Consider the following 72089-nt stretch of genomic DNA (forward strand, 5'->3'; position numbering starts at 1 on the left):
ACCAATGGAAGAAACATGCAAAAGACAAGAATGTTCTTAAAGCGCCAGGAAAAATCAGATCAGGGTTTGCTGCCCGATGCATTTCAAAGCCATTTTTGCTTGATTCTTGAAATCAAGTATGACTAAGAGAATAGCAGGACAAGTTGTTCCTGATGAAAGAATTGTTCCAAAACAGGTCGGGAAAAAGTATTCCTCTGGATAATTCTTTTCTTTAAAGTTCATGAGCAAACATTAAAGGGCTCCAATTCCATGCAGAGTTGAACAGATCCTTCCTTTCTTTCTTTCTTCCTTTCTTCCTTTCTTCCTTTCTTCCTTTCTTTCTTTCTTTCTTTCTTTCTTTCCTGCTCCCATATTATGCCAGTTCTATACCAGGAGTCTGGGAAGACCTACCGAACACCACACTTTCACCACTTTTTCTTTACCCAGGAGAGCTAGACGGAATGCAAGAAATCCTATAGTGATCTGTCATGTTCTATATGCACACAGTTGAAAATAGGGTTCATCTGTTAAGAACTTACGCCATCCCTTGTGGGCAGTGAACCTCACCTTTTATCATGTAGGCAATAATAATCACAGGTGAATAATAATACCTCTGGTTGGTACTGATGTAAGAAGAAGAAGGGAAGGAAGAAGGGGAGGGGGGGAGGAGGAACTCAGGCACCAAACCACAGAGTTGTAGTTGTGTTTTTCATGACAGTAAAATACCGATAACTAGTTTAGCTAATTTTGAATCTGATGGAAATACGGAACATTTTTCAAAGAAAATTTTCCCCACATAGTATGGTAGTTCTCAAGGAAGAATTAAGACCCTTTTGTGATAGTGTCATGTGTGGAACAAACAGAGGGAAATTATTCATTAAGCTAATGAATGAATAAATGAGATTGAGAAAAAACAAATCTGCTAAACCCGAAAAAATGCATACCAATAATCAGATGATTTTTATTTTTCTATATCGTATTACAAATCCCTAACCATTCTGTTCATCAGCATCTGAGGACACACAGCCATGTAGCCAAGTTTTTCATAAACTAAAAAGTTCTAGATTTTTGGAATATCATTTAACAACACATTAACATCTTTAACTTTCTTCCAGGAATCTGATTCACTGTAAGCATTAGATCAATAATGTCTAACCAATAGGAAAATAACAGTGAACATGTCCATAAGAAGTGCCATAAAGGTCTTTTAAATGTATTGTTTCACCAGCATAGTATCAGCCCATCATTTTTTTAAACCTTCTTTCAGGGGTTCAATAAACCTAAAAAGGAAATGTTATTGAACTAGTGGAGTTTTAGAATCATACATAACATACCTAACAAGTCTTAAACCTGTAGCCAATGACTCTGCAATGTAAGATACTCCAATTCTCTAATCCAAATTTCTTGTGTATTATCCAAATCTATTTTTGTAAAATTTTAAAAATTTGATAATAATAGATTGTTGATTTAGTACAGAGTTTCCCAAACTGTGAGGTGTACCTCCCTTGGGGAGGTGCAGACAGAGTCCAGGGAAGGTGTAAAGACCCTTTTAGCTGTACATTATTACAATAAATCCACCTTTCCCAAAGTTTCATTGTTTTGTTTTCATTGTTCACTTATGTTCATTTTTGTGTTTGGATTTTTAGTGGAGGTGTGTACATTAAGATTACACTAAAGGGAGATGTGATGGCAAAAGGTTTAGGAACCTCTAATTTAATATATTGTGTATACATTATTTAGTAGGAAACCCACTGTGGAAGAGTACATCCTTTAGTTTAAGCATATGTATCAACTTTTCCCCTAAGCCTACCTCAGAAAAATCTATTTTTTAAAAGATTTCAGCAAAAGCTGACTATATATAATAAGTGTTAACAACATAAAATACAGTTTGCCTATTGCTCCAAAGTAAAAGGCAACTTGAGATCCAAATTAATGCTTCTTATCAGCTTTTCCTTAATATAAAGCTCATTTGAAAAATATTAATTAGTTAAAATTCATGACTTTTAAACATTGTATCTTCAAGTAATATTTTCCCCATTGGCTGGGTTCATGCATTACACTAAGCCATAATGTGGTTTGGGTTTGGTTTAGTGTATTATATGAACCCAGCCATCAGGGTTTGTAAATCATGGTTTAGTGTGATACATATTGCCAGGCATTCGTATTTTTGCTGAACAACAAATGACCCACATTCAGACATGAAAAAACATACATGTGGAAATGAATACAAATTCCATTTTGCCAATACGTAATATAATTCTGTTCGCTGATCAGCATTACTGGACAACATTATGATCCTGCTAGAATTGAGAGTGTAGCACAGAACTATCAAGTACTCTACAAGGAAGACAAGTAGTGGTGTGTTGACTTTTATGGATGTTTGTATGCATTGCATATATTTTCATTTTGAGAAACCTAGATTGACTGGCAATAAATCTTAAAGTTCTCTGGAACATATGTCAAATAGCATTGCCTGAGAATTGTACAATTGCAGAGATATTTTCCTACAAATGTCTCCAGACAGAAACATCCCCATGGGAATCATGCTAGAGACGTCTCTCCCCCCTCCCCCACCCTTCCTTTTTGTTGTACACATTCTGAAGTGCAAGAGGAAAAGGGTGTAGAAAGGCTTAAATGAGTAAAAATTATTTGTGTAGGATGAATGTAACCACTACTGCATTATTTCATGTAATTTAAACAGTGTTTCAAGCCACAGTTCATCGATCACCTCTTGAAAGTGAGAAAGAATAAGCTAATGCTCCTTCAAATATTATGTTTCTTGGGCAGCCTAGTGTTGTCTTCCACATTTCCTGCCCTACTCTGATTAGATACATAAACAATCTTGTTAAATCGTAGCATGAATTGTGCCATTAAAAACACAAGATAAGGGTTCCATAAAGATTAATCAACACTCTGATGCTGTCTAGACTGAGAAAATTCTGGAAATCAGAATGGTTTTCAGTCAGCCCAGCAGTCAGTCAGCTAATTAGAGTGTTTTATAACTGACTTTTAACAGATCTGCCCAAGGAAGACATCAGGAGAGGAGTATGCATGCTGACTTCCTCTTACATGTGAGAGCAGAGTCGGAGGAGGACGGGATGGGGAAAGGGTAGGACAAGTCAGTGGAGTGTCCCTGAAAAATGTCTGATCTTACCAATGGTGCTGGCAGACTTGCAGCTGCTAACAAGCATCACTTCTGACAAAATTGCAAAAGGGATAGTAGGCCAGATGAAAGGATGGCTGGAAGATCACAAAGCCATTAATTAAGTTTTCAAAGAAAATTACATTATTTCCCTAAATTTATGGCTAATGTTTAAGTCAAGTCACAAAGCCAATTAGAAGTGGGAGCCTAAAAGCCTTAGGTCTACTTCATTCTTTGGAAATTAAGAGGATTTCCCCTCGCCCCTGCAATGTGCTTATCAATGAATTATTTAGCACATTCTCTTTTTTTTTTTTTTTAAACATACAATTTAAGATTAAGATAATGGAGAAAAAAAGTACATAATTATAATTTCTATAAATTAATTTTCCAAGAATTGGGTTCAAATATACTAGAAAGAATAAAACTCCTGCAGGCCTCTCATGCTTGCCAAACTGAGATTTCTCTCTGGATCAACTTTGTGAAGTAGCCAGAGAAGAACTCACTGAATGGCCAGAAGGGTTAAGATAATAGGATACCTGATAATTAGTCCAGCAACCCTAGCGTTGTCTATACCAGTTGGGAGCAGGCCTGTGCTGTAAAGGGTGATTTTATAGCTCCAAACCAAGATGCTTTTAATTAAATGTGCCAATAATCAAACTGGACTTTCAGGATGTGAAAAATGTTTTGGATAAAACATCACAATGACTTAATTAGAAGCATCAAAATATGTGTAGAGAAAAATAGTTCAAAAATGGAACTACAAAGAGGGGGCAGGATTGAAGTTTAACACTGAAAGAAACATGATCAAGGAAAAACAATTTACTCTGAATATGTTTAAAGTACTCCAGGTCAGATATATTATATATCTAAGGTACCAAAGGAACTCAGTGATGGTTGCGCTAAACCTTTATATATTATTTTTGAGAAATTCTGAAAAATGGATAAAAATCCCTGTTTTCAAAAAAGGGAGAAAGAAGATTTGAGATAACTGCAGATATATTAGTGTGACATCAAAGCCTGAAAAGATTTTAGAGAAAATAATAAAGAGATCAGCCTGTAAGTACTAGAAGTCAGCAAGGATTTGTCAAGAACAAATCTTACCAAATTAACATCTCATTTTTTGATCAGGTAACTTCCTTACCAAAGCAAGGGTATGCTGTAGACATCATACATACATACATACGTCTCATGCTATTCCCTTTCAGGATAAGCAACAGTATTCAAAACACATAAAAGGAATAATAAATAGTAAACAAAAGAAATATGTGAGTTAAGAGAAAAGAAAAGAAAATATGGCTATCTCTAGTTACACCAATGCCATTTATAGTACCCCTTTATGTTGTTTCCACCACATCCATACATATCTTACCTTTAGTTGTGGGGTATTGTTCTGTTCTGGTTTTGCCTTTCTCTTTTTCAGGATCTCATCATCTCCATCCAATCACAACTTGCTTAGTTTTCCCCTCCCTCTTTACCCATTCACTCTTCTGTTATACTGCTTATTCGTTTTGCAGATTGATTTTCTTTTCTTCTATGTGACCAAATCACCTCGAAAAACTTTCATTAGGCACTCACTTTTGTATTCAATTCACATTCAGTCGTCACCCATGTATTATTGACACCATCTCTTGTTTTACCACACACACTTCTTAAACAACCCATTCCGTTGCAATCAGCTTACTTTTATGTTTCTCCCAAATCTGACTTCCTTATAACAAAGTGGTCAGAAAAATGTTTGAATACTCAGCCATGTTTTCTTCTTTCAACAAATATTCATACTAGCCACTACCTTTCTACCAGCATTTTCACATCTTGAAAAGTCTTCAAACATTTTCCCATGTGCAGTATACATTCTACACCTACACACACACACACAATCTCCTTTTGGGGGTGGGGGGGTTATGTATAACTTTCAATTCTTCATTCCATGTTCCCTGTCAAACACAACTTCCTTGGACCTGAATATATTCATATACTACTTGTTGTATCATACAATCATAGAACTACATTTGCTGCAAATCATTGGGCTCTCAGCCCATGACATACAGCATTGCCAGCATATAAAAGTACATACAAATCTTGACTTCATCAAACCCTTTTAATTAATTACCCCATGACAATCAGAGTTCAACCACAATGTGGCAGTACAGCATGACAATCAAGTGGACATATACCCAGCTCAACCATCAAGAGAATGTTCATCAATAAATCCTCATCAAATTAAGGTTTGGTATAGAGTGGGGTGCCACAAGGTTCACTCCTAAGTCCTGTCTATTTTAATGCCTGCCCATGGGTGATGAGGCAGAGGGAATGCTTTCCAAATATGTGCAGGTGACACAAAGTTATGTTGGATAGATAATAACCTGAGGATAGAAATAACATTCAAAATGACTGCATTGGTTAGAAAAATGGGGTGAAAGTAACAGCATTAAACTAGGTAAATGTAGTGTTCTTCACTTAGGAAACAAAAATCAAATGCTCAGGTATGGGATGAGGATACTGGTATTTTTGTGAAAAATACTAGAACAGCAGGTGACTGAAAATTGAATGCAAGTCAGTAGTGAGATATATCTACAAAAAAAAAAGGCAAGGAAAATAAATCCAAGTCCTATGAACTGAGGATGAAGGAATTGGGAATGTTTAATTTCTGTGAGAGAGCACTAAAGGGGAAATGTAATAGCACTCTTCAAATCTCAGAAAAGATGTCAAACAAAAAAGGTCAATCTTTGTTCCCCACCATTCCAGAGTATTGATTAGTTATATGCTATCAAGTCGTTTTTTTACTCCTAGTGACCAAATAGATTTTCTCCATGATCATCTATCCCAAACCTGGTCTTTCAAGTCTCCCAATGGCGCACTCATCACCACTATAACTGAGTCTGTCCACCTTGCTGCTGGTTGTCCTCTTCTTCTCTTTCCTTCCACCTTTCCCAGCATTAGAACTTTTTCCAGAGAGCAGAGTACAGAACATAACAAATGGATTTAAGTTATAGGAAGGCCAGTTTCCAAGTAAACGTTAGAAAAAAGTAAGAAAATTTCAACAGTGGAACCAATTAGCTAGTGAAGTGGTGGCCTCTCCTTCACTGGAAGCATTCAAGTGCAAACTAGATGAACACCTGTCTGGGATGCTTCATTTTGTTCCTGTGCTAAGCAGGGGGTTGGACATAGCAGCCTAGAGGGCCCCTTCCAACTCTGGGTTTCTACAGTTCTAGTCCCAGGAAAATTTCAAGAATCTCTTAGCTGATCATTATTAATTCATAAAATTGTTCTTATCTGCAAAACAGGATAGAGTTAAAGATATGCCTAACTTTTCCTAAAATCAGTGGGCTTTAGTATGCTTAATTTTGGCTGGAGTGAACTCCAAATAGATTACATGGCTACAATCCAGGGCACTGAATGACTAGTTCTAAAGGAACAACCTCATGCTCATGTTACTAAGCATCAGATTCCCCTAGTTTCTATTGCAAATATCTTTTAAAATTCCAAATTTCAAAAGCAGTGTGATATTCCATGACTTTGCTGTTCCAAATGGGGGAGAGTACTCATTGGACTCAAACAATTGCTTGAATGCACTTAAAGTAGCTTTCTGGATTATGGCCTGTATGTCCATTAGCTATAAATCCATTTCCATTTATTTGAAATCCATTAATAGTTCTAAGTTTCATATTCTGAACTAAAAAAGGAGGGAGGCACATTTAGATTTAAATGATTCCAAGGGCTTGTTCATACTTACGCTGGCATGAGTTCTCCAGATGCTATTATCACAAATTTAGTTAATCCCTAATAAGAAAAGGATCTGATGCTGTCAACAACATCTCTAGTAAAAAAAAGAAGTCAGAAATACAATTTTGAAGCCATACTTCATCCTAGGCCAAAATCACATTTATAGTTGTTAAAAGTAGTGTACTTAATAATTGTAACTAAAACCTCTAAAGGAAGCAATTGTATAGAGCATTCTATTATTGTTCAAGATTTCAATTCTTGTATTGGGCTCGCTAAGCCTGAAGGTGCTTGGCTTTTCTATGTTCTACAGTAATGCCCTTTATCAGGTTTTCCAATCCACTTGTGAGAGTGTCCAGTGAAATTCCTCCCCGTTTCTTTAATAAGAAGAATCCATTTGACTGGAGAACGGCTGCCTAGCCATGATGTTAGATCAAGAAATGCTTGTGGTTAGAGACTGGAATGCCAAAGTTGGAAATATTAAGGGGAAAAACATAACTGGACTGTATGGCCTAGGAAACTGAAATTAAACAGGAGAATGACTTACCAATTTCTACCAATCCAATAATTTCTTCACTGTTAACAGTTTTCCAACAACCAAAACAATGCTATGTGGACATCATCAGATGGAGTTCACAGAAATCTAATAGACTATATTATTGGTAGAAGGAGGTGAAAAGGCTCAGTTATAATAGCAAAAATGTGGCCAGGGGCTGACTGTGGAAGAGATAACAAACTGCTCATACACAAACTGCAAGCCAAGTTATGGTGAAAGAAGAAAGCCAACGAGTTTCTAAGATATTTATTTATTTATCATATTTTTATGACCATCTCCCCCACACGGGGGATTTTGCTTTGAAGACCTGAACCTTGATAAGGAACCAGAAAATTGTGGAATGAAATCAAAAGTTGTTAAAGATGAATGTAAAAAGAGATTGCCAAAGACCAAGAAACAGACGAAACCAAACTGAATGTCAGAACAAACACTGGAAATTGCCAAGAATAGAAGAGATGGTAAAGCCAAGAATGAGAAAGATCTCAGGAAGGAACTTAACAGAGAATTTCAGAGGGCTGTTAAAAGAGACAAGAAGGAATATTATCACATCTGTAAAGACATCAAAGATGGAAACAGTCATAGAAAAGCAAAGAAACTCTTCCAAAAGATCTCCAAACCCAGAAATGGTCCAACCTCAGATTGGTATGCTAAAGGATGTCAGTGGATGGAGGGTAACTAATTCCAAGAACATCAAACAAACAAAAGATTGTGCAATATATACTGAAATTCTGTACAGCAAAGATGTCAATATCTAATGTATCTTTCCTACATACAAGGAACTTTAGTACTAGAAGGTGAAATTAAATCAGCACTCCAAACATTACCAAATCAGAAAGTTCCAGGAATTTATGGAACATCTATAGAAATATGGCAGCAATAGAAGGAGATGTTGATCAGTCAGCATTGGTCCTTATATGCTTATATATACTTAATGGATTTCAAATTGCTTAACTTTGCATTGGTGTCCAGCTATGGGACTGGAGTGTATAACTTTCTATGGTTGGAGACCACACTGAAAAAAGTGTGGTGGTGCCTGAAGACTGAGGACCAACCTGGATAGTGTGGTAACACAATAACATCAGCAAATCATGAAAATAAGTATTCTTAGGGAGCAAGCCAGAATTCTTAGGGTTTCTACAATTTGGGGAAAGTTGAGTTTGGGGAGGGTTGAACTAAATGAAATCTGTTTATTTTCCACTAAAAAAAACTGGAAACCCTTCAATTTTCAGAAGTTGGTTATGAGGTCTAAAAAAGTGAGATCTAGGAACCACTTACTGGCCACAACAGTGTCTTTTCCATTCCTATTCTATACAGTACGTTTTATTTTTTAAAATAAATAAATCCACATGTAAGAAAGAGCCATCTCTAATATGGGAGAGGATTGCAATTTCTGGGTAAGTCTCACTGAATGTCTAGTGCTAGTCGTGCAGCTATATTTTGTGGTTGTTTGTTATAAGGAATTTGCTATCCCCATATGCTTGGGTGAGTTAAGAGTGTTTTTCTGCTACAGATAGAATTAGAGATTCAGTTCTTAAGTTATCCAAGATTTGAGCTACATCCAACAATAGCAATTTTGTTCATAATAGCCTCTAACACTATACAGTACTTGTGAAATGAAATAGTTTGGGAGGGGACAAATCTGCATTACGATTTTATTGCATCATTAACTGGATATTTTATGAACTGATCTGGATTTGTTTGAGAGAGAAGAGAAGCAATCCAGCTATTGGCAAACAGGCTTCTGGAAGTAAGGCTGACTGAGCTTAATAGGAGTTATTATTGAATAAATAACACAAGATTGTACTACTATTGTGTGTTAGATCAAGATTTCAATCCACATGGAGTCAACCTAAAGTGAAAGATTTGCTTATTTTTATAAACCAATTGTCATGGAAGATCAAAAAAGCTGGAAAATAGAGAAGCAAAAACCAATGTTCACATGTTGTGATCTTTTACTTATTTATTTCATTTGGAATATTACATGCTTTATGAACATCTCAGTTCTTATTTGGGTAGTGCTGAATACTTATTCATATACAGTGGATATAAATTATGGCCAAAAAGTTCAAAGAAGAACATCTATATTTTGCAAAAACCTACATCAAGTCTGACAAAAGCATGTGGGAATATGTGTTATGGTCTGATGAGAACAAGGTTGAACTTTTTGGCCCAAATTCCAAAAAGTATGTTTGGCACAAAAACAACAGTGTGCATATCACCAAAAGCACACCGTACCCACAGTGGAGCATGGTGGTGGCAGCCTTATGTTTTGGGGCTGCTTTTCTTCAGCTGGAACTGGGGCTTTAGTCAAGGTGGAGGGAATTATGAACAGTTCCAAATATCAGTCAATTTTGGCACAAAACCTTCAGGCCTCTGCTAAAATGCTGAAGATGAAGAGGAAGTTCACCTTTCAACACAACAACAACCCAAAGCATCCCTACAAATCAACACAAGAATGGCTTCACCAGAAAAAGATCAAAGTTTTGGAATGGCCCAGCCAGAGTCCAGACCTGAATCCAATTGAAAATCTGTGGGGTGACCTGAAGAGGGCTGTGCCCAGGAGATGCCCTGGCAATCTGACAGAGGAAGAGTGGGCAAAGATTCCCAAGGCAAGATGTGCCATGCTGATAGATTCCTACCCCAAAAGACCAAATGCTGTCATAAAATCAAAAGGTGCTTCAACAAAGTATTTGTTTAAGGGTGTGCACACTTATGCAACCATGTTATTCTAGGTTTTTTTTTCACCCTAAAAGATTTCAGTTTGTTTTTCAATTGAATTGTATAGCTTGTATGTTATATTAAAGGTTGAAAGAATTCTGAAGTGATTTATCTTGGTTTGATTTTTTTCACATCTCAAAAACCTGGCATTTTAACAGGGGTATGTAGACTTTTTATACCCACTGTATGTAGTTGGATGGTGATTTTATAACTCTGGAAAGTTATAAAATTATGAAATTATGACTCACAGTGCCTATTCTTGAGCTTTTGACCCCACTCTGAACTCTCTTATAGTGTGCATGCGCATCTTCTCTAATATTTTCCTGATAATTCCTGATAACTATTAGTAACATTTTTGCTCATCTTTTTAGAGATCAAAATAAGCAACGTACTTGCTTGTTTCCAGCTCAGGCACCAATTGATTAGACACCTGTACCTCATCATCTTCTCCACCCAATTTCCCCTTCCAAAGACTGATTTCATTATCTATGGCCCAGATTCAGGAAAGCACTTAAGAGTCTGAACCACATGAGTACGTGCTTCTATGAATCATTCTTTCTATATGGGATGGGAGCAAGATTCATACAGCTGGTCCTTTTTGTAGTACCCCCCACCCCCATTCCTAGCCATATGTTCCTGATCTGAACTCAGCAGGCACCCATATTGCAGGCCAAAACTTGCATAGAGCACCAATATGAACCAAGAAACCAGCCAGGAATGACACAGAACAAGCACAATCAGACCTTTTTCAGAGCTGAACAATGAACACTGAACAATATTTCCCTTATATTTTCCAGAAACTGCCTCTGTTTCTCCATCTCATTTGCAGGATGGTTTTGAATATCTGTCAAATTTCTTTGGAGGAAAGATAAGTAATTTTATTGACAAGAACTGGCAAAGAGTGTTGACAACACTGATTTTTGTTCTGTTTCAACCTCACTCCATCCCACCGCATTCTCCCTAGTAGGCAGTATTTCCTGGCCTGAGAAACCCTCATGTCTTCCTTGAGATTTAACTGAAGTATAGAAGCCAAGGAAGCTGCAGACTGATGGCAATACCTTCTAAAATAAAGAAGCATTTACATTTACTCTTGGCCAACATATAACTAAGATACAGGCCATAAACCTACAACCCACCTCTGAGAACTTCATCATTTTTTTCTTTTCTACAAGAACTTTCTTCTTTGTACAGTCTGTGCATTCAGTCAGTAAAAACAAAAGCAAACTTTTCCCATTAAACTGAAAGGGAACAATGGAGGTGGGCTGTAGGGCCAGAAGCACAGGACAGGCGTCAGAGGCAAACCTGCCTCTGACTTGGAAAGTGAAACTCTTTCTGAGTCAGAGGAGGAATTAGAAACTTACCGGGCTGAAACCGGGAAAACAAAACTCCAGGATGAGCCAGCAGCGTGGGAAGAGTCCAAGGCACTGATTGGCCAAGATTCGGGGGAGGATTTGAATCCACCAATCAGCTTGCGCCAGTGACAGGCTAAAAAGCATGTGAAGGAAAAGGCAGCCCAATTGGCTGCAGGAGGGTCCAAGTGCGCCAAGGATCGGGATAAAAGGCAGCCGCGCAAAGAGTGAGCTACTGGAGACAACCGATCCTCCAAGCCTCCAGCGTCCACGGAAGAGTCCTTACCTGCATCGGAGACAGCATGTGTTGCCAAAGAGGAATCAGCGCATTCGCTCTGCTCTGAAGAGGATTTGAATCCTGCTTCTGCTGCCATTGAGGATCCTTTGCTCGCCGAGCCCAGCAGTCTCAGTTTTGCTTCCAGCCTTGAAACTCTGCGATCGTTCAAGCAGCTTCTTCGTACCTTGAAACTCCAGCACCACCATGTGCCTTTGGTTCCATCCAACCGTGCTTGGTGTGCTCAGCCGTGTTCAGGCACTTCACACCTATCTTGTTCTGGATCTGAGATCCAGCCCAGTCCAGGGCTTCCAGCCGAATCCAGTCTTGTTCCGAGTTCCCAGCCTTGCTCCAAGTCTCCAGTCCAGAGAATCCAGCCTAGTCTGGGGCTTCCAGCTGAGTCCAGTCCTGTTCCGAGTTTCCAGCCTTGCTCCAAGTCTACAGTTCAGAGAATTTAGCCTAGTCTGGGGCTTCCAGCCAAGTCCAGTTTTGTTCCTAGTTCCCAGCTTTGCTCCAAGTTTCCAGTTCAGAGAATCCAGCCTAGTCCAGGGCTTTCAACCAAGCCTAGCCTTGCTCCAAGCTCCAGTCTTGCTTTAAGTCTTCAACTCAGTCCAGAGTTTCTAGTCAAGTCCAGCCTTGTTCCCAGTTCCTAGTCCTGCTTTGAGGTTCCAGTTCAAGACCTGTTGCCTTCAGCTTCATCAGCACATTGCGTTCCAGTCTCATCCAGCCTACAGTTCCAGTAGAAGTCCTGTTCTGCTGCCCTGTTGTGGCCCAGTTGGGCTCAATGAACCCAAGTCTTCATATATCAAGAACTTATTTATTGTAAATAGTTATTTAATAAAGAGTATTTTGGATATTACCCTGCCTGGTTGCATAGTCTGAACAGGACAACAGCCAGGTCACAGCAGGTATTAGAAGTGGCTAAGGATCTATTAGATTGAGGGGGAGGAATTAAGCGTCCATAATGTAAATCAATCCCAGTTACTATTTGTTGTGGAGGGGAAGAAAAGCTGGTTTCTTTTCTTACAACACATTAATCTACAGTACATATTACCCAGAAGCTTTGTAAGACAGACAGAACTGTTAAGAATGGACGGCACCAATATTTTCTACGTAAAAATAAATAATCTCAGACTTTACAGAAAAATTTACTGCCTGAAGTAAAAGATAAAGTGGCTCTTTTGTCAGTCTGCAAAAGGTGACTAGAAAGGTAGCCGAATAAACACAGACAGTAGATCTTGCCCAACAGGAAGTTTATAGGTTGCAGAAAATGACACTTTCAGTCCTCAGTATTACCTAGTGCCTGGTCACTACCTATCCAAACAAGTACTGGCAATGCAGTGACATAAAATTTTATTACCCTTTGGGAAAAGACATTTTGTTGAAGCTAGCCAGGGAGTCAACAGTGAATTATATTTGTGAGCAGAGAAACTCAAGGAATTAGAGGGAAAAAATAGAAGAATGTGTTGTTGCTACCAGCATCTGCCACTTGAAGTGAAGTCTTCACTTGGCTTAGGAGTAGAGCTGGCCCTGAAAGATCCAAGTACAGAAATCCCACATCATATTTATTTGGCTTTTAGTCAACGGAATGAAAAGACTGAATTCTGTAAGTGGGTGGTCTATTTGACATGTGTGATGCATATATCAAGTCTAAGCAGTAGATGATGCCAGTGGAGTGGGCTCTGTCTTTGTTTCTTTCTAAAATCCCATTATTTCTATCCATAGAAACCACAAATAATTCAACAGAAATATTTAAAAATTCATAATTTTTTTTAAATCTTAAGAATAAAATCAGTAGAGTGACTAAAACAAAAATAACATGATACCACAGAATAATTTCTCCTTTTATCTTGGGTAGGATAATTCAGCTTGACAGTTTTAGGAAGGAGTAGGTTTCCTATCCAATATTATTCTAATATATTTTCATTCATAAATTCTATGATTTCAGTTAACCAACACTGAGCTGGATCAGCACATTCTAACCTCCAGGTTGGTAGATGCTGGAGAGATTTGCTTCCAATCTTTTGCAAATCAAAGACTTGATTCAAAATCCAAATCTCCCAATTAATTACACCCCAAAAACATGAAACAACTCCTCCTCCTGCGTGATGGAATATATTTAATTATTTTGTAGCTCATTTTTAGTTAAAAGTGATTGAGTATTGGGCTAATACAGCAGGAATTATAGATTCTTATGAAAGGTTGAAGATAAAACATGATTTTTTTTCCTTTGAAAATTTTCAATATCATTTTTACTTCTTGGCAGAATTGGAGAACACTTTCATGCATAGTTGCCTCTTCTGAGAAGATTAAGCCTGCCAAGTGTCAGATGATTAACTTCCAGGGATTTTGTGGTGTTATTCCACAACAACCACATGATGTAACACTGCTTTGGGGAATACAAAATGCTGCCTGATAACTGGCAGAGTTAAACTGGCAAAACATAGCTCTGACTCTAGCAAAAAGTTTTATTTCATAAATTTAAGTTTCACAGCATACTGTGATAATCCTCATTTTGGACAAACTAGAGATTTTTGTATTGATGTATGAATTGTGTGGCCCTCATGATGATCTGAATTTGAGACCTCTTCTTTCTCTATATTTAGATCAATGTTTCTCAACCTCAGCAACTTTAAGATGTGTGGACTTCAACTCCCAGAATTCCCCAGCCAAAGTCCACACATCTTAAAGTTGCTGAGGTTCAGACATACTGATTTCAAGGATCCATAGAAGAACCATATTTACAAGACCCACTGATCCAGTTGGGTGACTTTGGGCCAGCCTGTCTCCCTCACCCCAACCCATCTCACAGGGTTGTTGTTGAGGGAAAAATAGGGGGAGGGAGCATAATGCCACCTTGAGCTGTATAAAATAAAGGCAGGATATAAAACTTATAAATAAATAAACTCAAGAACACTTATTCCTGAGTAAAAATTAACTAGATGACACTGGTTTCTTTTCAACTTGACATACATACATACATACATATGTACATTTATCTGGCCACCCATCTTAACTCTGGGTGGCTCACAACAACAATAAAACCAATAAATAAAACAATCATAAAACAGTGAAACAATAAAACAAAAACCTTGCATCATAATCGTCCCTTTGGGATGCCCCGCTGCAAGCTCAGCTGCCCTCCTTCCATACTGTCTACCAATACAATTCTATCCCAGCGCCTCAGTAAAAAGCCAGGTCTTAATGGCCTTCCAAAAGTCCAGAAGGGTGGGGGCCTGTCGAATCGCCGGTGGGAGGGTGTTCCACAAGGTAGGAACACAAGGGGACTTTTGTCTCCCTTTTTGGTAATGCTGTTACACCCAATACACAATATCTTTTTCTCATCCTCATTTTTGCAGGATTCATTCTGTTTCTGTTTGTCATCTATAAGTCCTTTCCTTCTGAATTCAACCAACTATAGTTTTTCTTAATTCCCATTAACAGAATTACAGATTTCAGTATAAGTTTATTCATTTTACTCTGTTCCCAGGAACTTCCATAAACTCTTTCCTTATGTCCACTTTCTATTTGTATTGAGAGAAACAGAATCTATCTTCTTCTCCTTTTTTTTTTGGAACATGTACTTTCTTTTTCTGCACTCACTGTATTTTCACTTTAGTTTCTTTCACTTTTTTATCTTTTCTTCCATGTACATTTTTCTCCCAAGGGGCATTTTTGAGGCTTAAAAGCTCATTTAGTTCAGGAAAATCCCTCTTTAGGATCTATTGGACCCACTCAAAGAACATGCTTAAAAAGTTGGCTCTTATCCTTTCTATGCTGGAGAAATAATAAATTTGAAGAAACCTTGGCACATATGTTATGGGCGTGTCCATTAGTAATTTATTATTGCTCCGTTATTATCAGTGTAGTGAACCAGATTCTTGGAAAATGGTTCAGGGTTAAAGATGTTAATTTTTTAAATCTATATATCTATATCTATCTATCTATCTATCTACATACACATATTCCAAAAATCTGGAATCTTTCAATTTATGAAGAACTTAGGCTATCTCAAACTTGGGCTATTGCGAAAAAAGGTGATTATATACTCATGGAAGAATGCTTCTATCCTAAACTCTGAAAGCTTAATGAAATTTGTGAACTTCAGCTTTTCAGTTGCATTGTACTGAATGAGAGGCAAGACCAGACAACATGTTCCTGTGTAGTCTACATTTAACTTATTGTTCACAGAAAGAATCATAATGTAAAAATTGAAGAAAGTGATATAATTTCAGCAGTGTAGTAAATTTGTGGTTGTTTTCTTCTTTAAATGGTATGTTGTGTGTGTGGGTGTCTATACAGTAGGTGAGGTGGTATTTTAGTTTTGTTCAGTTGCATATTTTTTAGTTATTTTGCTTTATGTTGGTTTTGGCTTCTTTCCTTTGTTTTTCTTTTTTCCTGAGAAGTTTAATATAGATTTTCCTTCCTTCCCTCATTATATAGCTCTTTTTATATAATAGTGTTCTTTTTAGTAGTTTTACACAATAGTAATAGTTATATAATTAAATTATAATTTAGTTTCTGTACTGTATTACAAACTATTAGCTAAGTTTTAAAATGTTATAGTGTTTTTAAAGTTTAATTACACACACACACATGTACACACACAGTATTGACACATACCAAATAATAGTGTATCTCACATTCAGAACCTTTTATCATCTTTCTATCCTCCATTAATTTTCTCAATTTTTCCTTATAAACAATCAAATCATTTTTGCTCTTATATTGATACTCATTCAGTTGCCACGTACTCCTATGAGTATCTGTCTGCTTAAACCATGTACTCTAGGTAGATACTTTCCAGTCACTATTATCATTTATTCTTAGGTCTCCAAATGGCCTTATCACTTTTTCTGTACACTGCCAACTTATTCCCTCACCATTCATTCTGGTTGTCATGAGTAAGGATGGCGAGCAGGGGGCTCCCATCCAGACTGTTAAGCGCATGCGTAGCACTGAGGAATTAGGTAGCCATTCAAAGAGACACAGATCGGGACCGCCTTAACCTTTGGGGTTTATATGGCTGGGTTTTTCCCACGCTTCTTCAGTTTGTTAGGATTCCTGTTATGTACAAGCAATAAAACATTAAGAGACCAGTTCCTTGTCTCAGCGTGGTTCCTGGCTGTTAGGACACTGGTCATCTAAACTAATTCCCTCTCCACCCCTTGGATTGCATTCATCCAGAATTTTGCATAATTTTTACACAAATCCATCCCTGGATTTTCATAAGGACTGTAACATGCAACTATCACCAACCTATAGGTTCTGTTTTCAAACACAAGGACAGCCTAGGTGACATTAATTCACACTTCCTGAGACGTATCTTTTCTCTTTCATTATTAAACCTATAGCTTCACTTCTTTGCATGTATTTGACGAGACTTTAATTCAGATGTTATATCCCTCCCCTTTCTCTAAGTTTCACATACAACATATTTATTTTTCTTTCATTTCTTTCATTTGTTAATTCATGATGTGGTCTTCTTCCATTACAGGTCACAACCTTACAAATGCTATGGCTGACACCAAACAGGCCAATTGTTTTTTACATTTGGCATCCAACATGGCTTTGGTTAATTGAGCCATACAGTTAATTATTTCTGTAACACAGATAAGGAATAGATTAGGTTACCACCTTTAGTCATGTCCATACCACATTCATTCCCTGTTAAGGGCAGTACTAATCAATTTTGGCACATTTTAACCAGTATTATCACAAGCATAACCAAAGCCTAGTTTTTATTTTTATTTTTTAATTTTTATAAATAACTCAAGGCAGCGAACACACCTAATACCCCTTCCTCCTCCTATTTTCCCCACAACAACCACCCTGTGAGGTGAGTTAGGCTGAGAGAGAGTGACTGGCCTAAGGTCACCCAGCCGGCTTTCATGCCTAAGGTGGCACTAGAACTCAGCCTCCTGGTTTCTAGCCTAGCACTTTAACCACTAGACCAAACTAGCTCTCTTGTCAGCTCTTAGTGACCACATATTCTTCAGGATGATCTGACCCTAACCTAGTCTTAATATCCCTAAAACCTTTTCTTTAGAATATATGCTGTAGAACTGAAGGCAATCAACTTGTTTTCTTCTACCAAATTCTATAAGGGCCGTCCAAAAGTTTCAAAAGAAATACTAGCACTCACTGCCATCTAGTGTTAAGATAGAGTACCCACACTGCCAATATTTATTTGCTATACAGGCCTAGCCCCAAAAAGATATTTTTTTAAAAAAACAAACAGCTGACACTAGATTAATGGGCTAAAAGAGAAAAAAGGGAATATTTCCATCTCCACAAAATAACTTCTTCAGAGGCAATACGTCTGTGGTTATTGGTATATTCCATATCTACTTGTGATGGTTTGCTGTTAAACCCTCTGACTCTAGCAAAAGGTTTTATTTCATAAATTTAAGTTTCACAGCATACTGTGATAATCCTCATTTTGGACAAACTAGAGATTTTTGTATTGATGTATGAATGGAGAAATCCTTCTCCATGCAATGCAATAATATTGAAAATAATGGCATGCACATCACAAAAAGCTTCCATTTCTTTGTATCAGCCTGCATAAAATCAATCTGCTTCTGGGAGTTTTGGTCCTAGTACCATCTGGAGAGCCCCAAATGGAGAAGGCGGTGCCTGCAAACCAAAAACCACCTCTGCAACTAAAACAACATTCTTTGTAAATGGAAGTGCAACTATGATGATGGTGGCTGGCAGTTCTAGAAACAGCAGTCTCAACACATGTGGAAGGGGCCAGACAAAGTGGCACATGCGGGGAGCATTAGGCAGGTTCCTAATCAGAAAGGAGACCAGAATTCTTCATTGTGTACTAAGCTCTGCACAAGCAGAAGGAATGGGCATTTTCAAATGAGTAAATCCTCTGTGAATTCCTAAAGTGGAATAGTAATTTCCTTCGACCTTTAAAGAAATCAGAATTCACTAAAATAATGCTATTTAGATTTTTAAAATAACAGTCATTACTAGAAGGAGAAATAATGAAATGCACGAAACACATTACTCATTCAGTTTTAGAAAAAAAAAAAGGCAAATGAATGGTATAGAAATAAGCAGCTTTATTAGGATTTTTACTGAAACAGGAAGATTATTACAGTATCTCCATAGCATTTCACAGCTACACATACTACATTATTTTATCCACTGAACAATATATATTTTATCAACAAAGCCAGCCTTGTGTTAAAACTAAAAGAAACATTAGTTAGAACTTCTTCTAATATTTTGTTAGTTTAATATTTTATTACTAGATAACTTTGCTCATCATATAGACTGCACACATCTCAGCAAGTCCACTGAACTTTATGGGACTTACTTCTGAGTAGATAAGCAGATATTTGTCATTTTAGCGAATATATGACATTGTTTCTAATTTGTTTAGTTTATTTCTATGTTTCTATAAGGCATAATGAACATATGACTGGATAAAGAGACCCAAATCTTTTTATATCATTTATTCAATTTGTTATCACTGTGATATAAAAGCAATGATTTCAGGTGCAAAGCATTTAAAAGAGGTGCTTTTTAAAGTGCATTGGCATGAGCAAAGCATCTTCCCTCAAAAGCATTAAAGCAGGCACATCCTTCGGAATAACTGAACCAATAGAAGAGAATATCTGTAGCTCAGAGTTGAACTGTGGAGTCCTTGGTGCTCTCTGAGTTTGGTTGTTTGCTTGCAGACATTTCATTACTTGACTAGGAAACATGGGTAATGAAACATCTGCAAGCAAACAACCAAGCTCAGAGAGCACCAAGGACTCCAGAAGAGCTGAACCATCATGCAAGGTCAATGCTTCCACTGTAGAGTTAATTCTTCCTCTAGGACCATCAGCAAAGCAAAGCAGCTGCACACACAACACAGATAGCTAGGAAAAGGAACTGCATAAGCTTTCCAAAGGACACAGTTGCTTTAATGCTACAAGGAGGGGTCCTTCTCTCACACCAACATCACTTCTTTCAAATGCTTTGCACAGCCCTATGGATTTATTTTGTTTTAAAATGGACTAGAGGTGTTGCAAGAGCTAAGTTTACTTTAGTGGTTAAGGCATCAGGCTAGGCACGAAGCCAGCTGGGTGACCTTGGACCAGTCCTTCTCTCTCAGCCCTAGGACAGAGGCAATGGCAAACCACTTCTGAAATCTTGCCAAGAAAACTGCAGGGACTAGTCCAGGCAGTCACCAGGAGTCAACACTGACTCGAAGGCACACAAAAAAAAAGGTATCTCAGCAAATTGATACATTCAGATCTAACTGGAATAAGCAGCAACACCCAACCTGATACTTTCTAGATATGTTTGGACTCCAATTCTATCATCATTGGAGAATATTGGTGTGGGGAAAGTTGATACAAGGAGGAGGAATCTCAGAGAACTTTAGAAGTAACAAAGCAATTGCCGATTCCAAAGCAGAGAAGTATTTGTTTCTGCCAAAAATGGCTATTTAATTAGTAAATTCATATATTCTCCCCTCATACTATTATCTAGTACAATGTGCATAGATGTCAGTCGTCGATGTTTCCTATTACCATAATTTCAGGCAAACCCGTGCAATATAAATGAGACTGTAATGTAAATGACTGAACACTCTGAGAAGTCAACTCTCACTTTAATCTCTAAAGACATTCCAAAGAGATAAATTTGGCTTAGTTTGACCTGCATTCATCAGCAAAGCTGCTCCTGTCTTAATTATGCTATGTGTTAATATTTAAGAAGCTAAGTTATTGTATTTTATATATTCCCTTGCTGGAAACATTTTAATAGATGATATTAACTAAATTAACATTATACCCATGCAGCTGGAGAAAAGCCTCTAAATACAGACCATAAAACCTGTGCTAAGTTTTTGGTTCAGCCAATCATGGCTAGCCAGCATCACCAGCCATTATTGCAACATGACAGTGAGCAACCATCTGTAGGGGGTCTAAGAGGAAGGGAATATCCAGCATTATATAGCCCAGTATTTACTTATTAGCCAGGATGACTGGAATAGAGGGGACTTGCTAATCAATCAGCAAACCATATTGGCATACTGCTGTGCCACAGTAGTAACTTCTGTTTCCTGTTAGGAAGCTATTTCATCAGAAATATGAGGATAGCTGTAACCAAACTAGGTACATTTGGATTTCACTGCTTCGAGCACTGTATCCCATTTACTGTTATTACGTTCGAATTGCTCTTTCCTAAAGTTGTGCTGGAATATGTCATTTAAGTCTTCATCCTCTGCCGCAGATATTATTTCCAACTTCTGTGCAACTAGTTTAAGGAGACCATACTGTTTTTCTACCAGAGATGCAACGTCCTTAAGCCTGAAGACAAAAAAATACATTTGTTATAGAACAAGTATGTAGGTTATACAAGCTACAAAACCTGGGTTGGCAACCAGTGTCCTAGAGCTGCATGCAGATGTCTTGGTCATACCCCGTGAATCCCTCTAAAATAGGTTTACTTCTATTTAAGTTTAAATTTAAAATAAATTTAAAATATATTTAATTTTTGTCTTGACCCCACTGACATATCACTCAGAAAACCTAAGAGAAGCTGCACATTCTTGCTATAAAACTATTTAGTGTTAAATATGAGGATTGTCAAGGTATTTAATTCCTCTCTCCTGGAGATGAATGCACTTAGAGCATTCTTAAATTACTTTAACAATACGATTCCTTTTCCAGATCTCCCCTCATACTATTATCTAGTACAATGTGCATAGATGCCAGTCATTGATGTTTCCTATTACCTATTTTGATTAAAAAAGACCATAACAATTCACAGTAACAATCTGTATATAAATTGTTTTAAAAGTATTTGTTTTGAAACAAGCTTTTGTAATTCAAGGGTTATGATCAGTTTAGTTTTACAACATGGCTTACTGCCATAGAGAACATAGCTTCATTTTTACTACATCCTGTTCTTCATGTTTTGGAATATCTTAAGGTAGAAGTGATGCAGATTCATGTTCTTCAACCAATGCAGACCAATGATAGCAGAGAACAACTGATCAGCTATATTTTTCTATATAGGGCCCTGTAATGAAGTTGGTATTTACTAAAAGTTGAGCCTACACATGCTATGAGGAGTAATAGCATTTCCCTTACATTAGCTCAAGTTCTTTTTTGTTTCAGTCGGATTTGAATCCATCCTTATTCTAATAAACATAGTTAGTCACTTGTTCATTGCCTCCTCAATAAATGAATAACACAAGCCCTTCATTATCTGTTCTCTCAGTTGGAATATTATTTTGAAAATATAAAGACTGAGAAATTCTGTATGATCTAAAATTGACTTGACTCTGGTGAGGAACACAGCCTGAGATGCATGTCAGAATCTTTCACTACCTCCAGCATTCTCACAAATATACTGTGAGAACTACTGAAAGATGGTTCAGTAAATGCCTGCTTCTGCCTACAGTAAAAATAAGGTCCACAGTCTGTGCATTGTATTTTAATAAAATTCTTGAAAGTAAAATACTGTCTTTAACCTGCAAAATCATAATTCTACCACTAACAGAAACTTAATTACTAAACATTTCCTCTTCACAGGAATAACAAATACCTGTACTTCTGTTTCAATACTTCTAGTTCTAATGTTGTATTAGCACTCTGTGTATCAGCTGCTATACTATCCCATCCAAAGCAATAGTGGAACACACTCTGTTAAATAAAAATAAAGTAGGAATTAGTAGAAATGGCAAGAATTCTTCTAATAAACTTAATATTGTAGTCCATGGAAATCAAAACTTGTTTGAACTTGTAAGGTATCTCAATATTCAAGCTTTATTCCAAAACAGTTAGGAGCCAGGTGTGTCCCCAGTTATATCATCAACTCTGCAGTGGAGTTCATTGTTCTCCAGTTCTCCTGGAGAACTTCAGAGAGAACTTCAAACTTCACTCCTTTTGGTTTACCTGTTTGTCAGACCTTTCTCCTCCTTAGCTCTTCTGATGCTTTGGTAGGGGACTAAAGAAATGCAAAGAGCAAAGGAAAGGTACCTCCATTCTTCCTCTTTGCACTCACTGCCAAAGGAACAATAAGAAATAATAGAAGTGGGATCGTGGGAGGCCAGTCATGCAAATGTGAGTAGATTAATTGGTACCGCTTCGGCGGGAAGGTAACGGCGTTCCGTGAGTCATACTGGCCACATGACCCGGAAGTGTCCTATGGACAACGCCGGCTCCAAGGCTTTGAAACGGAGATGAGCACCGCCCCCTAGAGTCGGACACGACTGGACTTTACGTCAAGGGAAACCTTTACCTTTACCTTTAGCCCTTTTCAGCCATTACAAAATTGAAAACATGAAGAATCGCATTAGTTTGGCCCTCTCTATTCTTTCCTCTCCTCCTGTTTTTTGGGGTGGGAGGCTGGATAGAAATCATAAAACCCAGTAATTCTTTTTTTAGCTTACCATAAAGCCACAATATCTAGGTTTATTAGGATACAGAATGAGGGATTCTTGATCAACTCTACTGAGAAACCAATATGGCAGTTTTTTCTCCAGGTTTGTGTGAAGATTAACCTAAGAAAAATGAATAATCTTGAATCAACTTGCTAGCAGAATAAAGTAAAGAATTGTGCCATCAGAACTGGGCTGTCCATTCACTCCCTAGATTAATTATGCATGCAATATAGAAAAACAGTTATAACCATAAGCTTAGGTAATGTTGATGGTCATTTCTGGACAGAAACTAAGTTAAACTTTTCCATCTCCCCTCCCAAAAGGTACATAGGAAACTTACAATTAATAAATTAGTCTCTGGTCAGGTCACTTCTCATAACAGCATTTTAACACCATATGGCTTAAAGAAAATGTTTCATATATTATAAATCTTTATAATAATTAGAAATGCTGCCAAAAAGTGAGGGAATACTGGAAAAAGTGTTTTAGAGGTAACAGTGATATGTTAAAGACTGAAATGAATCTGAAATGTAAGATGTATATGACGGAAGTAAAGTATGTGTGAGAGTAAACTGAGAGCTTAATGAATGGTTCAACACTGAACAGGAAGCAAATAAAATATGTGTGATGTCTCTTATTTGTTTAATGTATTTATGATAAAAGTATAAGGAATGCTTAGAGACATGTTGGTCAGGGATGTGAATGTATGCCAATTATGCCATATTATTGGACGAGAACATTAATTTGCAGTGAATATTAGCTAGAATAAAACAACCAGGAGTATAGATATGAAAAGTAATGAGTCAAATACCAAGTGAATTGTGTTTGACAAGGAAAGTGGAATAAGAAATTGCAAGTGTTGGCATTTCTTTGTTTTTGCACGGACCAAGCCACTAGGTTACCATGGTAATTGAGTACTTTCTTAAGTATTGGCAGGTTGAAGAGGTCGAACTTAATTGTCCTCAATTTGGATGTTAAAAGCTGCATTGCCTGGGGGAGGAACTTGCCTGGACTTGTTTTTAGTTTCACTTTTGTAGCCTTGCAGCCCAGTTCCTCCCCATCCTCTCTGAGCACATGTGAATGCACAGTTGTAAAATATGTTTTTGTGCTTTCTGTAAATACATTTATTTTTATAGAAATGCCTGGTCTGTGTGATTTTTCTGATCTCTTGGACCAAATGCTTTCCAGCACACTCTGACAGGTTATGGGCCCAGTAAGCAGCCCAGTAAACCCCAGAGAGAGCAGAGAGATCATCTCCACACCTCACGCACATTTAAAGGCAGATAGCAAAGACCTGTGAAGATTTTCTTTGGAGCCACCTGGAGATTTTCCAGCCATTGCCAGTCTGCAGGACAAAGAAGCCAGCTGAGGTGACTTGTATGTAAAGGCAACAGCAGGGAGTAAAGTTACCCTGACAAAAAAGCTGTACAAAGCCTACCTTGCAGAAGGAGATAGCCTTCCTGAGCATTATATTCAGCAGCTGTTTGTTGAGTTGCAGGAGAGAGGAATGGAATTTACACCTCTCACAAAATCATATATCCTGCTGTGCTCATTGAATGAAACATGGGACATGCTGATTTGTACCCTGGAGGCTATGCCTGAAGCAGACCTCACCCCATCATATGTTACACAATGCTTACTCGCTAAATGGGAGAAGAGAGGGGAAAGACACCCCCACCCCACATCTCTTCTGGAAAGCTGCAGCACCAGAAAACAAGGGAAAAGAAGGGAACAGAAGCTGAGGTCACAGTGCTAGCCAGCCAGCGATGCTTCAATTGTGGTTCAGCTGGACATTTACAGAAAGACTGTGCCTTGAGACCCAAGGGTAGAAAGACAAAGAAGAACAAAAGGGCAACACAGAAGAAGGCTCTTCAGACAACCCAAATTGCACAGGTTGCTGAGAAGGGTAATTCTGATGTATGGGTGTTAGATTCTGGGGCCAATTGTCATTTATGTAATTGTAAAAGCTCTTTTGTGTCACTGTCTAAAACAAACAGAGTGTATCTTTGGCTGATGGGTCTATGACGAAAATTATGGGACAAGGTGACTCGTATTTATCCTGCTTGGGAGAAACTGTGAAAGGTGTGTTGTATGTGCCAAATTTACAGTCAAACCTTTTAACTGTGGCACAGTTAGCTGCAATAGGGTATGTCATAACATTTAAGAAAAATGGTCGTGAGATATGTAAAAATGGAAAATTGTGTGCTACTGGTATGTTAAAAGACTCCTTGTACATTGTGCAAAATGCAAGGAAGCCAAGCTGCAAGGCTGCAGTTGGCAACACTCCATATCATGACCAATGTGTATACCTGATGCATAGGAGATTTGGTCATGCTAATTTCAGGTATATAGCACAAATGCCACAGCTGTGTGCTGACCTAAAGATAAAACCCTGTGACAAATACTCAGACTGTGTAGTTTGCAAAGAGTGCAAAACACATAAAGTTCCTGTAAGTAAGCACAGTGACAGAGTTACAACTAGACCTCTAGAAATTGTACACTCTGACATTATTGGTCCTTTTGCTCCAAGTCTTGGACAAGCAAGGTATGCAATGACCATCATTGATGATTTCTCAAGATACACATTTATCTACATCTTAAAACATAAAGATGAGGCATTTGAGAAATTTAAAGGTTTTGTGACATGGGCAAATGGAAAATTCCCTAGGCCTGTATCTGCACTCCAATGTGATAGAGGAGGAGAATACCTTTCTCACAAATTCAAAAGGTTCTTAGCAGAAAAGGGGATAGAACGAATTCTTTCTAACCCTTACACTCCTCAGCAAAATGGTGTTGCTGAAAGAAAGGGCAGAACTTTGCAAAATGCAATGGAATGCATGCTTAAAGATTCTAGGTTATTGTTCAGATTTTGGGCAGAAGGGATGTCCACCGCCTGTTATGTACAAAACAGACTGTATAACTCTGTGATTCAGGAAACTCCATTCCATTTGTTTTATGGTGTGAAACCAAAGGTAAACCATCTTAGAGTGTTTGGTAGCACTGCATGCGTTCGTATTCCAAAACAGCAGAGAAAGAAAGGAGGCCCCACAACAAAGAAAGCCATCTTTGTTGGATATGAACAAAGCCAGAGGAGCTACAGGTTCATAGTGGGAGAGACATTAATAATTAGCAAAAGCGCTTCTTTTGCTGAGCAAAACTGGGGGAGATTAAATTCTAGCTCTCCAGTTGATCTAACAACAACAGAACAGCAAGGACTTGCTGATGGTGATCTTTTGCCTGATGAGGACATTAAGCCAGAAAAGCAAACTGAAGATCTGTCTGATGAGACACATGCTTCTCAGGAAATGATAGGAGTCATCATTTAAGCCCTGTATTACCTCGCAGATTTCAGAGAAGTAATAAAGGCGTTCCTCCATCATGTTTTCAGGCTGAAACAGTAAAGGCATTTCACATATTCACAGAACCTGAATCCTTAGAACAAGTGAATGCTTTACCACCTGAGATTGCACAAAATTGGCATTCTGGCATGCAACAGGAGTTAGCATCCTTGAAAGAAAATAAAATATGGAAACTGGTAAATCAATGAATGCTGTCTAGGTTGTAGGTGGGTTTTCAAACTGAAAAGGGATGCTGATGGCAAAATCCAAAAATATAAAGCAAGGTTGGTTGCAAAAGGGTTCACTCAAAAAAAAGATTTAGACTTTGACAAGACTTTTGCACCAGTTACTAAAAGTGAATCAATTAGATTACTGTTAAAAATTGCTGCACTCAAAGGAATGTCAGTTCACCACTATGACATTCAAACTGCATTTCTCTATGGTGATTTAGACCACAAATTATACATGCAGCAACCCCCTGGCTATGAAAAAGGGGAGAATCTAGTCTGTGAACTGCAGAAGTCAATCTATGGGTTAAAACAAGCTGCTAGATCCTGGAACCAAAAAGTAGATGAAAAACTGCAGAATTTTGGTTTTGAGAAAGGAAAAGCAGATCCATGTGTATATATGAAGAAAGACAAGCAAGGCTGTATGTATCTATGCATTTATGTTGATTTGCTGCTGTTCACATCAACAGAAAAACGAAAGCTTGATTTTGAAGCCTGCATGAAAAGCCATTTCACATTAGAAAGCCTTGGAACAGTAACAAATTACCTAGGCTTGGAAATATAGAGAGAAAAAGATGGTAGCTTTCTGTTAAGCCAATGTAGTAAAATTCAAAAGCTCCTAGAGGATTTTAACATACAGAGTTGACAAAGAAAATTGGTTTGTGTCTTACTCCTTGGCAAAACAAAGGGGAGTGTTGGCATTTGTTTGTTTTTGCACGGACCAAGCCACTAGGTTACCATGGTAATTGAGTACTTTCTTAAGTATCGGCAGGTTGAAGAGGTCGAACTTAATTGTCCTCAATTTGGATGTTAAAAGCTGCATTGCCTGGAGGAGAAACTTGCCTGGACTTGTTTTTAGTTTCGCTTTTGTAGCCTTGCAGCCCAGTTCCTCCCCATCCTCTCTGAGCGCATGTGAATGCACAGCTTGTAAAATATGTTTTTGTGCTTTCTGTAAATACATTTATTTTTATAGAAATGCCTGGTGTGTGTGATTTTTCTGATCTCTCAGGCCAAACACTTTCCAGCACACTCTGACAGCAAGATATAGCTAACTGGTGAAAAACTAAAGCGAACAGAAGAATCCATGTAACTTTGTAGAATGTTTACTAAAAGTGAAAGTGGATGGATAAATTTTAAGATGGGAAAATGTTGGCAGAATAGTAGTAGTATATGGTCTGTTGCAAGGAATGAGTTTGTCAAGAGAAGTGGAACTGCATATATGAGCATGCTTTCATCACTTTGTTATAAGGAAGTGTGAGTTGGATTTGTCAGGGGAAAATATAAAAGTTGAATTTAGTGGAAGTGGGATTCTTCAGAAGTGTACGTGGTAAAACAAGAAAACGATCAAGAATAAACTCTTCCTAAATAAACTCTGCCAAATGAACTTGGATCGAATACAAATATAAGTGACCAGCAAGAAAGAAGTACACTGAGATACTCTTGTGATGTATAGAATAAGGTTCAGATTGCAAAACAAATACATGAAAGAAAAGTAAATGGGTTGAGAGGAAGGCAAAGACCAAATGTTGGATAGAGTTGATGAGATCCTCAGAAAGGAAGATGAAGAGAATTTTAAACAAAGGCAATGTCTGAAGCAGTGTATGGACATGATGAGAGTAAGGATGGTTTTCAAGGATTAAAAATTAGAGAAGCATTGTTGCATTTCTTATTTTCTTACCTTACACCTTTAGTTTCTTTGAAACACTATTTTTATGCCACATCTATGCTTTGCATAATGTTGCTTACCGATAAAGGGCATAGTGTGATGGTTATGTATGTACATATTATGATATCTGTTCTTGGATTTTAATACATTAAAGATCCCTTATTTTCCCCATCTCTAGGTTTCTAGAGTTTCACATGACTTATCAGAAGAATAATTCAGGCAATTTTTTTTAGTTTACTTCCAAGCAATGAAGGGGGAATATTAATTCCTATATATAATCAATATCAAATCTGTTATGCACATCACAAACCTGCATTGCTATTCTTTTCATTGCAGCAAATTTTTGCACCTCTGCAATATCACCAACAGCCAAGCCAATCTACAACACAGAAATCAGAATCAGCAAGGTTTTTTTATGCTTTCCAAACATATCAATCCTGTTCTCTTAAATAGTAGTTTTACTGAAATTAAAACTAAAAAGTCCTACCATCATAACAGGAATCTAACATATATTCCAATAAATCAAAACATTTGTTTGCATACAAATCCAGGCAGATTTTGTACAATAGCATATAAAAAAAACAAGGATGGCATATAAGAGAATAGTGCATAAGTTTTAAAGCAGTGATTTGAGCATAATTAAAAAAATGAATATCCTAGAAGGTAATAAAAAACAATAAGTACCAAGGGAACATAACAAAAGTAACAGATGCCCAGGAAAAAAGAGGTGCAGTTTTAGTGTGGTCATTTGACTTGATATTTCTCTAACCGCAAACTCAGCAGCAGTCAGAAATGGACCTCACGGCGATCATCTGAGCTAATGGTCCACATAGAATAAAGTGAGCCTTGGATTCCTTCATCTGTGGTCATTGACGGTTTTTAATCTGCCACCCGCCCCAGCACACTGAATTGAACTAATTTGGAATAAAATGCATAGATGTCAATTCCAAGTAGCAGCCTATATGCAATATTTTGAGAATCTCCCTTGTGGTTTTCAAAGAGAGTCCCAAAACACAACACGCCACAGTACAATAATCTTATATGGAAGCTATTAGGAAACTTCTTTTTCTGCTGCCTCTGTGTCATCGATGAAGATTCCCAGTCATCCAGGTGGAATTGTCTGTAGGTTGAGTCATGGCAACTGGATTTCTTTCTTTCTATTTATTTATTTGATTTTTATCCCGCCTTTATTATTTTTATAAATAACTCAAGGCAGCGAACATACCTAATACTCCTTCCTCCTCCTATTTTCCCCACAACAACCCTGTGAGGGGGTTGGGCTGAGAGCGACTGGCCCAAGGTCACCCAGCCAGCTTTCATGCCTAAGGTGGGACTAGAACTCAGACTCCTGGTTGAAACGTTTCGCTGCTTGTCCAAGCAGCTTCTTCGGTCTGGGCAAAGGTTGGTGAGGGGACCCCATATATGTCTTCCAGGGTGGCTGCATTGTCCCTACACCTGAATGGCTTGTTAACTGTGCCACAGAGGTGTGGATTGTCTTTGGGATGTCTTACTCCTAAATCCCTTGCTCATCCCCAAATGGATCATTAAGTGTGACCTTCCTGGTGAACTTGTGGTCTTAATCTTCCTGGGGACTAATGAAAGAGCAGCATGAAAAATGGGGGACAAGTTGTGTCTGAGGCCTCTGCCTCTATTGAGGGAAGGATTTTCCACTTTGGCATGAACGGATTCCTTAACCCCTCTCTCAAACCACCTATCTTCTCTGTCCAAAATGTGAACATTATTGTCCTCAAATGAGTGTCCTCTTCCTTTTAGATGAAGGTAAACTGCTGATTCTGGTCCTGTGGTGTTGACCAGGTATGTCTGCCCTCAATAAGCCAAAAAGCAAATGTTGCCAATGCCCATTATTTACTCCTAATAAATTATGGCAACTGCTCCATCCATATCTCTAGTAATATATTTTTCCTTAGCCAAAATAAAATAAATGTATGCAGTTCCAAGCTATGCGATCAGCCTCCATACTTAATATATTTAATTCTTACCAGCAAGTTCATAAGAAGAATTGGGATAAGCAGAGAAAAGATAATGAGTATTATAAAACTCAGGAATGGACGAGGCAATTTATTGGTGAGCATTGGTTCAAGGAAAGCATCACGATAGTTGACATCTCCTAGCATCATAGAAAATGTTTGCATTACTGAAAGATATGGAGTACCATATGTTTGCTAAAAAGAAAAAGAGGAAAGATATTAATTTATATTAATAAATTTAATTTAATAAATTATTAAATTTATATTAATTATATTTATAAACCCACAAAGAGTTCCCTTGTTTTCATATGTGCTCTGTTATCTCAAATATTACTATTCCTGTTCTTTTTAAATATATCTTTAATTTTCTATTTAACACACCTAATAGATATTTCCATAGATTTTTTAAATGCCTTAAGTGCATGAGCTGAGGAATATTTTAAGCAATCCAAAGAATATCCATGGATAGAGTTTTTTAATCACATAATCAAATCTATGCCTTCTCCTTCTACCATCTCACATCTTGTGTATCCACCAAGACCTACAGAACATCAACCTGAAGGTGCTGTTGTATTCTTCTGTCACATTTAACTTGGATTAAGTAATAATAATCTCACTGAACAATCCAGTTAAAATAATTTATCTGCTGTCTTTCATATACATTTATCTGAAGGCAAATCAAACAAAAAATAACAAATATATAGACCATCAGTTTCTATAGCAAAGTTTATATTTCATCTCCAGTTAAACAAATTATTTTAATTAGAATAAAATTTTATTTTTTTATTTAAAAAACTTATTTTAAATTAGAACTTCTTCCCATTACTTAAAAAAACACTTACATTTACAGTTAATAAATATTTTAACACAACAACCTTACTTTCTGGGATTTAAATATAATTAAATATAATTACAGTATCAATTATTTTAATATAATTTTGTATTTTATTATGACATTCCAAACCTGTGAACCAAGAAGAACATAGAAGCTGAGCCCAAAGGCTAACATTAAAAAAAAGAAAACAGTAACAATCCTGATCAGAGTCCTCAAAATTTCCCAAAACATCACAACGTATATTCCATAACTTTCAAATCTGGGAAGAGAAAACACAAGAGAAAACACAATATTGAATTTAAGAGGTATATATAATTTTCTTGTACTGTTAATCACATGACACTTTTGAGAAGTCCTCTCTTTATTTATTTATTATTTATTTATTTTCTACCCCACCTTTATTATTATTTTTTAAAGATCACTGGTATTTTATTTGTCCTTATAATTTCCCAACCAAGAAACGCTTCTAGATAAGATTCTCATTTTAGTAACTCTGCTTCTTCATTTATACTGATTCAACCTTCACTCCCATTTGTCCTGCGCTTTTACTGGAACATAATGTGGCCCTCATGGGTGGAGAAGACAGTGAGGTTGCCTTGTATTAAAATATGAATTAGGTACTGTATCTACTTATGTATGCTGTAAATCTCACATTTTCAAACTGGATTAATATTGGAGAGTTTTTCTTTTTCTGTTGTCATATGCTGTTGCAGGATCTAGCTTACCTTTGTAAATAGAGCAAGAAGTTTGTCCAAGATAAGAGTATGGCAATTGCACCACAGTCCCACTGTAAATGAACTGGTAACTTCACAAATAAAGATGACACAAAAATGATACTTGTAGTATAAATTGTCCAGTCAAGCAGGTTAGAATAATCCAACAAATACTTTAGTTTCTAGGATATAAAAAAAAGTTAAATGTTAATATTGTTGAAAATGAAGTAAATCAGATAGGCATATGTTATTATTTCTAATTAATTAATTCTAATTAACCAATTATGGAGAGCCAGTTTGGTGTCCTGATTAAGGCACCAGGTTAGAAAGACCATGAGTTCTAGTCCTGCCTTGGGAGACTGGGAGTTCTAGTCCCACCATAGGCACAAAGCCAGTTGGGTGACCTTGGGCCAGTCACTCTCTCTCAGCCCTAGGAAGGAGGCAATGGCAAACCACTTCCAAACTTGCCAGGAAGACTGCAGGGACAAAAATTAACTCAAAGGCACACACACAAAAAATAGATCATAATGAATAATGATTTTCTTCCTAAAGAACATCATATTTAACTACACATAAAATATTTCAAGTAATATGAAATAAAGGCTACAACATGAGCTAATACCTGTTGGAATAGCTGTATTATTTCTTTGCAGATACCAAATAAACTCATGATAAAAACTAAGCACATACAAACTTTAATGAAGTTTGAATCCTGAAATGAGAGAGAAAAAAAAACAAGAAATGAAAGTAATGGGTAAATAGAAAACATTTTTTTTCATTCCTTCTTTAGTACTATTATACTGATGTGGAAATTGCCCAATATCTTACATTATTAGTTATGAGGCATCCCATATAACCCTGGAAATTGAAGTCTGGTGCCAGGTGGTAGAAGATTGTCCTACACTATTGAAAAATATGCAGAACTATAGAAATACAGAAGTATGAAAGTATTCTATAGAAAAATAGAAGCAGTTTGACAATGCTCAATATTCTTCAAATTTCTGTTCCAAAGCTATTATACTACAAGACTGAAACCAAAACTCCCCAGTATCACCCAGTATCCCTAGGAGGGGAGAAGAGAGAATTCTGAGGCCAGAAATATTCCCAGGGTCCAACTCCAACTACAGAGGAAATAAATTATACTAGTTACACTATGAGGTATTTCTAACTCCACAGGGATCTAGAGCAAGGATCCTTTTATGGATCTAGAACAAGCATTCTCTTATTTTCTTCAGCTTAGTGAACTAACTCTAATTAACTCCTGACTATTATGCAAATGAGTTTTTGCACAGCATGCAAGCCATGGAAGACAGTAGCCAAGATCCTTAGCATCTCATATAAATGCAGTGCCAGGTCTTTAACCAACCTTATTATGCCTGTTATGTGAACTCAGCTAACTTATGCAGGACAGCAAATATTTATTTTATTTATCAAGTGTGTCACTGTCCATCTCCTCCCACCAGAGGGACTCTAGTGTATGCAGTAAGGGGCATCATAAAATTCTGTAGTTACAGATATAAGACCTCCTCAATTCCTGTCACATCCCCCAAAGTGATGTCTTTGTGTTGTCCATAATATACAAGCATTATTTCGTTATAAAACTTCTGGGAACCCGTGTACCAAACGTTGAACAACGTTTAGTTATCTTAGTTATCATCTGTTTCCTGACTTTTCCTCCCTTCCCATAAAAACTGTGTTCCCTGAATGTTTGAAAACATTTGAGTTATAGCTAGGAACAGAGCTGCACAATTAGTGAGCCTAGACTTGCATGTGACCCATTAAAAAATATGGGTCAGTGTAATCCCAAGAGCCACTGCAAACATTGCTGTTAAATTGTCATTTTTAATTACAGAAAGACAAATATTAATGGTTAACAACATTAACTCAATTAATCACATTTAAATTTAATCACACTTATTTTTGTATTGATCCGTCGTAATTTCTGTCCTAACTTCATTCACTTTTTTGGAATGTGGCTGTTCAGACTTCACTCAAAGGACAAGTATGGCAGCATATCCCTGATTTAGGGTCCAATCAAGACCAAGGTAGCCTGAGGAAAGGTCATACTTGAATATTTCTCCAGAGTTCTAATGGTTCTAGATGACTCCATAGATACCTAAGCTGTATACTCTAAGTAAATGCAAATATTGAAAGGAAGCATATACCTCTTTGACTTTCACATGAAAGTGCAATCTGGGTAAATATTATGCTCCTGAAATATCTATCTGAAAAAAGGGTGTATCCATGTCAATAAAATCAATCAATAAATGCATTGGAATTCACTTTAAAATGTTAATGTTTCTGTAGACTTGAAATACTGTTTTCCAGTTCTATTTACTAATACTATAAGAACTTAAGAACTGCTTTTCTAGATCAAATTAAGATCTGTCTTTTCTAGAGTTCTAACAATGGATAATTCTTGGAAGATCACAAAAAATAAATGAAAGCAAATGCATTTATATATGTTATTTAGTCCCAGGTTCAAGTTCATTGCTTTATTGATAGAACCAACTACAAGCAATGTAATGAATTAATTTTATACCTTTTTATCAAAAGGTCCATATTTAAGTGTTGCATTGAAAGAGACACTTGGCTCTAAACTGGTGATCAGGAGGGTCAGAGGTATTAAGCCAAGGGAATACACAGCCAGATTCATAAGATGTGCTCGAAAACCATAGGCCATCCTGTAAAGTAAAATTGCATTAAGTGTGAATTTCATAATATAAATGATCACATTTTCTACATCAATGGGAAGAAGTGTAAACAAGAAGAGAGTCTAAGAATAAAATTGAAATTGGAACACCTTTTTAAAGATCACTTTCTAATAATTATGATTATGTTTATATTTGCTATATTTGCAACTGCTGCTTACTGCAGGATATTGTAATTCTTATGTGTTCTTTCCATCAACTATTAATTAAATCAGTTTTTGGATTTCAAAGAACCTAAATTAGAACAAAATTTAAAAGAAAATTGGATGCCTACCACTTCATAAGCAAATATTCTGTACAAACAGGATGACTAAGCAGTTCAACACGATTGTGACGCACCATGGCCTGGAGAAAGGCAGGGGAAAAAAAGGCAGAAATGTCACTTTACACACAACATATTGGATATATTAAAAAATAATATGCCTTGGGATTATTTATTTATTTTCTATCCCGCCTTTATTTATTAATTGTGGAACATTTATCATATTCTTAAAATATGTATTTATACATTTATTGGCACAAAGATGACAGTTGTTCTTCATCAGCAAATAGTTGTAAGGCTTGTATTCTGCCAGCAATTAAATGTGATTTTAACAATCTGTGTTTATCAAAACGAACAGCTTGAAAATAAGTGATTATTTGGGTTGGGGGAGAGAGAATCTCAAGTCAGTTCTAATGAATTGTAAATTTAAGGATATTACAATGGCTCCTTAGAGATTATTCCAAATAGTTCTAGATTACAGTTTTGGCCTCTACAGTTATATGTAAAGAATAAATAGTATTTAGGTTTGAGTTCACATTAGCACAACTTACATTTAAAGCAAGAAGCGGCTCATAAACTACTCCATCATGTTCTTTGGATTTCTTCGTAAGTTTCAGTGGACACTGAAGATACCTGAAGTTATATTCAATCTATGCAAATGTGAACCAACACAGCTTAATTTTGAAACAAACTAGTAACACATCACACTTTAAAAAGGTTCAGCTTAAATCTCTTCTAAAATCTCAGGGAAAAAAAACAGCAAAGTCTGGGCCTGGTTGCCAATAGTTATAGAGTAGTACTAATCGTTTGCAAGCTTTTTGTCTGCCATTTCTTCCCACCACCTGTTCTTTTATCCATCCTCCTTCCTTTATACTATCTACTATGCACTGATTATTCCAATAAATATATTCAGGGTACAAACATATGCTAACACATATTATTCAGGGTACAATATATGCTAACACATATTATTAATAAATACGTGTTTTTATTAATAATAAATATATTCAGGGTACAAACATATGCTAACACGTACTATTCCAATAAATATACACAGGGTACAAACATGCACATACACATATGCACATTGACATTATAATTTTTTGAATTCAGGGAAATTAAGGAATTAAGATAGCTGCCTAACTTACAAAATTTGGGTATAATATTTATGATCGACAGTCGGCATTCAATTTTGGATTTTACTGCTGAAATTAACTTACGTTTTGGTGACAATTATATGTCATTATAAATCATGGGTATACAACAATCATGGGAGCTATACTTCAAAATTAAACGATTATACATTTTAATTCAATTAAAATTAGTTAATTAAATCCCATTAATATAATTGCTTCTCATACACATTATTATATATACACGGATGTTTGTGTGTGTGCGTGTGTGTGTGTATATATGTAGTTTTGACTCCTGATGGACAAGTCCATGAAGTTTTCTTGGAAGAGTTTCAGAAGTTAGTTGGCTGTTGCCTTGCTTCTTTGCCTTCAACACAAAAGGAGAAGGGAAAAGAGCATGGAAGTGCAAGCTTGTTTCTGTTCATTTAATTTATGATAAATTATAACATGATATGCAAATGCAGCCAATTTTTTCAGTGAATTCCTATTAAATAACAGTTGAAACACTACTTGTTATTTAACTTAATATATGCCAACTGACTATAAGTTTATTGCATAAGAAACATACAGCTGTTAGCTTATCAAAATGCTTTATTAATTCTAAAACTCCCTAATAAATAAAACTATTTTGGATTTTACTTACATAGAAGTCTGTAGATGCTTTTTCATCAGTTGATTGAATAATGCAATTGTCTAAAACCAACTAAGCAAAAATAGAGAAACAGAGAAAATAATTTCTCTGTTTTAAACAAAATGAGCATATTTACTGACAAAGTTATGCAATCACATTACGCAATGTGGAACATTCATTCTGAATGGAAGAGCTTGAATGATGCAGAGTAAATCTGAACTGAAGTGGTTGTTTAAAAATTAAGAATACTGATTTTTAACTTTCAAATCTTTCATACTCAAAAGCACTTTAAGGATTTGTTTTTGTTTTAAGCTCAGAGACCTGTCTATTCTGAAACACAGACTTTCAGAAATAGCTGTCCTTGAAAGAAAACCCATCATTCATGTATCTTTAATTGAGAGCCAAATTACAAGCATACTTTCTGATTACATGTTTGGGATCTGAAAGTTTAATCATGATTGCAAGGGCAACTTTAATCTTTCTCTATTGTCCACAAGGGTAACATGGCCCTTGTAGCCCTATTGGCCCCAGAATTAAAACTCCCATTAGCACATATGCTTTTCCATGGCCAATAGCACAATGATGGAGGCAAGTTTTGACACACCCCACAGATCAATGTGTTTCAAATTTAGTTTGACTCTAGTTCCAGAATATGGTGATTTTGAAATTCCTTATTCACATCAATCTACCTAATAGCATGAACTAAGCGAATGATTAGAGTTATTAAAATAAAATGGCCTGACATTTCATATATTTGTTCATATAGACAAAATAGGCATTTATTCTTCTCTGGACAGTTCTTCTCTCCAGAACTGTCTGGAGTTTTGGACGTAATTCTTCTTTATTTCATTACCACAAGATTTGGACTCATGCATATAAAACACAATTAGCTGTTTTTGTACTGATGTGAAAAACTACCAAAAACTACCAAATATAGTTACTGATAGAAACAATAATAGAAGAAGAAAATAGGTCATATTATGCCAAGCAACAGTTTGCAATTTACCCTAATGAAATGAATACTGTAGCAGCAACTAGTATGAACAAATATACACAACATATTTAGTAGATGTATCTGTATACTTTTAAAATTTTCATGTCTGTCTGTAACTTTCAATTGGGCAAAATGATAGGGTAACAATTTTTGAACCAAGGTACTTCAAACAGGCTAACTTATAAATGCATCCAAAATCCAGGATCCATTACTCCTGTGGAATTGAAATTTGGCAAAGTTGTGGCCGCTTCAGCACTGCCGTGCTGCCACAGTTACATGATCATCATTTGCTATACTCCCTGACAGTTTTCCACAAGTCAATGGGGAAGCCAGAAGGAAGTGTAAGCTCAATTGTGATTGCTGATGCTCCCTGCTGGCTTCCCACAAGCAAAGTCAGTGGGGAAGCCAGCAGGAAGTTGGAAATGGTTCCCGCTCCTGCTGCTTTTTTGCCCGCTGGTGATCATTCTGTTTATCTATTTAGGTAAGTAAATATCTCTGAAAAATGACCCAATGGGTCACGGATTGTCTAGTACTACTAGATAATGTAATATTACTTACTTAAACAGTTTAGGTGTTATTATGACGGCTTATATATGGCATATGAAACTTCTACGTGCTGGATCAAAATAAACATAAGGAGAGGGAAACAAAAATAATTGCTAATTCCGCACAACACTCTTATCTCAGTCTTCTCCAACTTGATGCCCCTTTGCGATTGCAGCTTCCAGACTCCCCCGAACTGGGGATATAATGGGGCCACACATTGGAGAAAGAAAAAAATAACCTTTTTATAAATTTAAACTTGTATACAACTCTTGTATACAACTCAATATTTTTAACGAGAAACTCCTGGAATTTCATGGCAGAATCCCATGTTGTTTTTTCACAACAATATGGAAGTAGCTTGCCACTGCCTTAAATTCTGGGGGGGAGGGGTAACTTCCCAGTCAAGTCTTCTGGATTTCTGGTGGCCTTCACCACAAATTACATTGCTCACTAAATATAACCTTACATTTAAACATTCAGGAAGATATTCAACCATCTCTAGTATTGCACATTTATTTACTGAAGAATGGTGAGAAAATGTTGTTACAGATTCTTCCCACCTGAAAAAAAAATAAATTGAAAGGGTTCAGAATGACTATTTGTAGTGAACAAAGAAGAAATACGTCTTACATCTACATCTTAGGTAAAGTATCCTTGAAGCAATCTCCATTTAGGGTGATTCCATGCATTTTTCTTAGGATAAGTATAAAAGAGGTTTGCCATTGCTTTCTTCCAGAATTTTTGGACTTCCCAGATGACCTGGAATTCTCTAGTTCTCTCCCATCCAAATACTAACCAGGTCCAACCCTGCTTAGCTTCGAAACCCAGACAAGACCAGCCATGTGCTACTACCTGATCAGGAAATTCATATTAAAAATTGTTTTTTAAAAGTTCACTGCAAAAATGCTGAAGTGCAGCTCAATTGTAAATATTGTCATAATGAAGTATAAATGAATAGGCTAGGCAATACTTAGCATTGTTATATTTATAGAGTTATATAAACCATGACATACCACTGACTTCAGGAATTGCTGAGACCTTGCTATTATATAAAAAGTCTTAAGTTAGCCAAACATTGGCTTCCCACTACTATATGTAGCACTTTGTGAGTACACTGTATACTATAAGTGTAACAGTAAGGGTGGAAAACATACTGTCCTATACAGGTATGTTGAGCTAACTGAAAAAGGGAAGTTCATGCTTATAGTTGCCTATCTGATCCAGAGCTGAACTGGCCTGCATTCATTGAAACAGCACTGCTTGATCTGTATACCAAAGGGATTATATTGAAATGTAGCACATAACTCATTTTTCCCGTGAATTTAAAAATGCTTATTAAGTTCATGCTGTATTAGACCAATATAAAATCACAAAACAGATTGTAGTATTTTGAATTCTACAAACATTTTCATCAAGGTTATAACAGTGCCTTTTAAGATTCCTCACCTATCTGGGGGTGTGGCAAGAAGGGGCGTTCTCAGTGGGGACATGCCTTCTATGGAAGAATGGAAGAGCTTGCCCCCTTGCATGGCCTTCTGCAACTAGTAAAAAACTGTCTTTTCTAAGAGACCATCAGAAATTGACTTGGGCCATCAGCATCCATACAGTTTTAATGATTATTATAATTTCTGATGTTAATATAATTTTTCATAATTATTATTACTTTACTAGTATTATTGACCTGAAACCACCAAGAATCTATTACAAATTGAGGAGGGGATAAATTTTATAAATAAATAATTCCTTTTACTTGTCTGTTTTGGAGACTAAATATCCTTCAACTGTTTCTCATGGGGCTTGGTTTCCAGGTCCCTTACCATCTTGGTAGCCCTCATCTGAACTTATTCAATTTATCACTATCCTTTCAAGCTATGGTGCCCAGAACCGGACTAAGTATTGCAAGTGACGTCCAACCAGAGCAGAGTAGAGTGGAAAATTACTTCGCATGATCTGGACCCCATGTTCCTGTTAATGCACTGAAGGTAACATTTGTCTTTTTTAGCAGCTGCATGATACTGCTGGTTCATGTTTAACTTAACTTTCACTGCAATGAATAGAATTTAAAAGAGATAAATATAAAGTTCTGGGTAGGAAAAATCAAAGAAAGAAATATAATATGAGGACCTCTGGCTTGCAGTAGTAGATGTACAGTAGTAAAAAAAAGTTTTGGTTGGCCTTCTTGACCGCCTTCCCATTACATAATGGGAAATGGGTGGGAGTGGATTTCACAGAGTAGATAATCAGTTGGACAAATGTTAGGGGAATCAGCCAACGACACAGAACTGGGAGGAATGACTAGTACTTTAGAAGAGAAAGAGAAGACTCAAACAGATTTAGAAAGGCTTACCTCTTATGTAAAATGACAACACTTACAACAGCTTTTTGGCCATTATGTATGGCTTCATGAAGAAAAGAAGCTTCAGCTTTGTTCAGGAGAATTTTGGCACTGTCATCGAGAAGTAATTTCACTGCTTTTGCATGGCCTTCTCTGGCAGCAAGATGAAGAGCTGTGTTCTTTCCCCACATGCACCCCAAGAACAACTCATTAAAATAATCTCATTAGTGTATGAAACAAGCAGCACAAGGAACTTAAACTACTGTAATTTTTTTCTCCAGTTCATCACTATCTCTGCTTTTTTTTTCTTCCTTTTTTTCTTTCATACACTAATTTCAAACTGTAAACTTCATGATGTAAGGATGTTCATTCATTCTACTGCTTGGTTGTGCAGCAGTCCCTCCAGGATGCCCACAGTGCAGGAGGGGGGGGGGGGTCAGTGATTCATTTTGAAATGGCAGCTGAACCAAGTAATTGAAGCCCTGTCCCCTTTAATGTACTGCACAATCACATTAAAAGGGTGGGGCTTCAAATACTTGGTTACAACTGCCAGTTTGACATAACTGAATCCCCTCCCCTGCCCCACCTGGTTTAAAAAACAGAGAGGAAAAAGAAAAACCTGCGTAATAGAAGAATTATAATACCTTCTATTATCTATCCGTTATAAAGGCATTTAAAGTCATAGAAACTGTTCAGTATCACTGCATCCACATAAACAATATTTAAGGGAAAGAACTAAAGGGTTCCATTTCTAATGTTGAAAGTATGAACATTAAGATAAAAAACAAGCATAAAAATGTATTGGACTTGGGCTTAATCACTGTCCCATTAACTTCAGTGGATCTACACTAAAAATGAGTAGGTCTGGATCCAAACCATTTGAAACAGGAAGTTCAAAAAGGTATGGATATTTGTTTTCAGTGCAAGATTCTTTGTACATAACAAGCATAGTAATAGATGAGATACCAAACAATATAACTGGGCAGAGAAGTTGATATAAAAATATTGTTCAGTTTTGTTTAGAAATAAAACTAGAATTTATCTTAGAATTGTTAACATGATCTGTGGTTTCATTTCTGTGCATATTAACAAGGATTTACTTTGAAGAAAGGAACAATTATTCAAACATTTTACTTTTAATAAACAAATTCACATTACTGTTGTACTTCATAAAAATTTAACTATCTCTATATTCCAAATAAATATTTGGAAGCCGATGTCAAATCTTATTTTTATGGATATTAATAGCTGGATTAAAATTCCAGTAAGTTGGCAGGGTAAGATTAATGTTATCAAAATTAATATCACTTGTTTGATGTATATATGAAGAGGAACCCAATGTTAATTCCAAACAGGTATTTTTTGCATATTTACAGACTTCTATGGAAATTTAAATGGCAAGACAGGACACCAAGAATCTCACTGGCTAAACTGAAACTATCTTTTGATGAAGGAGGTTTTAACTTACCAGATTTTCAAAAATGTAATTGGACATTTATTTTATCATCCATGTTTGTGGAATCAGAATTTAACTGAATTTAAACTTCTATAGGCTTTATTGGAAAGTAATTATGTATCTTTACTGAGACCTTTGCGATTATCCCAGTCAACATAGAGTGAAAAAAGGTCATTTCCTGGTTTACAAGCAGCTAGATATATTTGGGGCATACTGAGACATGGATTAAATTTTGACGCTGAGTTTCATGAATATTTAACTTTATGAAAAACTTTGCTTTAAAATATGTGGTAAGACATATTATTGGATATTATGGACAGAGTCAAGAACAATTACGTTAAACTAATTGCTGTGTCAGGATTATTTTAAGAACTTTCAACAACTACTGCTACACAACAATGGCAATATAAGCCTGCGTACTTGGCCTGGATTCCTTGAAGAATATATGCAAAAGGAGGAATGTAGATTTTCTCTGTTAGCAATGTAAGGAATTTGAGGATACATTAACTCATATGATTTTGGTCATGTCCAGCTTTGTGTTTTTTTTGCAAGAATATGGTAACATATATACAGTAAGTACAAGTTTGGGTAAATATTTTCAAATGAAAGATGTCAATGTTGTTTTGAATTATACTGCAAAATCATGAAATCTGACTATTTTAGAGGAATATTGGTTATATTGTAAAAGCTAAGAAAATCATATTGTAGAAACTGGAAAAGTACTATTACCCTGATGTCATAGATTGGATTCAATAAATATGTAACTTCTCAATTTTTGGAAAGCCCACTTTTTTTCTCATGAAGGTGATTTACATCAATTTATTATATTATTCTTTTTCGGACACATTATGCAAAGACCTAGCTGTCTGGAAATAGCTCTAATAGAAATAACTGAAAATAGTGATGTAGTCATTCTTGCAAAAAGAATGGCAAGTAACTAGAATATTTGTGCTCACTTACCCAAAATAAAGGCAAGGGATAGAGAACATCTCACTCCCCTGTTTTTTAATGGCCCACTGCAAGAGTGTGATAATAATAATTATAACACATTTTCCAAGTTCCAATATTCTATAGCAGCCCATTGAACTACGTAGTATTTAACCCTAAATTTGAAACTTAAAGTATAATTTTATTATTATAACTAAAGATTACAGAGAGACTTACCCCTTCCTCATCTACATTATCTGTGGCTTTCACATTAGTATCCAAAATAACCTGCATTGTGCGAGTATATCCACCAAAAGCAGCATGATGCAAAGCTGTCCAGCCTCTATTGTCACTTATGAAAAAGAAAAAACAGAATAAATTATTCTCACCTTATTACAACAATGGAATATAAGCCCATGAGTGTGAGTGTGTGTGTATGTGTATAAACAAGGTGCTGTATTAGACTCAAATTCTCTTAGTTACTGTTAGACATGGAAGTTGGCTGGGTTATTCTGGGCCAGTCCCCCACTCTGTCAGCCTTAGGCTGGGAAATCAAAAAATAAGTATCAACCCATGTTGACCAGTGTGTTAGATTACAGTCCATAACCTTCAATGAAGAAACCTCCATCCTGCAGTGGATTGATTTGGATTGGTGGTGGTGGTGGTGATGATGATGATTTCCAAATCAGGCATAGTAACACATTGATTTGTTGAGAAAAAAGTACAATCTAAATACACCAATTAAATACATTTGTAGTTGCTGGTATTAATTTGAAAATACCAGAAAATATTCCAAAAATTATTAACAGCAATTGTATTTCTACTTGTACACATTTAATATTACATAAAATACGAAATCTATAGAAACAACACAATTTTACATGCAGATATTTAAAATTTCTATACTTATTTTAAAATATCTACATCTCTTTTCTAAGAACCACTCAAAATGCTGAGCAAAAATAATTATATATCTAGTTAAGATTACTAAACTACAAAATATACTTTTAAAGTATCAATTCAGAATTCTTCCTTTCTTCTTAAGAATGAAAAATTGAAGACTAATATAGATGAATATCAATGCTAAAGTTGATTGGTAGGATGGTTATAAAAGTTTACCCTCCTTCTTTAACACAAAGAAACCATAGGGATGTGTTGTTGTTTTTGTTGTTACTGAACTTTAGTAACATTATTTCAGCTTCTGATTTTGTTGAATATTCAATATTACTTTATATTGCCTCTGGAATATTTCTGGAATTCAACATTGGCCTTTTACCTAATAATTTGATAGAAGGACAGGGCATTTTAAGGACTATCCAATGCTTAAAGCCATTCCAATAGATCTGATTTTTTTTGTTAATTGGTATAAAATCAATGATAAATTCAGAAAAATGTCTAGAAGAATTCTCTGCATTCTGCTAGAAGATTAAAATTCTGTCATAAAAAATTAATTGTGGAATTTTGCTGTTGTGAACAGAACAGAGAGGTTGTGTTTCTGCCTTATAAACATTTAAGTTAACTCACAAATACGGAGCTGTGCAAATTACATTTTCAAAACATATCAACAGTTTTTGTGAAAATTCAAAGCAGGAAAAGATTCTTAAATTTAACTAGACATGTGTAAAATTCCAGTTGACTGTTTGAGGACTTTTCATTTTCATTACTTACTTTTGTCTAACCTTTTGTTATTAAATGGTTGTAGCATCCAATGTGGTGTGCTGCACAGATAAGCATCTCACATAATCATCACCATCCAAACTAGAGCAAAGATGGGGAGGAAATCTCCCATCTTTCTTATTAAATGGGAGATGATAAAGGACAATGTATGATCCAGAACAATAGCTCATATAGGATCCACATAATTATCTCTACATGTTTGTCCATGTATAAAACAATATACAATTAATATACAATACTTCCATATAGGTAGTACTAAAATATATTACATTTAAACTGTAAATGTATTTCCTAAAAATGTTCCTTAATAATTCAATCTTTATAAACATATGTATATCAAATATATATATAGTTGGGGGCAAGAAGAAATGTATGTATGTATGTATGTCAGCCCTAAGTAGACAAACCAGGAAATCAAGTCCACAGAAAGAACAGAACTATATTTTATTGAGATAGGCTATTATAACAGAATCTTGCAATATACCTACCACCTACCAAAGAAAAAGGGCACCTTTCTTTAGTAGAAACTGGGCTACCTTCTCATGACCATTTTGAGCAGCCAGATGTAAAGGAGTCATCCCCTTCTTGTCTCCTTCATTCAACAGTCTGGTATCTTCCATAGCCTCCAGAAGATGATGACAGGTGTTGATTCGTCCATAGCTATATGAAAGATACATGTCCATTAAGGATAACATCTGGAATATAACATGGTCAATGAGGACAGGTTTTCAGTCTTACCTAGCTGCAAAATGCAATGGAGATTTCTTGTCTCTGCTTTTAGAGTACACGGAAACATTCATTTCAAGGAGGACATTTACAGAAAGGGGTACCCCTTGTTTGCATGCATAATGTAGAGGAGTGCATCCTTCATGATCTTCTTCAGTTACCAGATCTTTAATATCTTTCATCTGTCAGATATAAAAGTGATACATATTAATAGAATTCTGTGGAAGTTGGAAAGCTATTTTGAACTTAAGTCCTCACAAAATAATGGTTCAGTATATAATAGGTTGGCATGTTTTCAATGCTTTAGACTGATATAACTCCAAGTCCACTTTTAGAATGAATGAATATAGGTTAATGCTTTAATACTTGTGATTTACCATAAGGAATTATGATATTCTTTACTGCCTTGGATTCAGAATATACTTTCCTGTTAAACTTTGGTACTTTTAGTAGATCATGGTACAGAGCTAGGGAATATTTTGATTTCTCTGCTGAAAGGTACTGCAATGTAGTATTCAGTTAATAAAAAGTGGATTAGGATAAAAAACTAAAACCACTAAAATGTTTGTGATTTAACTATAATTTCTATATAGTTTATAATCTCCTTCAATATCAGCAGTAACGTTTCATCCTATGTATGGGCTTAAATAGTTATATTGAAAACCATGAAAAAATGAAAATATTATTTTTCAAAATAATATGATTACATAATTGGTTATTAATATTTCCACAAATGTTCCTTTTACCTTCAAAAACTCTTCATTCAGATGCTGCAACCCTCCAGGATGTAGGACAGTTAGATGTAAAAAATTACGACCAAGATGATCTTTTATTTCTAAATTTGCTCCTAATTTGAAAAACAGATTTCAATTTCAAAACTACTGACCAATAATTTTAATTAACATTGATCTTGCTCATAATGCTGAGTTTTGTTCATTTTGTACCTTTTGAAACTAACAGATTCACAATTTTCCATGATGCACAAGAAGTTGCAAGTAGTAGTGGTGTTCGACCCTCATTGTCAACATTATTGATATTTGCTCCCTGTAATGAAATGTTCATCAAAAGTACATTAATAGATAGATAAGTATTAATGACAATTTAGGCAATGAGACCAGATTTATAATATATGTTAAAATGTTGCTTGTTTGGGATGCCATAGTCTGTTTCCTTATTTAAATAAATTGGACTTCTAAATCATAACAGCAGACACTCTAACAAAGAATCACATAATACTGAATTCAAGAAAATATTTCAAATAATGAAGTCCTTGTTACTGTGTTTGTCAGGAAGCTGTGTCTATATATTACAGTTCTTTAGTACTGATACACTAGCAACAGCCAACCTATATTGATACTATAAATGTGTATTATTTAGCATCATTGAACTTAATTATATTCCAAATATTTGTGTTCCTCTGTAAATTCACTATATCAGCTAAACAGGAAATTAATTTCTTAAACCAAGTCTTAATGCATGTTACTATGCAAACTTCCAATAAGTTTAGTACCAATCTTTATTGCTGTTATAAATTCTATTAAAACTAAATATTTACCTTTGAAATGAGATATTCTGCCAGTTCATAGTGATCAAACAATGCAGCCCTAGCAGAAGAATGAATAGCAAACCAAAATAACACAATGAGCACACAATAGTGAAAGAAAAAGTTATATTTTGTCTCCAATATACTAGTTTTTTAACCTATCAGTTGTAGTCTCCAATCATGATACAGTATAAGCTCTTCCATGTATACAGTATATGAACTTCCAACTGTAATGCTGTTCCCTTGTTCTTATTCAGTGTGATGGAGGGGGGGTGTCAATTATTACTATGACTGAAATCCAAGAGTGTTTAGTCCAAGTGATTTAATAGTAATACCACAGTGTTCTAAGGATGCCTATTTATGTATGTACAGTATGTATGTATGTATTTATTTAACTTATATCCCACCTGACTTTCAATGACTCTGGGTGGCTCACAACAATCAAACAAAGAAATTACAATAAAATCGATAAAAGATAAAGATAAAAGATGGCAAGTGTGATGAAGTGAAAGGTCTCACCTCCCTTGTCAAAGGCTGGGTGATGAGCCCAGTGAAATTAGGCTAGTTAAACCAGTGCAAATAACTTCATATTGTTGGGGAAAATTAGTAAGAAAGTAGCATATTATAAACAATATAAGGAAACTGAGGAAAACCCTCACCTATGAAGCAATGTTTCCTTATTTCCATCTGCTGCATTAATGATAGGTTCATCTCCTGCATAAGATGACATCATTAACTTGAGAATCTCAGTAGCTCCTTGGGTAGCAGCAAAATGAAGAGCTGTGCATTTGTCATTCTATAAGTGGAGATATAAAACAAAAGAAAAGTCTGAAGTTATTCCCTATGCCAAATATTTCTGAAATCTTATTAACTGCAGAGAATTCAGTTTTATGGATGCAATCTAGGTTCTGCCATTCTGATCCTTGCTCAAGCCCAGTTTATAGACAATACTTCTTGTCTTGTAATTAAATATCTCTGTTTTATATACAAAATGGGAGGGGGGAAGAAAAACGAGAAACAGAATTTCTATATATGAGAAAAGAAATACAAAACAAGTATAATTATATACTTTGCATCACATAAGCTGCCAAGAGTCACTAAATTGTGACAGAACTGCAATAAATAAACAAACATAGGATATAATACGGTAATGCATGAACTACGTGCAATATCGAATTCTTTCAACAGGAATTTAAAACTGCTTGAGTTGATCATGCTCAATATACTGAAATAAAAGTTTATTAGCTTTTACCTGTTTCAGATCAATCTGTGCACCATACTCAATGCACATTTTAATCATTTCCAAGTCTCTGCTTTGGACTGCTAGATGAAGAGGACTACTCTTCCCATTATTAGTAAAATTAATATGACTTTCAGGGGAATACCCAAGCTCTTCACCTTAAAAATTAAAAAAAAAACAAAAAATCCATGACATGGTTTTCAAAAGGAGAATTAAGTGTATTAATTATTAATACATTTACTGCTTTAGTGGTTCCTACTGAAATGTTTAATAATAAATATAAACATTTTAAATTAAATACAAGTTCATTCAAATATTTGACAACCTCTGTTCATTTTACAAGATTTTATTCAACTCACAAAGATTATCAAAATAATAAACATTCTAAATCTAGGAATCCTGAAGACTCAGTTCAGATGTAATGCATAATCAGAGTTAAGTGCCCATGATCGTGAAACCTTTATGTTCCTCCTTCCTTCCTTCTTTTACTTGTAAAGCCAGAATGACAACCTCTGTCATTTTTATTACAGAGTACCATGTACGTTTTAATACAGGGACAGGCTACCGCTGTCCACTCCAAACTAGAGCTAACCAACGTGGGCTGCAAAATTCCAAATAACCACTAAAGTGGTAGCAAAGTGTTTGATTTGTCTGCATCTCTCTCCTGCCATCTAGTGTCATCCACTTCTTTGCAGTTCTACTCCAAGTCCCTTTTTTGTAAGAGAGTAACTCCTGAAAAATCACTGGAATTGTTTTCCATTATTTTAAGGAATAACAGTAATATAACTCTAATAATATTTTAATACTTTTTAAAAGTTAAGTATTTTCCCAATAACAGAAAATTAGGTGCATGAGGCAGCACCCCTCTTTTTATATCACCCAGCCCACTGCCAATCTCCTTTTGTCCCAAGAGCCTTGCAGAATAACCCATCCTAACCCTAACACCTGTTTCCCTTTTCATATTAATGGCTATAACACTCACTTCACAGCCACTTAAACCCTACAATCCTTTAATATTTTAAGGAGTCACACCTGAGTGCTATTTCAACTGTAATCAGTATTAATGGTTTTCTTTTTATTATGAATTTTATTAAGTTTAAAGAGAAAGATAAAAGCCACAAAAAAACAAAAAACTACAAAAAAGAGAAGAAAAACTAAAAGGTGTGAAAACACAAAAGAATTTTTTTTACATTACAAAAAGATGTGACTTCCGACTTTTAACAGCAAGGATATACAAAAAATTTCCATAATCGATCTCTATAGAAATCACATTATTTCTATAAATCATTCCCCTTTAGCGCATTATAAAAATTACTAAGTACAGTTACTCCCTCCCCTTATATTAAAATAAAGGGGAAAAAATCATAGAAACCGCCTAAACAACTTTCCCCCAGGTAAAGGTAAAGGTTTCCCTTGACGTAAAGTCCAGTCGTGTCCGACTCTAGGGGGCGGTGCTCATCTCCGTTTCAAAGCCATGGAGCCGGCGTTGTCCATAGGACACTTCCGGGTCATGTGGCCAGCATGACTCACGGAACGCCGTTACCTTCCCACCGAAGCGGTACCAATTAATCTACTCACATTTGCATGTGAAACCGCCTAAACAACTTTCTCCCAAAAGATAACTTATTTAATTATTCCCTTCCTACTACTGTTCTATACATTTCTGTCTACTATAATAAAAGTCAAACTAAATAGCACATAAATTGTCTGCCATAATACCAAATAATACAACAGTTTTAATAATCTTAATCTTAATAAACCCAAACAAGAAAAACAATTCAAAACAATAACCTTAAATGAAATTCTTAGAACCATCCAAATAAACATTTTTATACCCTAATAATCTTAATCTGTATCCTTAAAAACAAATAACATCAGTCAAACCCTAAAAGCGATCCAGATAAACATTCTATAACCCTTATCCCACTTCAAAATAAACCAAAGCATTTACATATCCCCACAATGCGCACAGAGCTTTTCTCTTGAAAAATCAATCAGCCCAAATGCCCTCCTCAAAAATTCCAACTCCTCTTCAGAAAACCTCCCATATATAAGAATCCCTTCTTTTTCATAACATTTCACCAAAAAGTCAATTTTACTTATTGCTTGCAGATCACTCTCTCCGCTGAATTTCTCCAACTCCACTATCCGATCTTTATCCAGCATCTCAACAGAAATCCCAATCTCATTCTTAGAAGAAACATTTCTATCACTGTTGAATTCCTGTTTCATCCATTACATCCCCAACCAGATGACACATTTTAAAATTCATATTTTCCACAATGTCCTGAATGTCTTGTATAAAAACTTGATAGGAATCAGAAAAGATTTGTTTAAAATGCTCCATGTCTCACACAGTAGATTATGGCACCCCCTAGGAGCTTAACCAGCAAAAGCTGAAGATATGAAAAAGTTCCTAAGTATATTTACACAAAGTGAAAGTGAGATAAACAGACAGTTCCCGACAGAAAGTAGAAACAGAAAACTGAAAGTTCAAAACAGCTGATTCAATGTGTAGGAAAATGCCAAGATCTTCAAATTTAATACCAAAATAATAACAGGAAGACAATTATTTACTCTCAATCCTCCTTTATATTTGGAAGGGAAACAAATTCCAAAACTTAAAAAAGCATTTTTTTTAAAAAGTAATCCCAAAAATAATGGTAAGGACCAAGACAGCCCGCTTCTCCTTGCTGTAGAAAGCCTCTCTTAGGGTATGCATGCTTAAAAAAATACATAAATTTGGTGATTTAGAAATGGGGTGGCCGGTCTTAGTTTCCCTTTAAGGCTACAGCATGGCTTGGAAAATGGTGACATCCCAGCCTCCCAGCTAGCTCTTACCAGTTGAACACAAAACACTGTTTGCGACCTTCTGGCTGCAAGCAGCTGTCCAGAGGGCAAATGGGGTGATTCCTGGTGTTTTCCTTTATCCGGAGAACACTCCTGGGCTTCAGAAAATCCTGCCTGAGCCCGAAAAAAAGTGCTGCATTATCAGTTCTGCCTGTGGAGCCCGCGAGCACAGCTGCTCAGTCCACTGTGTCCCCACCAGAAGTCCATTAATGAATGGTTTTCTAAATGTAGTTACCTCGCTTTATAATAATCTCCAAACATAATTTTGCACCAGAACAGGCAGCCGCATGGACCGGCATACAGCCCATACTGTTTGCTTTACATATTTCACCGCCATTTTCAATCTGCAAGAAAGAGATCCAATTATGAGATCACAACTCTTGAACATTTTTCTCACACACACACACACACACACAAACTCATTGCATACACTTTCATAATAGATTGTAACAAATGAAAGTATTAAATACTGGCTAATTGATACAAATGTGTTTCAGCTAACTATCTCTGCCAATTGTGTTACTGAGGCACACAAATCAGAAAGAGTTGAGGAACATGTACTTCTCACTCATCTTAAGTTCACCTTTCTCATTAGAAAAAGATTATGCTAAAGCCACTGGAATGATGGACGGATTACTAGTGATCCCATATTGTCAACCTCCTCCCTTCAGGCACGGACAAGATGATCAAAATTTGCAGGCCCAAAAGAAACAAGATAGATGTGTAACTCATTGCAGTAAGATGCCACTTGATTCAATTCTAGCTGTAGAAAGCCTCAATTTAGATCTACTGATTTACTTACTTATTTACTGGGCTTATACGCCGTTCCAATCATTATCGGCTCTGAGCGGCATACATACCCAACATCCATAAGTCAGGTAAAAACAATATAATAATTGCAGTAATGAAAAACAAAACAAAATAAACAACAAAAAGTACAATAAACCTCTAACACCTATATTATGTTTAAACACCAAGGAACATAAATCACATTAATAAAATGGACATCCCACTATGAGAGAGAATAACATTATAACATCCCAACCCCCAAGAACATGAAGTTATAAAAAGATAGGTGTAAGTAGTAGATACAGGAGAACTCAAGCATACTGACAAAAATATATACATCAGTTATACATACCAGAAGTTTCAGTGCTTCAGGATTATCTTTGTAACATGCAACTAATACAGGTGTGTTCCCACCCTCTCCTTCCAGATTTACATCTGTAGTGCTGTTTTCAATGAAAATCTAAATATTAAAATAAAATGAAAATGTTTTCTGTCACAAAACTGTTCTACTGCTCTTAGGAGCAGGATATAACCATAACAACCACCCACATGATCGTAACTGGCAGGCTTACTCTTGTTCTCCAATTATAGAACAGTTGATGGTTTGTGATCTTGGGCTTGTGCTTTAAATTTTATATGCAATTAGTGCAGTTAATTAAAACCTGTTTGGATATGTTTTTACACCCCATTTCCAATGCGCAGTGCTGTACTCTATTACAGCTGGAATATAGTATGTATTCCAATATTGCATTTTTTGAGTCCAGAAGTTCAAGTAAAGAGTAGCTCTTGTTTGTAAATTGAATGCATATACAGTACTCTAGATTTCTAGGAACCTACAACAGTTCTGTTTAGATATACCCTCAGTCTGTATGTATTCTGTATATAAACACTGGCTTCAAATAAGGCTGAGTCTTCTGTTTTGGCACAATTAAGAAAGTCAGATGTCATTACACTAAACTCAGAGTTAGGGCCTGAAGGTTTGCAAACCATCACAATGGAACTTTTTGGATAATCATTAACAATTATTTACTAAGAATAACTGCAAATAACACTGTCCAATGTAATCGTGACAGACAAAGCACAACATTTCAAATATTTCCCCAGTGCATACTATTTCACTAACTTAAATAAAGTATCTCATCAATCTGTGCTTTAGCTTCTGTTCCAATCAATAACTTCTCCTTCTCCATTTTGCTTTCAACTTATTCTTGACCCCTGGTGACTGCCTGGACAAGTCCCTGCTGTTTTCTTGGTAATATTTTTGGGAATGGTTTGCCACTTGCTTTTTCCTAAGGCTAAGAGAAAGTAACTGGCCTAGTATCACCCAGCAGACTTTGTGCCTAAGGCAGGACTAGAACTCAGAGTCTCCCAGTTTCCAGACTGAGATTTGAAACCACAGCATCAAACTAGCTTTCAACTACATACAATACCAAATGGTATTGTAAAAAAATGGTACCATTTAAGAAAAATCTACTGTGGAAGAAATCTTAGCTTCCAATTCTCCTAGATTGCTGTTCTTAATCCTGAATCATATACTTTCTAATACTTTAGCTTCATTACATCAGAACATCCACTATCTTCAGTATTACTTTCTGATAGAGCCAGTTTGTTGTAGTGGTTAAGGCATCAGGCTAGAAACCAGTAGACCATGAGTTCTAGTCCTGCCTTAGCACAAAGCCAGCTGGGGGACCTTGGGCCAGTCACTCTCTCAGCCCTAAGAAGCACGCAATGGTAAACCACTTCCAAACCACCTTGCCAAGAAAACTGCAGGGACTAGTCTAGGCAGTCACCAGGAGAGAACACTGACTCAAAGGCACCCCCCAAAAAAAACCAAATACCCTTCCTGAAAGCCAAAATTTTAAAACTATTTTTAAACTGCTCTTTATGTTTTGCCTTCAAATAACAAAACGAAATTGCTGATTTCTGATATCTGGCTGCTTTTGAAAACTGAAGAACAATGTCAGAATTTGAAAGATCTGCTTATCTTTCAATGCTGCATCTTATTAGCTCTACACTTAGGAGTAGAGCTAATAAGATGCAGCATTTTTCATCTGTAGTATAGTTCAGCATCTTCAAAAATCAAGATTTAGTACACTAGTTCCCATTTATTCACATAAACTCCCATAAATGTCCATGAGATGGTCTTATTTTTAACTTCACTAAGTTAATGCACATAAACTTGGAAGTTTAACTTTACCTTAACTAAATCATTGAAAAGATACTGCACAGCCCAGTGAAGTGGAGACATCATATTGGAATTAAGGATGTTTGGGTTGGCCCCTCTGCTGAGAAGTAATTTAACACTTTCAGTCTGTTGTTTTTTTGTAGCCCAGTGCAGTGGTGTATTTCCAGCGGAGTCTGTTACATTTAGGGCTATGCAAAGTTCAGGAAAATGAGTAAATGTTACTTTACACTTTTACTTCACATAAAATGATATTGTATTTCATCTAAAATTACTGTACTGTCACAACAAAAATGAACTGTAAATGGAAAGATGAATTAAGGAACCAAGCTTTAGAGCAGAGACCTTATTCTGTATTCTCAAGATTCTGCATTTAACTATCAAATGTAAGTGCATGTTTGTAATACACTCTCAAAAGACCAGTAGACGCATTTCATACTATCTGTATTTGAGAATACATTCTACTTGCCTATCAATAAGCTGCTGCTGCTGTGTCACATCAGACACCACGAGTGGTAGTTTATGAGGTGCTTCAATTTTGTATTAAGCTATACAAAAAACAATGATTACACAACCTCCATCCACTTTGTCAGCCTTATGATTCTTTGTGAACAGAGTAAGGAGAGCATTTGATAGTTTGCCTCTGTTTGGATCTGTTGATTTCCAGACCATGTCAGAGGGGAACTTTTGAGAAGACTGAGATAACTCCTATGGCTTTCCCCTTCTCTTTCCTAGCTTCTGTTCTCTCCCTAATATATTTTGTCAAATGGGATGTTTTACATGGATGGATCAAACTATGACTGGTGCAAATCACTGTTTCCCAGTTTAGTAGTAGCCACAAACTTACCAGGAACATATGCAAGGGAAGGATGGTTGGAGAAAAGCATAACTATCCATGTTCTGAGTTTAATATGAAGCAATTTTCTTTTAATTAGTTTCTTTAATCACAAAACTTTTCTAATAAATATGGTGTGTGCATGTGCACAAAGATACATGCATTAGCTCACCCACATTTCCTCCCAGTGCTGAAGCAGAGTGATGTGCCCCAACAATGTGTTACTAATGATATAATTATCTACCATACAGTAAATGGTAACATCATTCTACATGAGGCCACAGCACTCAGCATGGTGCACAATGGCAGGTTATTTACTCTTCACTGTCCTCCTGAGCTACTGCATTTGCACCCAGTCTTAATCATAAATGCATTTTGGCACCTTCAACTGAAGAATCATCCATGACCATTTGCATTAACTCAAGTTGACCACTTCCTGCAGCATGGTGCAATGGAGTAGCATTCAGCTCATCCACTTTCTTAAGTCCGTTACGATTCTTCTTAATGAAACTTCGAAGTCTGGAAGTACTTCCATCTGAGATCACCTAATTGAGGTTTAAACAATTTCGGTCTGGTTAAATATACCACAGAAATTCCAAATTATATGAATGTTTCTAAATAGCTGACTCTTTATTATATAACATGTTGGCAGTGAATTATTTACTTAAATATTCATTCATCACTTCAAAGGTTCATCCACAATAGTGACAACAGAGCTGCATTTATTTAAGATGACCTTTAATCTAATGCAGTTTATTTTATTTAGGTCTAAAAGTATCCTGGGAACATGGAAATATTTCTGCTGGATGAGGCTTAGGCTATTTAGACAGTGGCCCCCCAGATGCATCTAGGAAATAGTAAATCTCCATTCTAAAGCATATTTTAAGGAACATTAAGTAATATGACTATTACAATGCAGAAAAGCTATTCTTTACTCAACACAGGGTAATAAGACATTGAAGTGTATTACATTAAGAAAAAAAAAATTCCCAACTGTTATAAATGATGCAAATATGTAAGTGAAGCTTAATTTTATATCACATTTTGAAAAACCATCTTTTAAGCACTGCAGCCTTTTTGGTCAGGATGTATAATCCCTATTATAATCCACTCTCATAACGATGTCATACATGTGGTTGAAGTCTCCAGCATAAAGTCTGGAACACAAACACATCTATTTATCAACAAAGTTAGAGTTAACCCTTAGGATGACTATCAGAATTCTTCAGAATATTTTAGTATTAATTAATTTATTATTTACTATTAATATTTAATATTAATAATATTCTGCAGAACACTTGGTACAAAAATTAAGTATGCTCAGCTTCTCCTATGTAACTCAACAATGAAAGGGGTTGGCTAAGAAGAATACTGGAAGCACAATGGAAGATTAGGATTTGGGCTTTGAGGCTACTCAGAGTTTCAAATAACAATTATACATGAATAGGAAGCCAAGAACTGATTTTAACTTAAAGCAAGGGTTTGAAAGATTTTTGAGTGAACTGCACTAGTTTTCCAAATCTCTTGATTCAAACCTCAGGTAAAAATGGTTAAAGAAAATGTATCTGCTAATTGTTGAATTCCCAGCCTCGGTGTTCCACTGATGTACAACGAATGTAACCACTGAGTCATCATCCAGTATTTCTAGCCAGTTTCAAAGTCTTGTGTTAGATGCAATAGATGCAGTCTTATTGTTTGCCGATTTTTGCAGCAGGGAAAGTTCAATTCCCTAAAGCCACCACTTTTGGCCTGGCATTAGGTGGCGGACCTCAGCATTGGCCTCCAAAACAGAAAACTGATCTTGGGAGCCTGAAGTCTGTTTTCGAGTCCATAACACAGAATCAGAGTATCTGGGCCTATTTAGGCCACTGAATCCAACATCCTTCTTATACCTGTATAAGGACCAGCTGGTCCCTCCTAGGGCTTTCCAGATGGATTGGTTAGGTATCAATTCCCAAATGCCCAACCATGCTGGAAATAAAAAATCTGAAGAGAACTGAAGAAGCCTGCTCTAAAATACAAAGTGATTCGATCCTGGGGATGGGGGCAATCAGGATGACAGAGTGCATAGCCTAAACCAGGGTTTCTCAACAGGGTTCCGCGAGAGGTCACTAGGAGTTCCCTGGGGGATCATGATTTATTTAAAAAATTGTTTCAAATTCAGGCAACTACACATAAAGAGGTAAGTTTCAGTCTTTAGTTTAAGAACACTTAATGCATATATACAGGCCTACAAATGAAACGAACATAATTTTGTAACTTCTGGCCTATATTTGAGCCTGAATGTGTGGGTTCCCCTAGGCCTGAAAAATATTTCAAGGGTTCCTCCAGGGTCAAAAAGTTGAGAAAGGCTGGCCTAAACAATCCCATGATGACGCTGATCCTACAGATTAGGCAGGAGGCAGGCTCCGGACGACGTTCTCACTTGCGGTTTTTTTTCTCCTTCTTTGGACAGTTGTTGCTCCTGCCTCCTCCCATTTCCCGGCGCGGACAGCATCCCTGTCCCTAACCCTTTCTTTCTCCGCACAGCCACGACCCGAACAAGCCACCCAGGATAGCCCCCGTCTCTTCCTCTCCGTTTCCCACCTGTTCCCCGGGGGCAGCTGTAGTTGGTGCCGCGCTCAGGCTCCTCACCTTAAAGACATCCTGCGAGGCCACCGAGCAAGCGTCGGCTTCGCACACGACGCCGTCGTAAGAGGGGTCCCGCTGCTTCTCGTCGCGGCTCTGAAACCACTTCAGGATCCAGCGCTTCATGACTAGCGTGCTCTTGGCTGGAGGAACTCCAGGAACAACCTGCAAACCAGGACGCGGAAGCAAGTTGCCGAACCACCCGCCGCGCCTAAGCGCTTCGGTGCTCGCCTCGCGAACTGAACCCCCTCCCTCCGGCTGCTCGCTTCGCGCGACACGCCCACGGGGGGGGAGAGAGGCGACGCCGAAAAGCGCGGACGGCGCGTGGGAGAAAGTTGGCTTCTTCGCCAAGTCGCGGCGTCGAGGAGTCTGGGGGGCCCCGAGGAAAGTAAGGGCAGAACAGTCGCCAAGCAAACAGCGTTTGGGAAGCCTTTCCTTCTTTCCCACCTGCTGGATTTACCTTCTTCCATAGGCAAGGAGCGACCAATAGTACCAAAGCCATTAGGGGGCTGCAAGTCCCCCTTTAGAGCTACAACTCCCATCCCTACAGACTACTAGCAGTTGAATTGGAAACATCTGGAGACTAGTCCCCCGTAAAAGGAAGAAAGAGACCCTGCCAGGAAAAAAAAGGTTGTTGAAGACCTTAAATCTCAGCATTCCTCATGTTTGGCCTTTTTGGTTGGAACCATCCGTGCTGACCAGCAGTGGAGAATGGTCGCTTTTTATTGCCTCCCCTTGCAACATACCTTTCTCTCCAGTACAAGTAAATCCTTAGGTGGGGGGTGAGGGGATCCTGTGACAGCAACAAACAGCTGTCAGAATATAAACCATAGTACTTGGTTTTTTTTGGGGGGGGGGTATTGATTGATTGATTGATTGTTCCTTCAAGTCATTGTTGACTCCTGGCAGCTGCCTGGACAAGTCCCTGCAGTTTTCTTGGCAAGGTTTTTCAGAAGTAGTTAGCCATTGCCTGCTTCCTAGGGCTGAGAGAGAGTGACTGGCCCAAGGTCTCGCAGCTGGCTTTGTAACTAAGGTGGGACTAGAACTTACAGTCTCAGGTTTCCAGCCTGATGCCTTAACCACTACACCAAGCTGGCTCATAGAACCTGAATTAGTTGTTGTTTTGTTTAAAAAAAAACCTTAATAATAGCTTTTCCCATTTTTGTATCTTCCAACATTTCCTGCATGGTGCTATCCCAGCACATTTGGATGGCAGCAAGCTGGGAAAAAAAGTCCAAAAGTTGACCAAACTAGAAAAAGTAAAGAAGAGAAGAATTTGCCCATTATCCATTTGTCTAGTCAAAATTGCTTCACACCTATTGTTTTAGATCAAAATTATCTCCATAAATTTAAAAGATGTGGGAACCACTTTTTCCTTTCCTCCACATTTGGAGAAAAATAATAAATGATTTGAAAGTTAATCAGACTTCACCCATTCACCTTTCTTCCCTGCAGTCCAAAACTGCCAATCAACTCTGACATGATCCAGCTACTTTGTTGTCTTTGGTGAGGAACCAATGGATTCTAGGAGCATTCATTCAATGAAAATTACAAGTTTCTGTGGTTTTATCAATGAAAATGCTTTCAAGAGAAACCTATACTGATTTGGACTCTTAAGTTCCTCTCCACTGAGGAGTCCTACAGCTGGCAGTCCTGAAAACCAAAAAAGATGAGACAGAAAGAGAAATGGCAGAAAATTAGGATGAAACACAACACTCTCTTGTCTTTTCCAAGTTTAGTCTGAGATAGTGTGAATATGCACTATCTCTATATGTTCTGATTTTATATACACTTCATTTGCATGATTTACAATACAGTCCTATTCGTATCTGCCCAGAAGTACCTCTCACTGAACCTAATGGTGCTTACTCCAAAATAGAGAGCCAGCTTGGTCTAGTGGTTAAAGGCACTGAGCTACAAACTGCGGGACCATGTGTTGCTCTGGTGCTGCCTTATGGAAAACGCCAGCTGGGTGACTTTGGGCCAGCCACTCTCTCGCAGCCCTAGGAAGGAAATGGAAAGCCTCTCCTGAAAAAGCTGCCAAGAAGACTGCATAGCTTTGTCCAGGTAGTCACCCAGAGTTAAGACTGATTTGAAGCCTGCACACGCACACGCGCGCACAACTTCCAGAGCAAGAGTCTATGGGGTAAAGAAATTTTAGGAAAGTTATGATTTAAGATTGGCCATCTGGTTTGTATGTATGTGTGTGTATATACATACATACATACAGGAGAGAGAGGGAGAGAGTATTTGTTCAAAACTATAACTATAGATGTAGTTACAAATAAGAACTTTTGTTATTATATATGTATGTTTGTGCACACGCACATGTGTGATTACTTCTAATTATTTTGTGTTTTAGTTCAAATGAGCACTGTCTGGAACAATAAGACACCAAGTTTTCCAAAATAAAAAACAGTAGTATAACATTTGTAGAGACTTGGTTTGTTTCTTTTAGACTGACTGCATTTTCTTTTAAAGCATTGTAAGGCTGGAACCTTAAAGCAATCTTAGGAAGAAATTTTGAAAGGATATTTTGAAGGGAAAAAAAAGGTTCTTAAGGGATACCAAAGAGAAATTGAAGCTTACTGACCATATGTCTTTATATCTTTATAATATATCCACATAAGAAAATAAATATAATAAGCAGATAAAAAGTAGACAGTATAGTTTCCCCCAGAGTGGACTGAAAATGCTTTTATATGCTTTCTCACAAATATGAGCTTGCTAATGGTAAAATAATGAACCCATTAGGGTAAGCTAGATTTACTAAAGATAACCTCAGAGCAAATCTTCAATGAAAATGTGACTGTTTAATAAACAAAATATACCTACAGAAAAAGCATAATCCTTCCAAAATTAAGATTCTGACAGTGCAATCTAAAGCATATTTACTAAAACTAAATCCCATTGAGTTACTGGGACTTATTTCCAGGTAAAATAGACATAGGATTAGAGCCATAATAACAACTTACTTAATTAGGCTAAAAATGTGACAACAGTAATAGAAGACTAAAGTAATAGCAGTGTTTATTACCTAACAGATATGGCCAGTTTGCAAATCATAATATTTTGATATTTGATCATTAATATTTATTTTTATTGTGTTCAGAATGAAACTCTTGTTAAAAGTTCTTCTCTGAATCTTACAGAGAAATTTGTATGAGAATTCCTTTACCAGTGATACCTTGGGAGTATTTATTTATTTGCAATGGTGCCAAAGCTCTATTTACAATTTTTTTTCAGCCAGATAAATAGCATTTCTTCAAAAGAAAAATGGAAGATTTGTAAAACCTTTTCAAAAGATACAATGCCATCTAATCTATATTATGTGATCTATATACTTTATACTTGTGTAACTCTTTTTATTCATTTTGATGGAAAAATAATAAATTCAAATTAAAAGCAAGTGTTGCAGATTTTATTTTTATAAAATGAAATTTGAAAAATAGAACCTTTATATATTTTAATTATAAATTAAGTCTAAATATTAAGTAATCTCCAATATTAATGTTAGGTTACGTAGCAACACCTTGCCTCCAAGGTGTATAGACTTACCATCTCGTGGAAGATACATAGCTGAGAATATAGAAAGTTAATTGTAAATTGAATAGCAGGAGGTAATTAGTCCTAAAAATTGCTGAGTGAATTGGTATACCAAACATAGCTGGGGATTTAAAACAAAAAGGGTAAGGCCTTTCCAAACATGGCAGTACTGTGGGAAAATCCTAAATGAGAAGTTAGCCACTAATATAGATACACCTGGAGGAAAGAGAACAATAACAACAACAACAAAAGATACAAACAGAGCCAAATGATGTTGAAGAAAACATTGAATTCAGGAATTTAAAGAGGTTGACAAAATGATTATGTCTGTTCAAGTTTGCTGATTTTCTGAAGACAAGAATTATTTCAAATGTATGTCTAAAATATAAGGATTTTTCTGTGAAAAAATGTTTTCCTCAGAACAAATTAAGATGGCCTGTCATTCCACTAGGCTAGCAGAAAGCAATGTGTTATTACCTTTTGAAGAAGTTTTCAAGGATAGAGGTCCTGGTCATTCATGACAAACCAAAGATACTGCTTTCTGCCTTGCTATCTGTTGTTCCTTCCAGATGGTCCAGAAAGTAGAGCTGTGCAGCTCTGCCCCACTAAATAATCACTCTTCCTGGAAGAGTCATTGATGTAAGAGATATTTGGCCAATGGATAAAGTGCAGGGGCAGGTACTCTCTAAATGTGCTAAGACCGCATTTTGGTTGAATCCTATGATGAACCAGCTTTAAATAAACCTTCTATTATACACAGCTTCAGCTTTGTTAGGTAGCCGTGGAAGGTCATTCACTGAACCTTTTGATGTACTAATTGCTTTTAATGGATAGTTTAAATAGCAGCGTACAGAAATAAGGTCTGTATCATAAGATGTGCTGATATTTTTTTTAAAAATGAAAAAAATATGATTGTGATGTGTTGCAATTTATCAGAAACCTTAGGTATAATTCCTTGTTTACCCTCAAAGTAAAATGTTATCCTTTTTTTTTAATTGTGCAAAATTATTTCCTTCTCTTGAATTCATGAAAATTGAGTTTAAATCCACATAAGCAAAACTATCAAGAAATATGTGCATGATGCATTTTATTGACTTGGCTTCAGATAAAAGCATATATCATAGAATCCCTTTTTAAAGAACTGCAGCTGAGACCACTGTGAACAATTAACAACAGCTTTTTCCTTGTTTATTCATCCATCTTTTTTTTTCCTGTGAGATTTAAAGAAACTAAGATGCTTTGTCTACATACATCAGGAGACTTAAAACAGAAGTCCTGGAAACATTGCATCAGTTTAAAGGATGAAAAAACAATACTTTGCACAGTATAGACAAAGATTTGATTGTGCTGAGCTTCCACTTATTGAATCATGTACATAGAATAGAAGTTCCAAGTGGAAAAGTAGCCTTCATAAATGCCTTGCTATATGTTTTCCTGGTTAAACCTGATGCATGATCATAATTAACATAAGAGTGAAGGACAGGATTAAGCCTAGAAACTGAATCCCCCGCTGGCTCGCTCAGAAGATAAGATGCCCATGGTTTATACATTAAACTTCATCTTCTGACATCCTCCATGCATCAGGTAGGCTGAATGAGTGCTCTTCCAGCATGCCTGGTAGATAGTGAAAAGGCATTCCATGAAATAGGAAGCGGGAACCCTCCTGGCTTGAAGAGTGGAACATTTATCTTTAGAATTTGAGAAAATTGGGTCTTCGCTTTTGCAGGAGAGTTGGTATATGATATATTGAAACAACTGAAGCAGGACTTAAAGAGAGAACAAGACAAAGCTTTCAGTTGGCTGGAAGTGGGTGAAGCATCCCTGAAGCAGAGTTGCTTTGTAGGGGTTGATGTTTTTCAATTCCACAACTTTATGTATCCTAATGCAAACTTTCTGTCTTATTATTATTCATGTATTTGCTACATTTATACCCTTCCTTTAGTTAAGGAGCTCAAGGTCAAACACACAATGCTTCCTTCTCCCATTTTTTTTTCCTACAACAACCCACCTGTGAGGTAGGTTGGACTGATATAGGCCAAAATATCAGTCTTATAGAAGATAACAATGATTGGTTATTCTAATCCAATAGAATTCTGATTGCCAATTATTCTTTATGGCTTAAGATAAGACTTTCCCATCCTGTTACATATGGCTGCTTGGGACTAAATCTTGGATCATTTGCAAAATGTACTGTATACTTACCACTGAACTAAAAGCTTTCCCTTTCCTCATATGGGGTAAACAGTATAGCAATTAGTTGTCATTAATATTTTACTTTTTTCAGGCTTTTCATACTTAGAAAGTTACCTGAGTTGGAGGCACACAGGTACAAGTCCAAAGTCTAATACTAATATTAGTAACAAGGTTATTTCATGCACACACACACGGCATCCAATTAAATTAATCAACAGAACCGACTATAACATGGTAAGTAATAGAGAACAGACTGGGTGAAAGAGAACTAGAGAGGAGGAGCAAATGAAAACATTAAAAGCACTGAAATACTTGTATAATGCTGCAGAATCTTGGAAAAAAAATACAAAGATAGGCAAGCATGAGGTTAAGATAAAAAGAGAGAAAGTAATTCACTAGAAACAGTTATTTTTTTTAAAAAGCAAGCAGGATGTCTGTTATAAGTTAGGGTGCAAATCTATTAGTATTAAAAATATTTTGTATTTGAAATAAATAAAACCCAAACCTCATGTGAGAAATTAGAAAGTTAGTCATCTAATGGATTTTTAGCAGCACTATAATATAAAAGATCAAACTATGGCTGGTATTAAAATTTGAAAGCTTCAGAAGACTCAGAAAAATGGAAATGTTAATTTAAAGAAAAGCATTAGAATGGATCAGCAGCTGAGATGATTTGGAGCAAGCTAAAAATAAGTAAGAGAAAACGATTATCATTTGATTTGAACAGGATATTCAGAAAACAGCAAGCCCAAAATATATAAAGAAATTAATAACAAAATTTCAACCTTTTTTTTAAAGATGGCACTTAGGCTTAGTTGTAGACTAGTTAGCTCAGGGATTAATTTCTTGAATGGTAGAGTAGGTTTTTACTTTGAGTGGTTGGATTGTTAGTGAGAGAAAGGTAAGTATTAAGAGGATGGAAGATAGAACTGAAGAAAGTGCTAGAGAAAAGGAAAAAGGAAAATGAGTGAAAGTGAGAGTTTGATGTAGCTGAATATGGTAGAGATGACAGTGGCAATAGAAATGGTTGAGAGGGTTTTGTTGAAGATGGTGAGCAACTGGCAATTAGATGAGGGGAAAAAAGGAGCGAGGAAGAGTGGGAGCCTGCTAAGAAAAGGACAATTCCATTGTGCACACTGGGTGAGGAAAGGGTGCTTCAGCTACCTTATTGGAATATATTCCACTGTACAAACACCACACACACAAACCATATACCCCCCAAAGGGAAGAAAGGAGAGAGAGATAAATATCCTTCTCATCTACTGACCAGATAAGAAAAAAGGAAATTGAGAGATTCCAAACAGCTCTTCGTTCAAAATCTCAGCTTTCCAGTGCTCTACTTCCATCTTTTATACTCGATGGACCATAATATCTGTGCAGGGTCTCACCATAATGTTAGTTCACACTTTGTTCCAGCTTTGTAGATTTTCTTCTTGTCTGATGTTTTCAGTTCCTTTCTCAAGTTTATTAGTGCTTGTCATGCAGTCATGATAGAAGTTTCCTATTTCTGTTTGATCAGCTCTAGATGGTGCCAATTGATAGTTTAATCTGTATTCTTCTGGTTTCTTCTCTTCCTCAACCCATTGCTTCCCTTTTCTTATTAGTTAGTAATAGAAAGATGGAGAATAAAGGATGTACTGTAGATATTATACATGCAAAGAATAAAGATATCATAAAAAGAATACAAATATTTGTTTTGTATCACCAGCTATTCCTGATAAATGCTAGGCCTGTGCAGAATAAGACTACATCCATTCAGAACATGCTAGTGGAAGAACACAAAGCTGGTGTGTATTACTGAGACCTGGCTGGACATTTATGAGTATATAGCTTATAGGACATTTGACCAGCTGGGTTTCAGGTTCTACACCAGCTGCAACCTAAGAGTGGGAAGAATAGGTGGTTGTAATTGTTCGTGAGTTCATGGTCTCCATGGTGAGCATTGGCTTGACACAGTTAATTGCAGCCCTGAGTCACATGAGTGGTCATACACTTCATCTGGCCCTTACTTTAGAGCATATGAGATGATAATGGAGGACATTAACATCTGTCCTTTGCCATAATAAGATAGCTTACCCAGTTACATATTACTGTGGAGGGCCAAGCCAGACATGCCGAAGTCCTGAACCTGAACCAGTGTCTGGAAGCTGTAAGGATCTGGATCGGGTAAAACAAATTCATATTAAATGTTTTACCAACACAAAATTGCTTGTCATCAATAGACATCAGGGTAATCTTGTAACATCTGCCCTGGGAAGTTACTCTAGATGGGGTCATGCTTCTTCTGAAGGAGTTGATTTGTGACTTGTGCGGGGATGGGGGGTCTCCTGGAGTTCTAGGTCCTGCATAAACCAGGGGACCCTACACCCAGCTTTGACTGATGCATCAGTTATGACCCTCCCTACTTACATACTTCTTTTTAGCATCCAGAGGGGCAGGTTTCCTTCTGAGACGAAGTCCCTGTTTTTTGGACAATTTTAATTACCAATTCTTGACAGCTCTATCTCCCTCAATGCGCAATAAATGCTCTAAATCAGATTCATTACTTGGAATAGGGAAGAGAAGCAGAATGAGTTAAAAATAGTTTTCTGTTTTCATTAACAGAAACAGATGCTTTCAGCTGTACACTAATTTTCTTCATGTGGTGTGGTGTCACTAGAGTCCATTTAAATAAAATGTAGCTCAGAACTCCAGTGTGTTACAACCAGAGTCATTTCATATAGTGTGTAGGCCAGAAAAGCTCATGTTCCTTTAAAGATGAGTGTAGCATAGCTATGAAATGAACATAATAAATATCCCAATAGCACAATTTGCACTGGAATGAGTAATATCTTCCCTTTCGTTACAAATCCATCGTTAAGTATAATTATTCTTCATACTGAACTTTGTCTACAAATATTTTTGTGCTAATTATTCAATATACATAAATATCTAATATTGGAAACAGACATTTGTTAAATAACTTGTATATTAAGAAGCTACTCAGATAAAACTTTTTACAAATTATAAAGGCATGCATTTAAGTATATGGACTTGAGATTCTTGAATATTCTTTGTTTAACTTAATGTTATATTTTAGAAGATTGGTATGAAATATATTTTTTCAAAAGTATATTTACTGAAATCAAAAGTAGCTTCATGTGAAAACAGCTGAAGCCTGCAATCTAGAATTCATAGGCCATTCTAGAATTCATAAGTCTCTGAAGTAAAAAACACTGGTAGGATATCTTGTTCTTTCTCTGAAATAAATTCATAGGAAGCCAAGAATATACTCTACTACAGCTAACAGATCTTTCTATAATTCCTTACAGTGCCAAAGAACCTAACAAATAAAGAATCTAAATCTAGCCCAAGAGAAAATTTCTGGCACCAATTTTTCTGTAATGGGTATAAGAGAGTAATTAGGAACATGGAATATTTTTTCCTTGAGATTTCTGATATTGTAAAGGTAATGAAGGAGAGAGAAGATGCTAAAAAATATTGAGATGTATAAATTCTGTAAGTCATAACTCACACATAAAATATATAAATAAATAAATATTGGATTTTAACATAAAACTGATGTTAACCCTATTAGAATACATATTAGTAGCATATATTTAAAGAAAATTATCAGCAACTGAGATTCAAGTTACATTACCGTACATGTAAATACTTATGAAAAAATGACATAAAATATATTTTATTATTATTATCCTTGCATTTTCCTAAATATGTTTACAGGAAGAACTTGCTATATTTGAATATAAGAAATTCTACCTTTCCCTATAATACAGAGGACTTTCTGCATTAAGGGAAAAACCTGGCATTGGATTCTGTGTGTGATCAATTCACTCACAAAGAGCTACACATACAGACCTTAGCCATTGCCTAGCTCTTGGCACGAGAGAACCTCAGAAAAAGAACACCAGGTCGTCCATGGGCAATTTCTGGACTTGCCTGAGGTTATAAGTCTGAGATATGACATTATTGGAGACCAGCCTTTGAAATAAATTGCACGTTACATGCATTTGCCCAACAAAATGAAATGAAAGAGCCTCTCAAGAGTACTGATAGTTCAAGCAGAGCTGTGGTGGGTAAAAGGTATAGAGATTGCTCTATGCTGCTTACCATATTTTCTCCCCAAATTATTCCTCCACCAGCCTCTCTCATACATGTACATCAAGGGGGCATCCAGACATATATTTATAAAAGGTACTTATGCTGTGTAAGCTCTGTGGAGCAACAGCACCCTCCAGATCAGCAACCAGCAACCTATTCCGGTCTTTCCTAACCATATTGGCCAAATGCTGGAAGGTTGTAAAATATACTGCAGGATGGCTGCTGTTGTCTCTGGAGTCCTTAACAAGAGTCCCCCCGTAGGGGAGAGACGGGCGGTGAATAAATTTATAAAATATAAATAAATAAATAAATCACATCCATTCATCTCTGTTTATTCAAAAGGGAGTAGCGTGGATGTATCTGTCAATACATCCTTGTCACATCAGCTTTCCCTGTTGAGTATCTGCTCCAGATCTGACCACTAGCTTATTTTGGACCATATTGCTGCTTTTCAGTGTTTGGAATGTTGCCCTACCAGCACTGGAACCTAGCTGAAGTTTGCTTCTGAGCATAACCAATCTTGACATATCAAATAATTGTAAGTCTGTAAAGAGATCACCACCATCTCTAGCTTAGGTCATATGAAAAGTAAAAAACCTAAGAACTGCAGGAACATCAGAGCAGGATTGCACAAAAAGGGTCACCTCTGCATCAGTCATAATGTCCTAAAAGAGCTCCATGTCTGCTCATTCTTATGAGCTATTTGGGGAAGCTCATTTAGCTCAGTCAAATACGAACTGTTAAGTGTTGTTGTTACAATATAAACCATACACTTCATCAGATTTTCCTGTTTCTAATGACAGGAAACTGTTATAGCTCTCAGGTGTCATTTCATTCTATTGCATATAAAAGTACTATTAAGTGACATCCAATCAACCTTATGCATATTCATTGTTATGCAAATGTCTCCCATGGTAGATTGTGGGATTGCCATAGTACTCAATATGTTTACTGCAAAACATTTCTATTTAAATCAATTTGCTACCTTCCTGTCACAAAGTAATATCCCATTGCTATTCCAAGCCAGTGAGTTGTCCATATGGGATGAAATAATAAAGCTTGCATGAGAGAATGGTTTTGTCAAAGTCTCACTGCATGGAAATATGTCTACAGGGTTAAAAACTTGTGTCTCTCAAAATGTCGCTGAACTTTGACTTCCAACATTCTTTACCATGGTTCAAGCTGGTTGGATCTGCTGGAGACATATCTGGAGGACTATGTATTCCCAACCCCTGATCTGTGAGAATAAACAACTTAGATCAATTGTTGTTTATTCATTCAGTCACTTCCGACTCTTTGTGACTTCAGGGACCAGCCCACGCCAGAGCTTCCTGTCAGTCAACACCCCCAGCTCCCCCAAGGATGAGTCCGTCACCTCTAGAATATCATCTATCCATCTTGCCCTTGGTCAGCCCCTCTTCCTTTTGCTTTCCACTTTCCCTAGTATCAGTGTCTTCTCCAGGGTGTCCTGTCTTCTCATTATGTGGCCAAAGTATTTCAGTTTTGCCTTTAATATCATTCCCTCAAGTGAGCAGTCTAGCTTTATTTCCTGGAGTATGGACTGGTTTGATCTTCTTGCAGTCCAAGGCACTCTCAGAATTTTCCTCCAACACCACAGTTCAAAAGCATCGATCTTCCTTCGCTCAGCCTTCCCCTATGTCCAGCTCTCGCAGCCATATGTTACTATGGGGAATACCATTGCTTTAACTATGCGGACCTTTGTTGTCAGTGTGATGTCTCTGCTCTTAACTATTTTATTGAGATTTGTCATTGCTCTTCTCCCAAGGATTAAACGTCTTCTGATTTCCTGACTGCAGTCAGCATCTGCAGTAATCTTTGCACCTAGAAATACAAAGTCTTTCACTGCCTCTACATTTTCTCCCTCTATTTTTTTCTCTAAACACTGGCAAAGTAGAAGCAACCCATTTCAAACTTGGAAATATGAAACTTTGAGCTTGAAACATTTTTGATTCAAAACATTTTGCACATCCCTAAAAGATAGTAAATGAATGAGCTCCCAAAAGAAGGCAGGATATGAATATAAAAAGTTAATAAATAATAAATAATAACACAAAGAATGGAAGCCCTGAGTTTTTCTTTGATTTGGCTTGTTTACATAGAACTGAGAATCAGTTGCACTGTACTCTTTCATTTACTAGTTCATAGAATGAATATGCAATTTATACTCAAACATTAACAATTTATAGACCAAAAAGGAATATATAACTACTGAATTTCCTGTAAAGTAAAAGTATTTACACACCCTTTCTGCAACTATGCTTCAGAGTGGTTTCGTCTTGTATGCAGGAGTTAGCACTCGGATGTGTACACAAATGACAGATCTTGGCTTGCTTTGCCATCTGTATAAATATAACCTTTGTATATAGTATTTAAACATTTCTGTTTACATGAACATGAACATGCTTGTAAAAGTTGCAGGTGCTTTTTCAAATAGAAAAACAGAAAAAGAAAGGCACTGGTTGATCTCATTTGGAAAAATAAAATGCTTACTTTAGGCATCTGGGCTAGAAACATTTGCTGCATGAAAAAAATCAGAAAATGGGAAATTATGAAAGGCTGCCTTCATATTTTTATTATCTGTCTTTTCAGTGAGAACTTAAAATTTACCCCATTGGAGGTATATGTTTAGAAGGCATATTACTAAGCACTCCGAAAAAGAAAAACAATATTAAACTGTCACATGCACTGAATACAAAAAGGCAATCAGGGCTATTTCAGCCTGAAATCAGAATGACATTGGTCATCCAAGGAAGTCTGTATAGCAACCATTCACATTGTCCAGGGAAGATATGTTTGCAACTGGCCGAAGTTAGCACAATCCTAGAAATATTTTCTCCAGAGTAGCCTCAAGGCTATATTCTTCAAGGCACTGGTGTGACCACTGTCTTTAATAAGGAAATATTAGCCATCATCTAGGATAGCTTCTGCAACTTCAGATGCACCAATTGTGTTTAGACTACAATTCCACATTAGACAGATGAAATACAATTTTTTAAAATGCTTACATAAATATTTTAAAACTTCTCAAAATTCATAGCTAGTAGGAATTCTGGGAGCTGTATTCCCAAAACTGGGAATACTTTTAATAAAAAATGGGTGAAACATTTAAATAAATAATAAACCTGTAGAAAATATCCCACTAGGAGGCTGTCTACTGCAGCTGGTCAACTCTCTTACATTGTACATGGTAATGTATGGCATGGCATGAGACAATGTGATTTGCTAGGAAGGAAAAGCAAGCATGTCCTAAAGTAAGATTTTGTGTTGTGAGGAATGATTCAATATAACCTCTCCCTGACTTGTAGTTATTTAGCAAAGAGATGAAAAAATAAAAGGGCAGTGAATTCTATACTGAAAACGTCAAGAATTTAAATTCTGGAGCAGAATTAGGAAAAGGAATGGTGCTCTCCCACAGATTATGCTTTTTACATTTTTAATAATTTTTATTGTTTTTATGTTTTAATGACTTTTGTGGATATTTTCTTGGTTTTTTTTTTAATTTTCGGGGGGATTTTTTTTTTTAATTTTGTAAGCCACCCAGAGTTATGGAAGTGAGGTGGGCAGCTATATTAAATAAAAAATAAAATAAAATAAAATAAAATAGTCCTATATATTGGCTTTGACTTCAGCATATTACAGAAGGCAAATCTCCTGTGGATATTTGTTCTTGTCTGTAATAAAATGATTAATCATGCTAAGTTGTGGCTATGAACTATTTCCAGATCCAGAGTGTCTTCAGAGGGGTTGAAAAAGTCAAGACTTTCCCCATGGACATCACTTGTCCAGAATAAGGGGTTAGAAATCAACTTCCGGTGAGGACATGGTGGACTGAACAGCTGTGCCCACGGGCTCAGTGGGCAGAACTGACAATGCAGCAGTTTTTTCAGGCTCAGGCAGGATTTTCCTGAAGCCCAGGAGTGTTTTTCCAGAAAAAGGAAAACACCTGGAATCACCCCATCTGTCCTCCGGATGGCTGCTTGCAACCAGGAGACCGCAAACAGTGTTTGTGCTTGACTGGTAAGAGCAGACAGGAGGCTGGGATATCACCATTTCCAAGCATTGTTGTAGCCTTAAAGGGACACTAAGACTGGCCATCCCATTTCTAAATCAGAATAAGCAGTTAGAAATCTAGTGGGTCGAGATTGACAGCCATGACTGGTGCAAAGCATGACTTATCTCCTCTCTCATTAGTTCTTCTTTTGATAGCATAGTACCTTAGGCATGGACATTTATAATATTCTTGTCATGAGTAAGGATGGCGAGCAGGGGGCTCCCATCCAGACTGTCAAGCGCATGCGTAGCACTGATGAATTGTTCAGCCATTCAAAGAGACACAGATCGGGACCGCCTTAACCCTTGGGGGTTATATGTCTGGGTTTTCCCACACTTCTTCAGTTTGTTAGGATTCCTGTTAAGTACTAGCAATAAATATTAGAGACCAGTTCCTTGTCTCAGTGTGTTTCCTGGTTGTTAGGACAATTCTGTTTGTCATTTTATTAGAAGAACCAGCTAAATATAACCAACTAGAACTTTATTAACATGGATTGTAAGTTGTTTCTGTTTGAAATTATAGAACTCTGTGCTTGTTCACAAAGCAATTTTTTTTCCCACAGGGGTCACTAGTATCTTTTCTTGCAGTCCTAACCATCTCTGCTAGTACTACAACGTTTTCTTCATTTACAAAATGAAAGATAAACTAGGAAACAATTGTTCTAATTGTTGGAATTATCAGGGGGTCAACTCAGCATTGTCTCATAAGCATAAAAGGAGGTTTTCTCGAGTAAACACATCTCCATTGTGCTTGTGGGATGTCACATGGGTCACCTGATTTCCACTTCCTTCTTCTTCTTGGGTTTG

The 72089-nt window shown here is 36.5% G+C and overlaps 1 protein-coding gene across 1 annotated transcript; it reads right to left on the minus strand.

Moving 5' to 3' along the window:
* Positions 1–18799: 18799 nt before the first annotated feature.
* TRPA1 (transient receptor potential cation channel subfamily A member 1) lies at positions 18800–57530 on the minus strand. The gene is made up of 27 exons (XM_063299391.1): positions 57378–57530; positions 55126–55288; positions 53924–54099; positions 52079–52186; positions 51173–51281; positions 48100–48245; positions 47507–47643; positions 46860–46908; positions 46249–46348; positions 46051–46151; positions 45317–45486; positions 45074–45238; positions 43139–43253; positions 40531–40697; positions 38650–38743; positions 36656–36715; positions 35431–35529; positions 34892–34962; positions 34449–34590; positions 32529–32618; positions 31919–32088; positions 31323–31452; positions 30371–30553; positions 28681–28749; positions 23149–23259; positions 22302–22399; positions 18800–21058 (listed from the first exon to the last, which is right to left on the minus strand). The coding sequence occupies exons 1-27, from the start codon at positions 57495–57497 to the stop codon at positions 20860–20862; spliced, it is 3342 nt and encodes a 1113-aa protein (XP_063155461.1). The 5' UTR covers positions 57498–57530; the 3' UTR covers positions 18800–20859.
* Between the last annotated feature and the right edge of the window lie 14559 nt (positions 57531–72089).

This window comes from Candoia aspera, chromosome 3 (assembly GCF_035149785.1).
Source record: "Candoia aspera isolate rCanAsp1 chromosome 3, rCanAsp1.hap2, whole genome shotgun sequence".
Lineage (NCBI taxonomy): Eukaryota > Metazoa > Chordata > Lepidosauria > Squamata > Boidae > Candoia > Candoia aspera.

What these genes read in the sequence shown, in the direction of transcription:
- TRPA1 (XM_063299391.1), bottom strand. Translation starts at nt 57,497, where the DNA reads ATGAAGCGCTGGATCCTGAAGTGGTTTCAGAGCCGCGACGAGAAGCAG. An exon ending in GAATCTGTTAGTTTCAAAAG is followed by an intron (nt 46,152 to 46,248) that starts GTACAAAATGAA and finishes TTTTCAAATTAG; the next exon opens with GAGCAAATTTAGAAATAAAA. An exon ending in ATAATGTAGATGAGGAAGGG is followed by an intron (nt 40,698 to 43,138) that starts GTAAGTCTCTCT and finishes ATGTGGGGAAAG; the next exon opens with AACACAGCTCTTCATCTTGC.